Source organism: Nannospalax galili, unplaced genomic scaffold (genome assembly GCF_000622305.1).
Source record: "Nannospalax galili isolate Female #2095 unplaced genomic scaffold, S.galili_v1.0 scaffold749, whole genome shotgun sequence".
Classification (NCBI taxonomy): Eukaryota; Metazoa; Chordata; class Mammalia; order Rodentia; family Spalacidae; genus Nannospalax; species Nannospalax galili.
In genome coordinates this window covers 451000-517646 of record NW_008359885.1, presented here as the reverse complement: position 1 = coordinate 517646, position 66647 = coordinate 451000, and the positions used below count along the sequence as shown (strand labels likewise).

General features: G+C 40.5%; 1 protein-coding gene across 3 annotated transcripts; it reads left to right on the top strand.

Moving 5' to 3' along the window:
• Positions 1-16134: 16134 nt before the first annotated feature.
• Best3 (bestrophin 3) lies at positions 16135-62410 on the top strand. 3 transcript variants are annotated; one of them, XM_008823702.3, is made up of 10 exons: positions 16135-16653; positions 18639-18805; positions 22872-22966; positions 23428-23661; positions 39024-39178; positions 40542-40619; positions 41086-41238; positions 44466-44546; positions 45809-45960; positions 59531-62410. In XM_008823702.3, the coding sequence occupies exons 2-10, from the start codon at positions 18654-18656 to the stop codon at positions 60423-60425; spliced, it is 1995 nt and encodes a 664-aa protein (XP_008821924.1). In that variant the 5' UTR covers positions 16135-16653; positions 18639-18653; the 3' UTR covers positions 60426-62410. The 3 variants fall into 3 exon arrangements, with proteins under 3 accessions (XP_008821924.1, XP_029414851.1, XP_029414852.1); XM_029558991.1 differs by lacking the exons at positions 16135-16653; positions 22872-22966 and having other exon boundaries at positions 18734-18805; XM_029558992.1 differs by lacking the exons at positions 16135-16653; positions 22872-22966; positions 41086-41238 and having other exon boundaries at positions 18734-18805.
• Positions 62411-66647: the final 4237 nt, after the last annotated feature.

Below are 66647 nucleotides of genomic sequence, written 5' to 3'. Positions count from 1 at the left end.
CCCTTCAACTCTGTCTAGTCTGCTATTATACCTAGCTATAGAGTCTCTCTAGCACTTACTGCCTGATGCTCTCTTCAGTACACATCTTCATTTGTGAGGCTTTTCTAAAAAGCTCCTTCATGGAGCTGGAGAGATGGCTTAGCATTTAAGAGCACTGGCTGCTCTTGCAGAGGCCTTGGATTCAGTTCCCAACACCCACATGGCAGCTAATAACCATCTTTAACTCCAGTTCGAGGGATCTGACGCCCTCTTCTGACCTCCAGGGGCATTGCACAACACGGGTGTACTTACCTACATGCAGGCAATACACTCATACACATAAAATAAAAATAGTGAATAAAATATTTTTTTTTTAAATTCAAAAAAATCTTTCTTGAGAATAATCAAGTCAGAATCCTAGTCAGTATGACTAAAATACTTCTGTGTGACACAAAGGAAACAGTCATACACATTTTCCTCTTCTCAATTACAAGAGAAAACCTTAGCTGAGGGGTGATCTTGTGGTGGGTTCCAGGAACCCCAGGGCCTGGGTCACAGAAACAGGCAGACAAAAACCAAAGACTAATGAAACGTGGAGATCCAGAAAATTTTAAAGATATTTTGTTTATTATTTTTATTTTATGTGTATGTGCATATTGCCTGCATTTATGTAAGTGCACCTGTGTCGTGCAATGCCCGCAAAGGTCAGAAGAGGGCATCAGATCCCCTGGAACTGGAGTTATAGACAGTTGTTAGCTGCCCTGTGGATGCTGGGATTCAAACCCGGGTCTTCTGCAAGAACAGTCAGTGCTCTTAACCACTGTGCCATCTCTCCAACCCCGATTCAGAAAATATTTTAGCAATGAATGGCAATCCAAAGTTAGGAAGTTTAGAGGAGATGATAGACAGCAAGGAAAGGAAAGATGTAGACATGTTGGAAGATAAAGGGAATGTGCAGAGGCAGAGTTCAGATTCACCCGCTTCCAAAGGAACTGAAGCTGCTGTGCAGTGGATGAATGAAAGGGCTGATTTCTTAAACTACCAACTTCTGAGTAAGGCGTAAAATATGGCACAAAAAACAAATAATGCAAACAGGCAGACACTAATGTAAGCTACTGAGACTGTCTCTCTTTGTGATTACAGTAATTATGCACACTCCTGGATGTCAGGCAATCTGCTTATCTACATATGTAAGCTTGACCTGAGGCTTGCCTGCTTTTCATCTCCTGGAGAGATTCAATCACTGAGGCACTCATCTTACCAACTCTGCAGAAATGAATGTTATCATCAAGCAGCTTAACTATGTAGATGGATGTGTTCTGACGTTTTTGTTTTTATGTGTTATCTTCCTAGACCCTTTAAGCAATCCTAGAGACAATTGAGTGTCAAGCTAATATTCCATCCCTCTGTGACCCACAGAATCGTTAGTATTGTCTTCCTAGGAAGTGAGCTGTGCAAAGAGGGAAGAAGAGTCAGGTGTTATGGGGTGGGGGATGGCTGTGTGAGAGGAGCAGATTCTCTAAGACACAGTGAGGATGCTCCTGTCCTCTTCACCCTTCCCGTTGGCCAACGTGTGCCATGCCACTTCTCACCTCTGCATCAATGATGCTCATTGTAACAGACTGTAATCTGTCCCTGCCTGACAATGATTTGTTGCAGGTCTATCTCCTTTACAGTGGATTCCTTGAAAGCAAACGTAGAAGCTCATTCATCTGTATATTCCCAGCTCCTAGAGCTGGGCCTGGCACATACTTGTCACTAATTTTTTGTTGTTGTTGTTGTTGTTGAATGGAGTAATCAAATAGATTTTTTTCTTTTGTCTTATAAAATATCTTACCCAATGAAACATATTGGTTTATAAAAAATTTCTTGAAGACCTTAAAGTAAAGGAGAATACATTGTTTTGTGTCCCAAATCCCTTTAGCTTCTGGATAGTCAATGAAAAATTATGTAACTTGATTATTATTTATCCCTAAACCTGCAGAATTGGATATAAACTGGAGGATGGACATACTAATTGAAAGAAGCAGAGGGGCATATGGGAGGGGTTTTGCACATGTGAGCAACTAATACAAATTAGCGTTAAAGTTTAGTAAAATTTTACATGTCTTGGAATTAACCCTAAAGCAAAGATTCCTAATTTGTGATTCATGAATCTTTAGCAGGTCCAAGGATGAACTCCAGAGGTCATATCTACGAACCACAAAGAAATGAGGTGTGTGAATGTGTACGTTTTAGAAACAAGGTTGTCATAGTTCTCATAGGATCCTCAGAGGGAACCAGTGTGACCCTGAAATAATGAAATACATAACTTCAAAGAGGTATTTGCAGAGTTTTAAAGGAAATATTCACAAGCGTGTTTATCAAAGCATTATTCAAGAGAGGGAAAACGGGAACCTAAGTGGATACTGATAAGGGAATTTGGGGGCCTACATAAGATATATCATGGGCAGCTTACAGATAAGGCATATTGTTGAATAACAGCGGGTTACTGCTGCCTTGTTCTTTTGTCTATATGAAAAAATACTTCTATCAGAGAATTTGTCAAAATTGCTTTTATAATCCTAAAGAAGCTCTCCTGTTCTTTTTTCCATTTGTTTCCTGAATTCTTTCCTAGTGTTTAGCTCATTATCATATTTATATTAAGAAAAAAAACATAATAATTATATCCCCTTGTAGACTTGAAATTCAGTATCTGTCTATATGTCCTGAAAAAGTCATTAACATGAGTCAGTTCTCTGGAATGACTGATGACCTCAAAATTTCAGCTGTGATCTTTGTAGAAAGGAGTTTTGACAAAATAGCACTTTGTACTTAAAAATCTAATGCCCTGCTTATTTCAATGAATATTTAGATTCTAAAATGTATTCTCTTGATGTTTCTTAACACTCCCATAGCTAGTGATAGCAAAAGAAAAAAAAGTACAACTGAAGCAGGCTTTGTACATTCAGACATCTTTGAGAAGTAACTAAGAAACCCTTTAGACTGTTTAACAGCCATGTTTAATCTCTGATGACATAAAAATCCATAATTATAGAATTCATGTGGGGTAATGATGATGAACCACAGATATGGTTAGTTGTCATTTATTATGTTCAGAGAACAGGAAAATAAAAAGAAGTCCTTCATATAAAAATGAATAATGAGTTATCATAGTGTACAGTGTGGTCTCATTTATGGAAAAATACACTTGCATACCCATCATAGAATGTATCTAGACACAAGAAAAGTCAGTCACTGAAAGTCAACAATTATTATTGAGTGGCGGAATTTGGGGCGTATTATCCTTCCTTTCACATTGTGTGAACTTTTACAGCATGTTGTCATGTTAATAAAACAGAGGCACTTCCAAGAACTGGGGGAGGTATTTAGAGAAATGTACAAAAGGGAAAACTGCCACTGGCAGTCAATAGTAACTTGAAAGTTATGAACACCAAAGCTGGCATCACAGAGAGTCCTCGGTTCTCCAGGAACACTGCAGAGTGGGAGGAATCATAGGCTGACCCATCTAGCAATCTCCCATGCCCTAGTTTCAACATGTTCAAAGGGAAGGGGCAGCTGGTCTTGGGAGCTTCTGCCTCCATCTAGCTCTTGGGAACTGGTTCTTCTGTGAAGACACAGACTCTGTACAAGAATGAAACCACATGCATGAGAGGTTGGGATAATGGCATATTATCACTTGTGGTTGTGCCAGTCAGCTTGGTATGTGGCACAACCAGTTCTTGGAAGAGCGCAAGTGTTCATCATCTGAATTGGAACAGAATCTTCTTTCCTCCTAAGTGAACAAAAACTCCCTCTCAACCTCATGTTCAAATGTGAAGCAGTCATTCATGAGATTCAGACCTTTCTCAGAAAGACTGCACGGTGCGCACTTGCTGTGAGTAAGTGATGCTCCTCTCAATGATTCTTAATGGAAATTCTCTGGCATACTGTCCCAGAAACCCACATCAAAAGCTATGCATTTTCCAAGTTTATTTGGTGCCCCCTAAGTTTCACATTCCTGATTATGTAAGATGGATGATGAGAGGCACACTTTTTTTTTCTTTCGTCAAGTGAGACGACGATTATAAAAGAGGAAAGCATATTGATTGATTCTAGGAGAGAGTACATACAAAGAAGTGTGTCTGGAAACTCACTTAAAATAATCCATACCCAAATACCTCCCAGAAACTATATAAATATGTATATATTGCAAGCTATGGAATCAATCTAGGTGTCCATCAACAGATGAACGGATAAGGAAAATGTAGTATATCTACACAAATGGAGTTTTATTCAGCCATAAATAAAAATACAGCATTTTCAGGACAATAAATAGAACTGGAGTCATTTTAAGTGGAATGATCCAAGCCCAGAAAGACAAATGTTGCATGTTTTCTTTCACATGTGGAATCTAGGCTATCCAGCATTTTGTCAACTGATTCTCAGTCTATGCTTGCCTGGTGTTTTCTCATGGTTGGATTGGAAGTATACACTTTGGGCAAGACTTGTAGAAATGATGGCATGCTGTTTCCATCACATCAAGTTAAGGAGTCACACTTTTGAAATGACATAACCAGAGAAGCTTTGGTCAGCTGATTATGTGGTACTGCTCAGGTTTTATCTCAGTAATGTTACTACTTTTCCTTTTGTAACTAAAAGTATCTTGCAGAGAGATAACTTAAGAGTGTAAAAATAGGGACTGGATCCCTTCTTTTCCTTTACCTCCCTGGTTCCTTTGCACTTTCCTGGCTCCTGTAGTTACATCAAGATATAGAGAAGGAGCCTGAGAGAGAACAATAGGGGACAGGTGTTACCAAAGGGGAAATGGGTAAAGTGGGGGTACTTAAGTGGGAGGGGGACACGGAGGGTTATACAAGGAACGATGGGGGTAAACGGGAAGAAGGAGTTCAAGAGAGGGGGGACCATAGGAGACAGGTATTATCAAGGGTGAAATGGGGAAAATGAGGACACTTTAACTGTGGAAGGAGGATGGAGGGTTAAACATGGAATGAAAGAAGAGAGGTGAATAATGCCTAGCTGGTGTAAAAAACAGCAGGGAAATGTATTAGTTCAAAAACCTAATGAAAAATTACACATACAACATCTTTACATGAGTCTATGTGTATAGCTGAAGGCTACATAACAAGAAACAGTGCCAGAGAGGAGAAACATTCCTTTGACTGGTTGGCCAGGGTAGTCCAAGAGACTCCCAAAATTACACAGGTTGTTGCCACAGCCCTTGATTGCCACCCAGAACTTGAAGGCGAGACACTATTGCTGAAGACAAGACATGTTTTGGACACAGGATTTGGAGTAATGGAGCTTCAACTGACCTGGAATCTACCTCCCTGAAGGCTAGGTCTCATAGTTTTAGAGAACACTATGCAAGCTGCTAAGGGAGAACATGAACTGGTGGTTCAGCCCCAGTTTTAAGGCCTAATAACCACAACGATGACTGGCACAACAAACTGTACTGGGGCAAGAGTGGCTCTTTTACCTCGGGGGTAATCAATAGTTACCTAATTGGACCTAAAGCCCACTCAGTGGGAGGGAACTCATGTGTGGTACTGTAAACATAGCCAAATATACATGGCTGGAGAGGTAATAGATCTTAGAGAAAACCCCAAGACTTTCACATCCCTAGACAAATAACGATTTCTTATTATGTGCTAAATATGGAGCCTTATATTTACAGACAAGTATCCCATCACCACTCATCAAAGAAGCTTCTTTTGCAACAGATGGAGACTATTACAGAGTTCCACAACTGGTCACACACAGAGATTAAGTGTCTGTGAAATGCTCAACCCTAAGTGGCATATCTATAGTGGAACCTCTACACCTAAGACTCATGGAACGTAATGGAACAAGGGGGAGAGAGAACACTAATGCATCTCTCGACTCTCATCAATGAAGCTCCCTCATGCAACAGAGAGCAATAAACCCTGGTTCAAGGACCACTGTGGAAGCAAGAGCAGAAAGATTGTAAGAGCCAAGGGAGGAGGTACATGACTCTATGGAAATAAGAGTCTCACAGGCTCCTGGGACCTTGCTCATATGAACCCACAGCAATGGTGACAGTATGCACAAAACCCATGCAAACTCAAGTAGACAACAACTCAGTATAGAACTGTGGAACTGGGCAGCAGGCAATCTCAGCTGAAGAACTATTGGTCAATTCGTTACTGCTGGGTGAGGAAGAGCGGATCTTCTTTAATGGAGTGACTCTAGATAGGCTGAGTAGACCCCAGTGGATGGACTTGCAGTGAAGGACATAGGGAGATACTAACTCGACTCAATAGGCCTTAACATAATGAAAGGCTGCATGAAATCCAGTGGGGGGGTATGGGAATGTGCCAAAGAGGAAAGGGGTGTGGAGATGATTAAGATGTTGTGTATGAAATACAGAAAAATTCAATAAAAATAAATAAAAATTAAAAAGAGATAATAACAAAAATAAATAAATATTTCTTTCTTTTAAGGGGGGCGGGGGCTGGAGATGGCTTAGAGGTTAAAAGCACTTACTATTCTTCCAGAGAACCTGAGTGTGGTTCCCAGCACCCATATTAAATGGCTGACATCCACTCATAATTCCAGCTCCAGAGACTCTGACACCCTCTCTTCTGGCTTCTGTGGACACCTGCTCTTACATGTACATACCCAAACACACACACACACACACACACACACATACACACACACACACACACACACACACACACACACTTGAAATAAAATAAATCTTAAAAAACAAAACCAAACCTCAGGGCTTTGTTAGAAGAGAAAAATGTCTTTCAATAGATAAATAAATGAATAAGCAAGCATTGAATTCTTCCCAAATGCAGACTATTTGGAATGAAAAAAAAATAAAAATATTGTTTCTTGGGGCTGGAGAGATGGCTTAGCAGTTAAGAACACTGGTTGTTCTTGCAGAAGACCCAGGTTCGAATCCCAGCACTGTCATGGCAGCTAACAACAGTCCGTAACTCCAGTCCCAGGGGATCCGACAGTCTCTTCTGTCCTCCACAGGCATTGCATGACACGGGTGCACTTACCTACATGCAGGCAATACACCATACACATAAAATAAAAATAATAAATAAACTTTAAAAAGTTGTTTCTTCAATGTATCTTTCTCTGCTTTTAATATTTATTAATGTTTCCTGTCTTTACTTTTTTGTAAGTTTTAATTTCTTTAACTCCTATATTTACTAAAGAGAAGTTGTTGTTTTTCTTCTCTATTTATCCTTATGTCAGTATGGATTTAGGGAATATTATTTTATTATCTACGTTATTTGCCTCCCTTTTTTTTTTATTTGACAGAGTCGTACTATGTAACCCAGGCTGAACTGAAACTTGCAGCAATCCTCCTGCCTCTGCCTCCCAAATGCCGGGATTACAGATACTCAGCATCATGCCTGTCTTTGCCAGGAATTCTTTAGGGGCTTCTTTAAAGGTTTGGCTCTGTGTCATTTGACATACCCCATTATTTTTTTTTAGCATTTCCTTACCTCTATGGCTTGTGCTTCCCAACATTACAAGCTGCAAGCCTGTAATGGGGATCCATGATAACAGTATTGAGTGGCAGAGCCCTCCTGAGTGGATTAATGTTGTTATGAAAGAGCCATTAGCAAAGCAAGCCTGGATCCTCAGGCCTTCACCACCACGATCAGGCTTGTCTTTCTGCCACGCAAAGACACGGCACCAAGAACCTTGCCACATGCCAGCACTGTGCATTCCAGCCTCTCACCCTCCAGAAAAGCATGAGCTCAATAAGCCTCTTGCCTTTATAAATTCAGACTCAGACTTTTTGCTTTCTGGCTCCGTGTACAATTCAGGCTCAGCTTGTTTTCCCTGCAATCCCTGTTTCTCCAAACAACCCTATACTTACTTGCTTAATCCTATGATACGTATAAAATAGTTTCAGAATTGTTAACATCTAACTAATTAACTAGAGTATAGTATTTCTGCACATTTTATGTATGCTGTGAGCCTTAGGTTATATGATCAAAATAATGTTTCCCAAAGAGGTTCTTCTCCAACTCCTTAAGTGCAGTTATGATATTCATTTGTGATAGTTAGGTTCATTTGTTGGTCTTTGCATTCTCATTAGGCTGCTTCCTCATCCTGGCTGATTTTAGTTGTTTTAAGGGAAGATTAGAGACAACAGTACTATGGTTCTAAGAGTCAGAGCTATGCAAAAAGTCTCTGAGGCCAACATCACCAACCATTTCTACCCCTTCATTCCCACTTCCTCATTCTTTCCACGTTTTTCTCAAATAATGCCTGAGTAACTGCTCTCGTTAACTTTATCATTCTAGCATTTCTTTTGCACAACTTAGCAGCTAAGTCTACATTTTCCCCTTTCTTCCTGAAAAGCACATACTTTATCCCTTGATTTCTTTAAATTGAGCTCCATATAATATAAAGCTACCCTCTTTAAAGTATACAGTCGGGCACTTTACATGTCCCCCAAATAACATTTACCCCATTCACAAAGTTATACAATCACTGTGCTGGTCTAGTTCCACAACAGTTTCATCACCTTGAAGGGAATCCTTATGCTCCTCAAAAATTTACTCTTATTTTCCTTGACACAGCTATTTGTTTTCTATCTCTATAGATATATCTATTCTGGATTGGGCAGAATGAAATGAAATGAAATAATGAAATGAAATGAAATGAAATCAGGCAATCTGTGATCTTTTGCATCTGTGACCTTTTGTGTCTAGCTTCTTTCATGGAGTATACTATTTTCAAGGCTCATCTACACTTGTTCTTTGGCGTGAATGGCATTATGTCATATGGATCTGCCACATCTTTTCATACATCCATCACTTAGTGGACATTTAGGGTTATTTCTGCTTTTTAGAAATTCTGAGTAGTATAGTGTTGTTATGAACATTCATGTGAAAGTGTTTGTTTCAATAGTTTTATGTATATACCTAGAATTTGTGGGATGTATGGAGATCATATGTTTAACTTTCTGAGGAACTGCCAATTCATTTTTCCAGTGATTGTATCTCTTCAGTTCTTACTAGCAAGGTACAAGAGTTCCAGTTTCTCTATATCCTCACCAACACTTATTATTTTCTATTTCATTTATTTCTTTGATTTTGTTTTGTTTTGGTTTAAGTTGATTTGGGGGGAGGTTGGGGGTTTTGTTGTTTATTTGTCTGTCTGTCTGTCTGTCTGTTTTTAGATAGTCTTGCTCTGTAGCCTAGGCTGGCCTTGAACTCACTGTGAAGTCTAGGCTAACTTTGAACTCATGATCCTCATGCCTCAGCTTCAGGAGTCCAGGACCATAGGTATGCACCACCATGCCCAGCTTTGTTTGTTTTTCATAGGCATCCTGTGTCATTCTGATTTTCATTTACCCAGTGACTAATGATGTCAGCATCCCTTCATGTGTTTATTTGCTTTATGAAATTGTTTTGCACTTTTCCCCATCTAGTATACCCTGGAAATCACTCCATATGGATTCATAAGGATCTTCCTTTCCTTTTTGCAGCTGCATGTGGCTCATTAATGAATGTACTCTAGTTTAGTCAACCACTTTCCTATATATGGGCATTTGGTATGCTCTTTCCAACATTTATAACTACAAATAATGCTATAATTATTGAATTGTCACATTTGGATGCTTTTATTATTATGATACCAGACAGCGGTTTTAGACAAAGCTGAGTATTATGAAAAAGACAGGCAAGTCTTCTTGGAACTTCAGCTCCTGAGCAGACGGGAGCTAACAACAATCAAAAGTGACCAGGCTCCTCCCTTCATAAAGGGAAGAGTAGGCTTTCATTGATTTTCTGGGATAGACTAAAGTTTGGTAATTGTCCACTGGTCACAGACAAGGTTTCAAAAGATGTTTTCCTTCTTGTAAACAATGTTCCAGCCCTGAGATTTGTGGGCTAGTGGATCCAACTTATCCAAGGGACTGCCGAATTACTCACTGTCTTGTATAAGCATCCTGACCTTGAGATAAGGTTGAGGTACTCTAGATTTCTCTGTTTCTGAGATAGCACAAGGGCAAGCTATAAGAAACACATACACACCAGCTCCTGCAGGTGATGGTCTCAGTTTACCCTGTATTCCAGCCTTGGACAAAACACTGCTCAATGATCAACATCTCAATATGTAGAGATGAGTAGAATGTGGTCCAAGGCTTAAGGGGATAGACACAATTTGAAGACAGAGATACCAAGCTTTCATCCCATTTTAGGTCATGTCAGCAGGCCCCAGTGAAGATTTTGTATTTTAAAAAGCAGCCTTCAAGTTTCTGCAAAGCAGCCTAGGCAACTGTCATAAAATCCATGCATTAGAGCAGTTATTTGCAACAAAACTACTGGGAAGTCAATAGTGTGTGGTGCAACCTAGTGACTGATCTGGTGTTAAGTGACAAAGCTATTGAGAACAGGAACTCAGCTTCCTGAGTACCGGGATTATATGTGTGTACCATCATCCCCAGGCTGGTTTATGGGTGTACTTTAGAAGGATTACTAGAAATGGAATTGCCATGGCAAAATGTACATATTAATAAAGTTAGCAAGGAGCAATCCAGAGCCTCTCAGTAATGGTCTAATCTTTCTGACTTAGCTTTTAACAAGATTACTCTGCCCAAACAAACCCTCCCTTCCTTAAGTTCTTTTTTCAGACATTTGTCATAGCAATAAGACAAGGAATAAGTAATAAAAAAGGGAAATCAAATCTGTCTATTATTGCATAATTAAACATGGAAAACTGTGGAGGTTACCTTAAAAGTACAGAATTATATGAAGCAAAAACTAAAGTTTCTCTTTCACTCCCTTAATCCAACACCATGACTCGCCCCAGGGCTGTTCAGGGGCTATTATGTGTTACAAATCCTAAAAAGATGTCTGAAGGATGCTCAGTCCACCATATATAGTAGAAAACCAGAAACAACAGATACTTTACATTTCCTCCTGCATTCTACCATATTAAAGAAGGTACAGTGCCCCCCCATTTTCTTTAATTTTTTTCTTATTTCTTTTTATTTTGTGTGCATGAATGTTTTTTTCTGTATGTATGTTAGTGCATCCATGTCACGCAGTGCCCACGGAGGCCAGAACAGGGCATCGAATCTCCTGGAACTGGAGTTATAGATGGTTGTTAGCCACCATGTGGATCCTCTGGAAAAACCAACCCTGGGTCCTCTGGGAAAACAGCAAGTGTTTATAACTCCTGAACAAGGGTTTAACTCCTAAAGCAGGGTTGAATGTAGCTCAGGCTGACCCTGTTTACTGTGCAGCCAAGACTGGCTTTGAACTCTTGATCCTCATGCCTGCAACTCCCAAATGCTTTTAACTATAGGAGTGTTGCCCCCATGCCTGCCTTATCCTCTTACTTAAACATAAAATTCCCCTGCATCTTCCCTTTACCCACACAATATTATTTCCACCTCTGGTTGTCAAGTAACAGAACTGCATAGCTGTTCAGAGTAAACACTATATTTTATTTTCTTGCTTTTGTGAAATTGAACTGATTTGTAATTGATTATATGCTGTAATTTTTTTTCCTTTAGCAATCTGGAATGTGTTTGAGTTGAGCAGTAGCATTTCCTGAAGAAACGTCATTGATACTAGAGTACAGGATACACTTTCAGCACCCTAGTAATAATTCTCTAGACTCAGAGCTTTCATTTTTAAAATAGAACAAAGTTTCCATAGCATCCATTAGAAAAAAGATCACCTTCAGAATTTGAGCTAATCATTTCTGTTTTGTGGACCTGGCAATTTGTCTCTGTAAGGAAAGTGATGATGACTTCTTAAATATCCAGTCTCCACTGTGTTCAGAGATGAAGACTTAACAACATTGTTTCTAGTCATGGGGATTTACTATTGCTCCTTGAAATCAAAGAAAAAAATTAAGGAAGTTTCTCACACTCTTTGGTTTGGTGTTTGGAAGAGTTCCCTGTCCAATTGCTTGTATCAGAAACTTTGTACACATAGAATGCCCAACTAAAAGCAATCAGGGAAACCCCAATCATCTGGGAAAACTCTGGATGGAATAGGGCATGAGTTCTCAGAAAGTTTACTATCTGGATGGGTCAGTAAAACTTTACCTATAAGAATGAAGGATCACTGTTAGTGGTTCACAAAACCAAACCAAAGTATTGTAGTACTGAAAAACATTAATAAGAATTAAGGGAGGGCTGTGGTGATGATTCAGAATGCTTGCCTTGTAAGTACAATGGCTGAGTTCAATCTCTACCATCCATGTGAAAAATGCTGTGGATGGTGTCTTGTGCTTGAAATTCCAATGCTAGAGAAGTGGAGATAAGTGAATCCCTGGGACTCACTGGCCAGCCTGCGTAGCCTAATGGGAGAGTTCCATGCCAGTGAGAGACTCTGCCTGAAAACAAAGAGAATGAAGAACAATTAAGGAACAATACCCAAGATTGTTCTCTTGCCTTTACCCAGATGCACACACACGCACCCCCCCACATGAACATGGGCAAATAATTCATGATTATTCTCTATGTTGTATTCTATGAATTTCTGTTGACCTTTTGGCCCAGGGTACTCTCTTCTTTCTAGAAGGATCCAGCACATTGCCCAATGAGTGAGTGCCAGAAACAAGTGTGAGCAGAAAAATGGAAACTTAACTAATCATTTTTAATTTGACATCTTGTTCTTTACAGGCCCATGAATTTTCAGTGTAACCCCCTTCCCATCCATTCTTTTGCTAGTGAATAAAATATTCCTGTTTCAGAATCAAATAAAACATCAAAATTTTATGGTGCCCATCAATAATTATGACAACTGAACAAACTTGAGAATCACTGTGTCTAGCATTTGTTTGTTATTAGCAAACAGGCACAAAGGACAAAGTCAGACTTTTCAGATTTATCGTCCCTCCTCTTCCTCCACTCCTGTTTCTTCTCCGTTCAGCAGAAGTTTTCCTCTGGGTCCTTCCACACCCCTCGTCATCTCCTTCCTCTGCATTCCACTTACCACTTTCCCCGTTCATACCCAAACAATTATAAAATCCAAATAGATTCCTTTCTGGTAGACTATCACGCACACACACACACACACACACACACACACACGCGCGCGCGCGCGTGCACTTCACATAAACTCACCATTCAGCAACACAGATTTTTTTTCAACCCCCTTTTTTTCTATTCAAAACATTAATTCATCACTGTTCATTTAATAACATCTACACAGCTTATGTTCAGAATCACCTCCTCCAAAATACGCCACTTGTAGTCTTTGGTTAGTATTTGAATGCAAAGTTTTGCCTGCATATGACATGTTTTAACGAAGAACTCAGAAGATATTTGGCAAGAATTTGTCACGTTAGTAGAGTATGTTAGTATAAAATTAATGTCGAGGTTTTTTTAAGTAGCTGGTTCTCCTTTAAGAGATGGTAGTTGCTACCTAAACTTGTTATTATTGCTGCTCAGGTTTTGTCTTCCCTTAAGGAACAAAGAGTGAGTTATCCTGTCAGCTATGGATAAATATCAGTATCTCCATCACTTGGAAATGCTTGCTTCTATTTTTAAATTTTATTTATTTTTATTTTATGTGGGTGTTTTGCTTGCATGTATGTAGACGTGTCGAATGTAGAGGCCAGAAGAGGGCACCAGATCCCATCAAACTGGAGTTAGGGATGGTTGTTAGCTGTCTTGTGGGTGCTAGAAACCAGACCCTGATCCTCTGCAAAAACAGTCACTGCTCTTAACAGCTGAGCTATCTCTCTAGCTCCTCTTGCTTCTTTTTTAATGACTTGTTCTGTCATTGGAGCTCTACTGGAATCAAACCAAAGTACTTACCTGGACTATTGAAAATCAGAACAGTGATAGTCATACGACTCAATACTTGCTGTCGAGATAAAAGAACTGGTGAAATTATTTTATAGATCCCTCAAGTTGTCTATAGTGTATTGTATTATTTGCTGTTAATTATAATGGTTAAAATAATTTCCACCAAAGTCTAGAGAGATGAACTTTTGCCCACTGAAAACACCCCTCAGTGTGGTTTGATGAGTATCACACTGTTCTTTAATCACATTATACTTCTAGAATCTTGAAGAGTGGTTTATTTTAAGCAAGAAATTAAATTTTTTATTTCCAAAAGTCCTGTGCAGTAAACTGTGCAATTTGGCATTTTGTTAGACATTTGAAATAAGCTATAGTGGCTTGCTTCTCTAAATTCATTTCTAAATAGCATCTTTCAGCCATCAGTGTCAGAGCTCAACAATGGGATATTTCTTTCAGTCTAATCATCACTGAATAATTTGTGTCTAGAATGTTCTCTCTGACCATTAATTAGTCATTCCTCATAATCTAACAGGATGCTGGCTTTTTCTCAACTATTTTTGATCTGCAGTGAGTTTAATTCTGTGGATATGGAACCAATCAATATGGAGCACTGACTGTATATACGAGATATATGTATATAATAGATGCATATGGATTATATTTGTATTACTTTATGTACTTGTAAGTATGAAATAATTTGAGCTTTCTGAACTTTTGAACTTTATGATTTTTAAAAAATTTTATTTATTATTTTTATTTTATGTGTATGCGTGTATTGCCTGCATGTAAGTAAGTGCACTCGTGTTGTGCAATGCCTGCAGAGGACAAAAGAGACTGTTGGATCCCCTGGAACTAGAGTTATGGACAGTTGTTAGCTGCCATGACAGTGCTGGAATTTGAACCCAGGTCTTCTGCAAGAACAGTGTTCTTATCCGCTGAGCTGTCTCTACAACCCCTGGTTCTTTGTTTTAAGTTTTAATTGTAGTTATGTCTGTCCTGAGTCCTGTGACTTGTTTATATAGAGATTGTGTATCACAACATCTTTTTGCAATGTTTTGTATTTCGTCTAAAAACAATAACCTGATAGGAGGTGAGAATGTGATTACGCTGTTTAAAAATGAGACCAATTAACAGTGCCTATAGTGCTCCACAGAGGAGGACACTGGTTTCCTGGCTCTGCAGTCTTGACTCCTGGAAATTATGTTGTGTATCAGGCCCAGCTCACATCCAACAGGGAGTACAGCAAGGGATTGTACAGAACCTACAATATTTCTCTTCAGTAAGCATAAGGCTTCAGATATGCTCAAAGTCTCTACTACTGATCAACCCTGAAAACCTTTATAAATGTAATTACAGAGCTATCCAAATGCTTTTCTTGACAACCCAAATATAAGATGTGAAACACTGTGTTCGAGCTTTCTCCATGTTCACAGATCCCCCAAATGTGCTCACAGATGTGTAATAGTAAAAATAAGGTGATAAACAGCAAATATATATATATATATATTGAATATTCATTATTGGAGCTGAAGTGGGGCAACAGTTAGCATACAGTCTTTATATGAATATTCATTATTTGCAGCGCTCCCATCTAAAATTATGAACAGCAATAGGGGCACAAACTGAAGATACCTCCCACTCTGTCACTGCTCTAAGGTACTTACACTTTGACAGTCAGGTGTATATAAATTTTATGAATTCTTTAGAAAATTTAATTATATGTATTCCTTATTTCATTTTATTTACTTATGTTTGGGGGTTGGTTTGTTTGCTTTGAGCAGGATCTCATTCTGTAGCCCAGGCTGTCCTGGAACTCACTTTATTGCTCAAACTGGCCTAAAGTCAAGGTAAGTCTCCTGCTTCGACTTTCCAGGTGCTAAGTTGCAAGAATGAGGCACCAGGCTTGCCTTATTCTTGGTTTTCAAATAAGTATTTTACTCCACGTGCTTCTCCAAAGAAAAAAGCATGTTTTGGTGTTATTTTCTTTAAGTTTATGGTTCAATGCTGTGCACAAGTAACTTCAGAAAGTTGAAAGTGTCCCAGGAAATGACCCTGAAATTAATTGTTCTATTATTTAAAAAACACTGATGAGTGTTTTCTTTTAAGAAGGGAAATATATATTATCAGTCTGAAAGAAACCATCTTGAATGACTTAAAATTCTTCTAGCTAACCACAGAAAAATGTAATAAGTCAATGTTTTATAGCTTTCCACTATACCAAGTCAACACACCATAATTCTGTATGCTCTTAAAAGATGACAGACAGACAAGCAGACACACACACACACGCACACACACACAGTTGCTGCTTTTAAAGGAAAGACATTCTCAATACCTCTCTAATGAGCAAAAAATTCTGTTTACATTCCTGTGTCCCAGTTTATGACTTCATAAGAGTTTATTATTCATTTCATGCACAAAAAGACTGCCCTAATCTCCCTCTTTGGCTAGTGGAATCTCTTCAGAACTCTTCGGTGGAAAATAGAACCTTTCTTCCTTGATCCCAGGGCAGGGCTGAAATGAGTCTTAAAGGACTTAAATGGCCCGACATCATCGCGTCACCACTGACTTCTTACTCAAAGGGGTACTTTGGGCGGCAGGTGGAGTTATAATTATAGATTAGAAAAAAGCAACATCAGCAGCTGTCACTTCTGTTTGTTCCCGGCTATAACTGTCATCAGTGGGCAAACTGGCATAAACAGGCCTCTGCAAGTGGAAAAACATTTAACCCCTGGACTTGTTACACGCTGAGTCCTCACAGCAGCCTGAGAACAGAAGGAAGCTTGACTGTCCATGAGTGAAGGGTGGAACCCCAAGCGACACCAATCTGAAGGCATCTCTTCAGGAAGAGCCTGACATTTGAACATTTTTCTTTCCTGCTGGAGACTCCAGAGAAATAGGTCAGTGCACATGTAAACCTATGCATTTTAACTGTGAACTCTGTGCTATGCGGTCTTAGCTTTCTGACAGACCCTAAATAGAAGGGTGGTTAAATGAAAGAAAAGAAAGTTGTTTAAGGACTGTTATTTAAAAGTGCCACGGCTAAGAGAACAGACTATGAAATAGGCTTCATTTACTAGGATCCTCTCCTCATGTTCATGTTATAATAACAGATACGGTAAAGATGGAAAAGTGAAACTGGTTTGCGGCAGGAATTTCTTCCTTTGCTAATGTCACTTACTTATGGGAAAAGGCCCTGGTTTGGTTTGGTTTTCCTTTTTTCTTCTCCTTTAATTAAAATCAATAATGTTGGATTAGTGTTTTTTGTTCAAGTACTATGAATATAGCACCCAGATTTCACTTATTTAGACAAAATAGGCATATTACAGTTGGATTATTTGCCCTTCTGAATAAAAAAGTTTTATTATTTATGATAAACTATATGATATAGGTTACCCTATAGAAAAATCTGTTATAGGATTTATTTTGGGGTCTATTACAGTTCTACCCTAAAACTCCATGTTCTCAGTATAAGTTAATCTGTGAGGCTCTCCTCAGTTTCTTTTTAAGAAAACTAAAATTTCAAAAACTTCTCCTTTTGTTTGCATGTGACCTATGCTAGGCAGGAATTGAGCAAGATTTTTTAAACAAAGATCAGCTTTGGGTCATGAGCCCAAAGGCCAATGGTTTAGCATCTCAGTGAAAAATAATGGAATTCTGAGAATCAGTCTTGGGGGATCCATGAAACAGATTCAGTATAAGGAGTCCTGAGTAATGGACTCATTGGGGCTGTAGCTCCTTTGGTAGAGTACCTGCCTACTAGACACGAGACCCTGGATTGAGTCTTCAGAGTGGTGGCATATGCCTACAATCCCAGACCTCAGGAGGTAAAGGCAGAAGGATCAGAAGTTCAAGGTCATCCTCAGCTACATACCAAGTTCAAGGCCAACCTGGAATGACCATCTCAAAACAAAACAAAACAAAACAAGACAAAACAAAGCAAAGCAAAGCAAAACGAAACAAAAGAAAACTCATTTTGTTCAGCTGAGTAGAAAGCCAACCATCCTTAAGTGTTTTAAGTCTGCACTGTCTTTTAACATTATTGTAACAGCATATGAGCTCCTTTTGAAGGGTTCAGAGTACCAATTGTGTACCTGAGAGCCACTTAGAGAGATACTCACATCTCAGTAAGACCATCCAAAATAACCTATCAATTAAATTGCCCTGAAGATCTGGGTCCTTCCAAATGATATCTCCTAGGTTCTTCTAAATGATGTCTCCTGGTTTCTAAGAAGAGAGCCAAAAATTTTTTCTTAAGAAGTTTAAAGATGAATAAATACTTCTTCTACACACTTTGGCAAATACAAGCCTGAACAGTGAGTTTGGCCATTGCTTTTGGAAATGTATGTCAGTGTCTTGTTTGCTTGCTTGCTTGCTTGTTTTGAGACAGGGTCTCACTATGTAGCCCTGACTGGCCTGGAACTCACTATTTGGACCAGGTTGGTCATACAGACATCCACCTGCCTCTGCCTCTGCTAGGACTAAAGGTGTGCACAACTATGCCTGACTATATCAATGTTTTAAATCCTCCTATGGATTAAGAAGTTATTTGACAGGTAGCAAGCACTACAGCATGTCACATCCATCTCATTTATCCATGAGCAGTAGCTACATAGTCTAAAATGATATTTATCAATTATGGCAATTTTAAGATTTATAAAAACACTGTTGGCAGAGCTCATGTTCCTTCCCTTCTATGCTACTAAGTCTAGCACTGAGATGTTGGATGATGAGGTGGCTGTGTCCACAGGTTCCAAACTATAAAAACAAGAAGTAGGTTGGCTGATTGGTTACTAGCTTGGGTTTCCTTTGATGTATAGACTTATGCCCAATGTGAATACTGAGCATGACTTTTAACTTGTGTTTTGTCTTCTTGCTCTTCTAGAAAAAGCTATCCGAGATGACTGTCACTTACTCCAGTAAAGTAGCAAATGCGACTTTTTTTGGATTTCATAGGTTGCTCCTCAAGTGGAGAGGCAGCATCTACAAGCTTCTGTACAGGGAATTTATTGTTTTTGCTGTTCTTTACACAGCAATAAGTTTGGTATACAGGTACTTAGCTTTGCATGTCTCCTTAAATGACCCTCAAGTATTATGTAAGAATACAGCCTCAAAAATCAGATCCCTTTGGTTGCCGCTGGCCTTCACATTATGTAACCTCTCCCTTTGCATGAACTTCTCTGTCTTCTTCTCTGCAGGACAGGGTATTTTAATTCATACCTAACCATTTTTTTAAGAGTAAGTGATAGCAGCTGTCAGATTCCAAGGACTCACCTTCCAGCCCCGCATGAATTGGACCTGGTTTAAGCAGAAATTGGAAGATTTGTACTTAAATCCTTTTGTGATGATTTTAAATAGGCAAATCCACAGACTAATGAGTTTCTATGCTTCTCTCAACGATGTCATTCATAGTGTGAACTTGTGATTTGACAGCTTGATGTGTATGGAGTTAACATATACTTGAATGGCGTTTATCAGGTAGCTTTCCTTCCATTAACCTGAAGGTAAGGTCTTACTGAGGATGGTGCCCTCAAACCTTACCAGTACCTCAATCAAAGAATTAAAGCCCAAAGAATAATTTGTTCTCTTTATGTCTTCTGATTTCAGGATTCTATGTTTGCAAAAGGAGGTATTTATTCTTTATAACATCATGATGTATGCCTGAGAGATTGATAGAAAATTTGAGGAATAACATCTCCAAGAGTTACTGTTACAACTGAAAGTTATAATCTTAAAAATATTATCAGAATGATAAAAGGGAAACTTTCTAAAATTTTAAACTGAAGTTGAATGCCTACATTTCTTCATTGGAGAAAGCTAAAACTTGGAATAGGAAAGCTTAAGGTTTTTGAGGCTGTATTTCCATATTTTCTAGGCATTTACATTTTCTTCTGCATACAGATTAACAAATTTGTGTGTCACTGGTCTCACGTACATTCTTCCCTTGCAGCAACAAGAGTCCCTTTGGAGAAGAGGGTTATTACTTTATCTGACTATCATTAGCAAAAGCAAAATGGGGAGAGCCATTTTGTTACCTATCAAAATGTCATTCCAGGGCTGAGTGTGTAGCTCAGTTGGTAGAGTGCTTGTTTAGCATGCACAAAGCCCTGGGTTCAATACCCAGCACCTCACAATATCAGGTGTGGTGGCACAGGCCTGTAATCTTAATACTAGGGAGGTAAAGACTGGAGGATCAGAAGTCCAAGGTCAACATTGGCTAATTGGGCTAGGTTAGATCCTGTCTCAAAACAAATAAACAAGAAAAAAAAAAAACCCAAAAAACAAAAATCCTACTATCCCAATCAAGTGTGCATAGTAGAATAGATTTCACCAAAATATCCTCAGAGGGAAAGGCTTATTTAAAACCTCTGTTTTTCATATATATCTTATATATTACTTTAACACTTTATGTCACTCAAGCCTTCAGAATATGAAATGATGGAAGACACAATGATGTTTCAAGATAATTATCTCGTTAGTTTATTTTTACTAATGTGAGTTTTTTGCTGCTACTGCTGCTTAGAATAAAAAAGCCTGAGAATAGTTGCCATGTGGCCAGAAATGCTCCCCGGGGCCTCAACTTTTGCTCCAATATCAAACTTTAAACTTCCCAAAATTACACGCTTATGTTTTTCCCAACAATCAAAGCATGTTTACATTTACAATGATAATCATTAATTTGATTTTCCTTCACTTTAAAGTTAAACTATAAATTCTTGTTATCTCTAATCAAAGGCTTACCAAGAACTACAGGATGAATAGCTCAAGAAAGTCAAACAGACCTGTGGAGAAATATAAACAGTTTATTCTCATGACTGCTAATGTCATTAAGTAATTCATGAATCCTATTGTAAGAAGCTAATTATATGTTAACAAAAGGCCATAAGGCAGAACTGGAATTCATTAAACTGGTTTTATTTCTTCTACTTTTTGAAGGAATCTGACAATCTCTATTGAACCGTCTAGCTATTACAATTTCTGTATCTATTATCTAATATTTTTCATTGACCAATCAGCAATAATATTACCCATTTTATTACTAAAAAGTTTTTTATGGGGCTAGAGAGAGATGGTTCAATGGTTAAGAGCACTGGCTGTTCTTACAGAAGACCCAGGTTTGAATCCCAGCCCCCACATGGTGGTTAACAACTTCATAAACTTCAGTTCTAGGGGATCTGACGCCCTCTTCTGTCCTCCTCGGGCACTGCACAACATGTGTGTACTTAACATACAAGCAGGCATAACATGTAAACACATTAAATAAAAGTAAATAAATCCAAAAAATTAAGCTATTTATATACTTGATATTTTTAATCCTTACAACACCCCTGTTATATAGCTATTATATATCCCCGTAAACCAAGAAAATAGACTCCTAGAGATTTGACAGTACACTCAAGGTCCAAATCCATGGCAGATCTGGTACTATAACCTGGCTTGGCCTAACTGATCCTAAAACCCACACTTTCTACCTTAAATACTTTTTTGACCATTTCTATTTATGTTCCAGAAAGCTACTCTGTCTGTGACTTGTCATCAACAGAGCCCTCACGAGCCTGTGGAAGCAGCTGGTGCCTCTCTTGTCTGCTTTCCGAACTCCATAAACTCTGACACCTCCTTCACACCTGGGGCAGGAACTCCACACCAGCTGTACCCTTAGCTTTTTGCCAGTACCAGTTCCCAATGGTGCTCTGCCTACAACCTGGTTGGTTGTACACTGTACCTCATTATTCCTCAGCTGCCTTTATCAACATTCTACCCACCAAAGGGACATTTGATGATTGCTATGATGGCTCTTTCATTAGGTTTCTTCATTCTTTGGGTAGGCTGAACTATTGATTTATGCAAATCCATGTGTAGCTTCTCCACATTTTGATCATTATTATTGTTTTTTAAATAAAATATTTTATTAAAAATTAGCAGCAGACTCATAATAAGGATTTACTAAAATATTACTATTTATGATATTAGGGTTTTTTATTCTTTATTTTTAAGAAGAAGCATTTCATTACAGCTGTAACATACTCAATAACAATTTCCAGAGCAAAAATATTACTATTTATAATTATAGTAATACATGAATTTTGTTTGCTTTTTTAAAAGGTAAAGTTTCATGTAGATTATGCTGGTCTTAAATTCACTATATAGCCAAGGCTAGCCTTGATTTCCTGTTGATCATTATTTTTAACCTACATTTAGGGATTTCTTTTGACTCTGAATTCCCTCCCTATAACATAATAATGGTCTCATTATACACAAGTATGCTTAGCAATATCAGAGAATGAGTTTAGGGAGGTTAAGTCAGCTCTGCAAGAAGTTTTGAGACATTGGCCAAATGTAAGAGTGAAAGTTTTCATGTTTAATTGTTAAATAGGCTTTATTTACATCTCAAAAAAAATGTGAGCACTAAAGTAAGCAACTGAAACATTCATTCCTTGAAATGTAGCATGTCCAGTCCAGAATGCGCTAAGTAGCTGCCCAGTGTTATTATTTAATAATGACTTAATAACTCTTAGCCACCAAATCAATACTCTCTTTTTTAAGTATTCCTGATGAGCTGGGCCTTGTGGTGCAGGGCTATAATCCTAGTTATTCAGGAGGCTGAGGCTAGAGGATCACAAGTTCAAGACCTCCTTGGTCTACAGAGTGAGTTCAAGGCCAACCTGGGCAACTCAGTGAAACTCTGTCTCAAAAATAGAGGGAAAGAGCATGCTAGGAATGTAGTTCAGTGGCAGAGCATTTGCCTGCATGTGTGAAGCCTTATAGTTTCAGTGCCCAGTACTGAAAAGGAAAAAACAAAAAAACAAAAAAACGGACTCATACCTTTCTCCAAAATCCAGTGAACCAATTATATAAAAAAATACAAAGTTTAAAAAGCAGAATTGTTAACAAATCCCATTGTTTAATAGGAAATAGCATTAATGTGCTAACAACATTAGTGCCTGAAACATGAAACAATCAAAAACTTTGGAGACACAGCAGTTTAAGGACAAAGAAAAATATACCTCCTTAAAAAACTGAGATGATTTGTGCTTAATTGTTTGCACTTAATGTCACCTGCAGAGCAGGCGCAGAAGTATCACATCATAAAGGGCTGTGCATTTTATTTTTGCTCCAGATTGTTACTTACAGGAGCCCAAAAACGTTACTTTGAAAAATTATCAATTTACTGTGACAGATATGCTGAACAAATTCCAGTAACCTTTGTGCTTGGTAAGTATAGGTCACATGCAGAACGCAGCCACACAGCTGTCCGTTAGGATGATGCAGATGACTCCGCATGCGAGTGCTTCTAGGCTGAGAGGCATGCCCGAAAAGTCACTGCTTGCAATAGAACACAACCATCCATAAAGTCTGTCTTCAGGGCTGCTTCCGCTAAATTAACACCAAACAGTTTGAGGTAATAATCTGCTACTGGACCATTAAGCTTTCTCTTCACTAACCCTCCATATTTGCAATCGATATTTGAGTTCTAATACCCACTTACTGGGTGCCCTGACATTGCCAGGCACATAGGATATTTCCCCCACTTGGAGGGCAAAATCACAAGGTATGGATAATAATATATTTTCATGTCCCCAACCCCTAAAAAGGCTAAAGTTCTGCTAAAAGCATAAGTGTCATTGAGATGTCTGCTTCAAGAAATCACATTATAATTTCCCGTTATTCCACAGGGTTTTATGTGACTCTGGTTGTGAACCGATGGTGGAACCAGTTTGTGAACCTGCCCTGGCCAGACAGGCTAATGTTCCTCATCTCCAGCAGTGTTCATGGGAGTGACCAGCATGGGCGCCTGCTCAGGAGGACGCTGATGCGTTATGTCAACCTCACATCCCTGCTTATCTTCCGCTCTGTGAGCACAGCTGTGTACAAAAGGTTTCCAACCATGGACCATGTGGTCGAAGCAGGTATTCTGAATATTTTCCTTTCAAGGATTCTTCTCAGCTGAGACAGGGGCCTCCAAAATTCTTTTGAAAGTACCTAAATGTATTCATTCGCTTAAGAAATGTTTATTGATTACCTACTATGTGGAAGAAGCACTCTTGATGGGCAAAGATAAACAAGACATGGTTCCTGCCCTCAAGAAATTTACTTGAGAGGTAAAGGAGAGAAGCAGCAGGTAGACAAGTTGTCTTAAGCACAACAATGATGATCATATTTATTAAAGCAACCTGTCGTATTACCTTGCAATTTCCCAGAACTTTATGGCTATTTCTTTTTATTTTGTTTTTGTTGTTCTTGGTTTTTGTTGGGGGTTTTGGATTTATTTATTTATTATTTGTAGTGGTGTTCATGGGGAGTTTTTTTGCCTTTGTTTTTGTTTTGTTTTTAAGACAGATTGCCTTTGGATGCAATGGCAGTCCTTCTGCTTTAGCTGCTCTAGTGTTGGGATTACAAATGTGAGTCACTAGGCCTACCTTATGGTTATTTCAGTTAGGTCTCATGAAAACAATAGCAGCAGAACTGAAGACGCTATAGCTTGTCCTGAATCGCACAGCTGGTTAGTGGAAGAGTCAGATAAATTCAGGCTCAGAATTTCTACTTTAATACGTTCTTGAAGCAAAGTCAATTTTGGAAGGAGTCTGCATGTCAGTTTTCATTCAGGAAGGCCCAGAGAGGTGGCAGTCAAAGGCGCGTGTCTCTCCTGTGCTTCATGTTAGACTCAAATAGTCTATCTGGGCTCTTGAAATCTCGTCTGCTGAAAATCAATCATGTGAAAGATGGTTCTCTTTGGTATGTAAATATTTAGCAAAGAAGCGGTGAAATCAGCCTTCAGTGGAGTGAGGATTAAAAGAAGTAACTCTTGGTCCCCAACTGGTCCTTATAGATGAGATTATTCTACCTTTATATTGGGTACAGACTCCAGTTGAATTGTAATCCCCAGTTTTCTTTCCTGAAATGACCTTTAAAATAGTATGGGCTTTTTTCCCCCCTTCTTAGAATAATATTGGGTTTTTAAATTTTTGCTTGTTGGTGTTATTGCTGTTGTTTTGGGTCTTTGATGGGCAAGTTAGATAATAACTAGGAACTCAGCATAAAAGTTGGAATCCTGACTCTACCACTCACTAGCCAGCAAGCTCTGTGTAGGTATTTAGCCTTTCTGTACCTTGGTTCCTCATCTATAAAACTGGCTTATAATAGCACCTACATTATATATGTTGTAGGTTCATTACACTAACCAAATAAGTTAATCTTCACAGAGTGTTCAGAGCAATACCTGGCACCTGGCAAGTGCTGTGTGATTTCTTGTTAATGTAATGAAATCATCTAAAAACTCCTAACATAGCACTCTGGTCACCTCAGAAGACTCCGGTGGACATGCCATCCCAGGTCTTCTTGATCTACGTTCCCATAAGTTTGTAAAAGGTAGAATAAGGAAGTAGAGATGTAAGTGAGAAAGTCGTGGGGTGCAAGGAGCTGGTGAAGGATCCAGGCAGAAGATGTGAATGGCCTGGCAAATATGCAGGTGTATTGTAATGTAAAACCAGGGACCAAAAGTCAATTGACTGCCACCCATCCTCTATTTAAAAATAGAATACTGCTGGGTATAGTGACATATGCCTTTAATCCCAGCACTCAGTAGGCAGAGGCAGAGGCAGGTGGATCTCTGTGAGTTTGTGAGTTTGAGGCCAGCCTCGTCCACATAGAATTCCAGGACAGCCAGGGCTACACAATGAGACTGTCTTCAAAAAAAAAAAAAGTAGACTACTGCTTCAGAATAACAAAACTGAAAAAAAAAAAAACCTCAATAACTTAAATTTCTTACCCTAGTATGTAAAGAATCAAAATATTAAGAATTACCACCTCTGGGGCTAGAGAGATGGTTCAGCAGTTAAGAGCACTGGCTGCTCTTGCAGAGGACAGAGTTCGATTCCCAGCACCCACATGGCAGCTAACAACCGTCTGTAACTCCAGTTCCAGAGGAATTCAATGCTCTCTTCTGATTTCCACAGGCATTGCACAACACCATGAGGGTACTTACATACATGCAGGCAATACACTCATACACATAAAATAAATAAAACTCATAATGAAAAAAAGAATTATCACCTCTGAAGAAAGACCTAAGAACAAGGGAAGTTTGGCCTACCCAAATAGATGACTGAGAGCTAAAGGCAATAAATTCTCCAGTTGTGACGTATCCTTGGACTGAAGAGAGGAAGTTCTGGCTGGCCTCTGATGCCAGCCAAATTCTCAAAGCATATTGCATCCTCTTAGTGTCACCTCCATAATAAAGACACATCCAGAGAAGCCAGGCTGGCCTGCAATAGAAATGCCTGTGTGACCTCTGATCCGACCTGAGCTCAAAGGAATGGGCTAGACTCAGTTTGGGGGCAAGCAAGTAAAGGGAGGTAAACAGGAGAATGGCAAGACCTCATTTCCTTGAGTGTTTTCCCCCTACACATGTACAAATGTCTGCCATACACTTGCATCTAGGCTTTTTCCTTTTCTAAGGCATCTGGGAAATTGGGTTTTACCTCTCTCCCTAACTACCAATACCCTTGTCATTTCAAGGGAACCTGAAAAAGGAGTCATTCCACATTAAAGTCATGCATCTAAGGTTGTGATCCACAGACACACAGACCTCTGCATCTTCACTAACATGAGTTATTTATTTAAAACACATATTCCTGGACTCCACTTCAAATCTACTGAATCAGAACCTTTCTACATGGTGCTTAGATCCCTTCAACTAAACATACTTCCATGTCGCCCCCTCCCCCTTTGTGTTTTAAGACAGTCTCATTATGTAACCCAGACTAGCTTCACACTTGAATCTCCCTACCTTAGCATCACTAGTACATGGATTACAAGTGTATATTACCCTGCCTGGCTCCGCGTCATTTTTCATACACTAAAGTTTGAAAAGTACTGAGTCTTTGGGAGAATCCCTTTTTAAGAAAAAACAAAACAAAACAGCAACAACAAAAAATTACTTCATTTTTTCCCCTGATCCCTGGGGCAGAAAGCTTTGGCAACTAACAAATTTATTATTAATAATAAAGTAACAACAATTAAGACAGAGTAGATTCCAGATTATCTCCTTGCCAGTGGCCACAGAATTCTTAAGTGTGAGGAGCTAAACAAGTTGCTTGAGCATAACAAATGTAGTTTTCACTTAAAATTTTTAAACTATTTTATCATTTTTGCTTTATGTGTGTGAGTGTATTGCCTGTATGTATGTAAGTGCACCCATGTCACACAATGCCCACAGAGGTCAGAAGAGGGCATCAGATCCCATGGAACCGGACTTGGGGTAGTTGTTAACTACCCTTTGGGTGCTGAGAAACAAACTCAGGTCCTTTGCAAGAGCAGTCAGTGCTCTTAGCCGCTGAGCCATCTCTCCAGCCCCTCACTTAACATTTTTGATGTCTTTGTACTGACTGAGGAAGACAGAAACTGGGGGAAATTGGAATGGAGCCAAAGATCTTCTAAGTACCCATGAGCTCATCACCGATTAGCACTGTAAACATACCCTGTTGACCCAGGCACAGTGACATACACACCTGTCATCCCAACACTTAGGAGTCTGAGGCAAAAGGCTCTTCCTAAGTACAAGGTCAGCCTGAACCACAGAGCAGCAGGCCAGCCAGGGTTACATAGCAAGATCATGTCTCAAAAGATAAAATGAAAAACCATGGGGGAGGGGAGCTATTGCTCTCTTTAATTCTCAAGTGATTTCATAGAAGGCAGAAAAGGGGCAAGGGACTATACTTTGTGTGTTGGGTGGCAGGGCAAACATTCTAAGACACTGAGCTTTGAGAGCAGCCTCAGAGCCCAGGGCTTCCTGCTGCCCAGCACAGAACCCTTTGCCAATGGCAGTGCTGACTCACACAGCATCCTGCTCCTTCCCAGTGGGAAGGACTGACTCAAGAGTCTGCTTCCAAGTTCTTCCAACTGGGCATATGCCTCAGTCACTCCCAGACTGTTCTTCACCAGAGCCAAGGTTTCTGGGAAGAATAGGAAGTTCAGAATTGTGGAAAAATGCTTGGCCAATGTCCTGAGTCCAGAGCCAGGGCACCTGCTCCTGCCTAAGGGCAGAGAGGACTGGTAAATACAGCACCATCCTGCACTATGGGGGCAAAACAAGCTGATAAACTGATGCTGAGGAAAAAACAAACAGATAACAACAGAAATATCCACCTTATCATTCAACTGCCCTACTTAAAATCACCTGTAAGGAACAATATAAAATATGTGTTCTCAAACCTGAGTGCACATTAGATACTGTTAAAATCAGTGTTGCTAAAAAATGCTTTCAGATGTCAGGAGGTCTGGACAGGGTCAGTGCATCCAACAAGCTCCTAGAGGCTTGTGAGGCAAGTGGTCCCTGAATCACACTCTGAGAAAAACATAGAGCAGCTGCTTCCGCCAAAGTACTTGGTGGTGCTTTGACTGAAGTCAGACAAGCCAGGCCTCTCCCGGCCAGTCTCTCAACTTACTTTGTTTTCAAATTACACAGTCAAGTTCTGTGATTCTGAGAAGTAGGGAAAAAACAACAAAAAAACATTGCATACTGCCAGAAAAATATACCTGACTTGGCATTACAGGTTAAAGTCTCAAAAAGAAAAAGCATTTTATTTTCATTTATATTAAAGTAGAAACATAACAGCTGAGTTAAAAATAAGTCAGTCATGCAGAAAAGTCATACAAAATGGTCTATACAGGCCATTTATTCATCAGAAGAACTCCAATATAAGTTTCTGATATTTGCCTGTTGGCTCTAAACTTATTCTGGTAAATTCTAGTCATTCCAGTCATCTGCTCTGGAACATGTCACTCCTTCTAAGTCAAGTGCACGATTCTGGATCTCTGCTAACTCAAGTGATAACCTCAATCGAGTGGTTGTATTTTGGCATCAAACTGAATCAGAACATTTTCTCTAATATTTCACAAGTATCAGAGAAGAAAATAGCTCTCTTCAAAATTACTCCTCAGAAAAGCCAGACGTGGTGGCACACACCTTAAATCCCAGCACTTGGGAGGCAGAGGCAGGACAGTCTCTGTGAGATCAAGGGAAGCCTGGTCTACATGGTGAGTTGCAGGCCAGCTGGGAACACAGGGAGACCTTGTCTCAAGAAGCAAACAAAAATATTTTCTCATGAGAAACAAAAAGGTGTATCATAGAAAATTACCAACATTATTCAAAATGAAGCACGGGCAAGGCTGATGTAACTTTATCATGTACTTGTTCACTCAATAAAGTTTTATTGGGTTTGGATATAGTTCTGTTGGTAGAATGTGTGCCTGGCATGCACAAAGCCCTGAATCCAGTTCCCAGCCCTGCATAAAACTGGGCATGGTGGCACATGCCTGTAATCTCAGCACTGGACAAGTGGAGGCAAAAGATCAAAAGTTCAAAGTCATCCTCAGCTACATGGTGAGTTCAAGGCCAGCCTAGACTACCTGAGACTCTGTCTTAAAATAATTGATTAATTAAACAAATAAAGCTATATTGAATATGTACCATATGTCAGGCACTGTGCTGGGATTGGGAACACAGCTTAAACAAGAACACAGTGGCCCCTTCCTTGGAGATCAGTAAAAAGTATTGTAAATCTTCTCTTACATTGATCATTTTCAGAGGCAGGCGCAAATACACATACAGCTGCACTTCACATCTCCACATTACACTCCTCTGTCCCTCAAAGTAAATGTTTTCCTTCTGTGCTCAGTTAATAGGAGTGGTTAAAAACCAGGCTGGAGGCTGGAGAGATGGCTCAGCAGTTATGAACACTGGCTTCTCTTGCAGAGGACCCAAAGCTAACAGCTGTCTGTAATTCCAATTTCAGGAGATCCACAAGGCATTGCATGACACAAGTGCACTTACATACATGCAGGCAACATACTCATACATGTAAAATAAAAATATATTTCTTAAAGTGGTTAAAAATGATAAACTTTGAAGAAAAGGCTCCCTTTACTTTTCTAAGTCCTGAAACCTTAGCATGAAGCTCCCCGAGTTTCTTCTGGAAACTACAGGAACCCTAGCGAGACTCCACTAGAGTTTTTAGTTAGTGACTTACATGGCTCATAGACTTTCATCTGAGCAAGCCCTCAATTCTCAATCGGCTGTTGAGGTAAAAGTCCTGACTTAAGATGCACTGGCTGGAAGGCTAACTTCTTTATGTTTTGGGCATAGACAGATATTGAATTTGTGATAATCTCTCCCTAAGAAAAATCTCTTGAATTTTACGTAACATTACTGCCCTGTGGTTTGCATTGTTTTCTGTGATATGTTCCTGATTCTGAGGCTCCTTGGGCTCTTTGAAATATCCAAGCGCCCTGTGTTACAGGAGAGATGGCCAAGGGGAGAGTGGTATTCAAGGCTGTGCCAGCTTCCTCTGTTGGCTGAACTTTTAGAGGCTGAGTCAGTTACTCCTATAGTCTCACATGATGAGCCGGAACAGACAGAGTGTCATCCCGAGAGTGAAACCTGACTCACCGAGGTGCACTTGCTCCACACATGAGGGAGAGTGCAAAGCAGGACTGGCCCTCCTTCAGTTCATGCTGTGGGTAGACTCCCTGGGTCAATGTTTGAAGTTCTGTTTTAGGAGTTAAAGTTTACCCACCCAGTGTTTTGAAAGTATGATCATAGACCACAACCACTGAATTTTCAAGGGCACAATTCGCTTTCTTTTCTGTCTTGTTTTTTTATTGTTGTTTTGTTTTGTTTCACTGTTTTGTTTTTGAGACAGAATTTCCCTGTAGCCTCAGCTGGCCTGGAACTCACTATGTAGATCAGGCTGGCCTTGATCTCACAGAGATCGGCCTGCTTCCTGAGTGCTAGGATTAAAGGCTTGCCCATGTCTGGCTCTTTTTTATTTTTTAGACGGGTTTCTCTGTGTGTCCCAGGTACATGCCACCAAGCTTAGATAGGATATTTTTCAATGTTGCATTGTTGTTTGCTTGCTTGCTTCTTATTTTGGAACAAAATCTCACATTGTAGCCCAAGCTGGCCTGGAACTCACTATGTATCCCAGGCTGGACTGAAATTCATGGCAATTCCCCTGCCTCAGTCTCACCGGTGCCAGGATTACAATCATGCACCACCATGCCCAAGGGAGCTTCTTTAAATTGCAGGCTCCAGCAGGCAGTCTACAGAAGCTGAATCTCTGGGGCTTAGGAATTTACATTCAAGCAAGCTACCCAGACCTCTGCAGGATGTTTGGCTTTAAGAACATTGAAACACCCAGAGTTCAAACAGTTGTTCCTTAACTCTGCTGTACATTTCAATTACTGAGGATCTTTTAAAAACTATTGACATCTGGGGACAGCAAGGTGGTCCAGAAGTTAAAGATACTTCCAGCCAAAGCTGATCACCTGAATTCAATCTCCAGGACCTATATGGTGGAAAAAGAGGAATGACTCTCACAAGTTGTTCCCTGATCCCCTCATGTGCACTGTGGCACACACATACGTGACCCTCCAAATAAGTAAATAAATAAATAAATAAATAAATAAATAAATAAATACAAATTTTAAATTACTGGCATCTGCCTCCCACCTTCAGACATCACAATTGAATATCATGCTAATATGCGTCAACGCTTAGGAAACACTATATATATCAGTTAATTCTTCTTATTGCAAACTGTCTCACATCTATTCAGTCAAGGCAAAGGAAATTCTGGGCTACAAGTTCAGGTGAGGAGCTAAAACCAATTTTGTATATGCTATTTCTTGCGTGTCATTGTATGCTAATGGAATACTGACTTCATGATAGGGAGACAGCTGAGAGATGTTTTGATTGTATCAGGAAAATGAAGGAGTAGCTCTCTCCATCCAGCATTGCTATGTCAGAATCTGATTTTACTCTGCCATATCCAAGTCCAGACTTCTGCTCTGTGGACTGTAACTCATTGTTGGATTCTTAAATCATTTTAATGGCTTGTGAGCATTATTTTTAATGGGATGAAATGAGGAATACAAAATTAGACTAGAATAGAAGGCCCAGATGAATATAGTACTAGCCTAAATGATAAGTGGAGGACACATAACACGGAAGAGCTGACAATCACTTTGTGGACTCCATGTCTCACTATGGCTCATGGCAGAGGAGGCTTGATGTTCTACCCTGCACAATGCTGTCGCTGTGATTTCAGCCCTCTCCTAATCTCATTTTGCATCTCCTTGATCTTCTGAGTTGACAGGGATTTCTGAGCCACTATATTTAAAGGGCACCTTCAGTTGAAGTGCTGGCTTTGTTGCATGCATTTGGAAAACACAGAGCTGAAAATGAGCCAGAAATGTTGCAATCTTCCTGAAAAAGTTGTCCCTCTGAGAAGGGCTTGGATGCTGACTACACAGCTTTGTCTTTGAGAAAAAACTGGCATCTGATCCATTCTGCTTTTACGTTTGGAGATGCAGAGCTTTTAGTCCTTCTGCTAACAGAGCTTTACTCCAAGGCAACATCTGCCTCAGTTTCAAATGAAGAAAAACAGGCTAATTGGACAGCAGACAAAATCTATGATGGCAGAAATCTTGCCTGTCAATAGATTTCATTAGTCCTTTCACTTGGGGGGCATTAAAATTTTGCCTTCAAGTAGTAAATCATGCTTCATCAAACTACAACTCAAGTTGTAAGCCAGTGAAAACATATCTCTAATGACAGATATCTATACATATGGACAGGGATTTTATTAAACACCTTGAAGAAGTTTTTTTCACATAAACAATATGAAAATCACTGGACAGAGCTGAGCCATCCAGAAGAAAAAGAGATACCAAAAGAGATCCTAGTCATATGCAGTAAAATGCCAGCCAGAGGTAGGGATTGGGGCTGTGAGTGCCTGGCCTGGAGCAAGGAACATGTTGATAGGGTAGTTGATGACTAGCCAAACTGCAGTACACTGATATCTATAATTAATTTGCCTTAGAAATGAGCATAATGACATTTTAATCAATTTATTTATTTTTATTTTATGTGTATGAGTATTATGCCTGCATATATGTGAGTGTACCCATGTCGTGCAGTACCCATAGAGGTCAGAAGAGGGTGTCAGAGCTCCTAGAACTGGAGTTACAGATGGTTGTTAGCCGACATGTGGGTGCTGGTAATCAAACCCTGGTATTCTGTAAGAGTAACCAGTGCTCTTAACCGCTGAGCCATCCCTCCAGTCCCAGTAATGACATTTTTTTAGAGTTCCAAATAAGTAAGTTTATTAAACAGGCAGCAAGCAAAACTAAAAGAACAAAGAACAAGTAGCAGACAGACAGAAGCAGCAAGTAGATAGCAAAACATCTTCAAATTAGAAAATTATAACACCTATTGGATATGAATGGAGTAGCCTGATTGATAGAGGAAACCAAGGTATCATCATCTAAACAGAGGTTTACCAACATCAAACACAAATTGATTGGGGAAATTAAGGCAGTGAGCTGGAGCTCATATTGGAGTCTGCAAGGATGAGCTGCCTTCAGGCTTCCTGTTCCCACAGGTTTTTAATGCCTGGGATAAAGAATAGTAACCTCCATATTCTTAAGGGCACAATATACTTTAATACCTCTAGTTTCTTGCTGTTTTTCTCTCTTCCTGGTCACACAGCCAGGAGACTAGCTGCTCCCTGGTCAAGGAGCCATGAAGGAGACTTTGAGACAAACATACTTGGGTCTAAAGTAGGGAAGGTATCCGTCCTGTTTCTAAAGCCAGTTTCTCTGCAAATTTAAAAATCACATGAAGTTTTATTGATATATTGTATATTGCATTCAGTCCTTAATTAATTCATGTGTTGTTGTAGTACATTTCTATCTCCATTAAGTTATATTGTATCAATGTTTATAGGACTATATAATCAGTATAAACATAAAAGGTGGCTTGATTTGGTACATTTTTGGCAACATGAAAACCCAAATTAATGAACTGCAAGGACTTTTAAATTTTTGTTTGTTTTTGTTGCTGTTGGTTTTTAAAGCCCTTTTTTCTTTTCTTTTCTTAACTCTGGTTAGCTTGACTGTCTCATATCAAGCTACAAGAGCTTTATAATGACATTTTTTTTATTTAAAAAATCACTGGTGTCACTGTGCGTGGTGGCACACGCCTTTGATCCCAGCACTCAGGAGGTAGAGGCAGGCAATCTCTGTAAGATCAAGGTCTACATAGCGAGTTCCAGGCCAGCTAGGGCTACAGGGAGACCCTGTATCTAAAAGAAAGCATTGGTGTCTGGTTGCAATGACCTGAGGAGTGGATGAACATCACATTCCATTTCATAATGTTCCTTCAATGGATTTGACCAGCAACCTAGAGCTTTTCCAATTGACTATTAATTTGATTTCCAAAGATGGGGCTACTACAGATAAGTTGCTTGACCAGGCAGAAAATGACGAGTCATTCTGCCCGCAGACTCCTGGAGGATGCATTAAGGTCTGTTCTTTATTCTTCTTTCCCAGCACCTAGCAATGTACGCCATACATTTAGGCTGAAGCTTGAAAATCGGCAGTCTAAATAAGTCCTCTCTCTGCATTTGCTCTCTGATTAGAAGCCAAGAAAGGACTTGCTAGCACAATTTGATCCATACTCCTGAATAAAAACTAACCAGACACAAAGCTGTTCTTTGGTCAAATTACAGAAATTACAGGCTGTATGTAAGTGGACTCATTTTTTTTTTTTTAGAATTGCACTCTAAATCCTAAGAATATAAGTGTTAGACAATTGACATGTAATAGCTGAGAACAGGCTTCCAGTTAGAGGAGGAACAGCTGCAAGCAGGTCTTAGGCTAAAAGCTGAGACAGGCCAAGTTTATGTTCACTTTTTTTTTAAAAGGAATAAGAGATAATTTATCTTGAGCCAAATATGAGCAGCCATGGCCTTAAGGCAGGGACTCAGGTTGCCCCAAAGCACATGCTCCATTGCAGAAGTGATTACATGAGATTTTTATTGGTTACAGAACAAAGAAAGCATAAATCAAGGCTAACTTCTTATAATAACATTTAGTCATGCTGCTAGTCTGTTTTCAAAAGAAAAAGAAGATTATCTGGATCATGCAACAGCTTTAAATTTTACTTAAAAACAAGAAAAGAGTTATTTTATTATTTTTGCTTCTAGAGAAAGTACCAATCTCTAGGCATGAGGAGAACCCTTCTAAGCTGGTATAAATAACCTGAACATAATTCTAACCTAGTGTCCTAATGGTAAATATTGGCTCTGTAATTGTTCCTATGTTTATTTCACATACTGAATAAACAGAACCCCATTCCTTAGGACGATGATCTTCAAACATTGCTGCATGTTAGAATTTCCTGCAGATTTTTATAAATGAGCAACTGCCTGCTTCCTGTTCCATTAGATCACCCGGGAAAATTTAGAAGAGTGCCCCTTCCCGACCTCGCCCCAGGCGTACTGAAGCACAGTCTCTGGGGAGACTAAAAGTATCCACAGAGACTCTAAGGCAGACCTAGCTTGAGAGCTCCTGCCTCTCACGTGAAGCCAGATGTCAAAGTCTTTCAGTGCCAGGAGTGATTCTGAGGACTTCAGTCTTTTTTTTTTTCAAAGTGTAATTTCTTAACATTTTTGAACTGAAGTTTTGTGATTTTCATACAATATAATTTGATAGTATTTAGATCCCTTCCCTTATCAGCACCTCCTCTTATTGCTCCCACCCAATTTAATGTGCTCATATTCATATATATATATATATATACATGCCTATAGCATCTAATTTGTGACCCCAAATGTCCTTCAATGTAGGTTCATACACTGGAGACTGGTTAACCTACCATAACTCCAGTTCCGGGGGATCTGACACCCTCTTCTGACTTCCACAGGCATTACATGCACTGATGCACTTCGTGCACACAAAGCACTCATACACATAAAACAAAAATGAATTTAAAATTAATTTTATAAATAAGCTTTCATTCAGAAACCACAGTTTATATTAAATTAAAACATTTAAACAGTTACAGGGGCAGGAGCAAGAAGAGTCAGGGCAGCAGTACTTTCAGGAGCAAAAAATTAGAAACAGAGCTAAGGCTACAGCTTAAGTGGTAGAGCACTACCACTAGCGTACACAAGGTGCTAGCTTCACTCGGTAGAACCACAAAAAAAATTAGGAACAGATGAAAGGTCTATTCAAAATGGAATGAAAGAAAATACTGTATAGAATGAAGCTATTATTAAGAGCAGCCATTTAAAAGAATGATGCTGCCTTCTATGTATTAATTTTTTATATCTTCGAAATACAAGTAAAAAATAGAAACAAACAGTAGATGTGTATATAATGTAGAAAGTGTATGATGTCAGATGTGGTGGTGCACACCTTTAATTCCAGCACTCTGGAGGCAGAGGCAGGTGGATCTCTGTGAAATCAAGGACAGACTGATCTATATAGTGAGTTCCAGGCCTTCTGGGGCTACGGGGAGACCTTATCTCAAAAAGACCAAAAACAAACAAACAAAACCCAGTATATTTATAAAACAAGTCTGTCTGAAAATCCATGAGAGTGCTCTGTAAAAATGCACAATAAACTGACCATAGGGAGTTCCTCCAAGGGAAAAAACATGGCTAGGGGGAAAATGAGGCTTATTTTCTCTCTTAATACTCCTTTTACCTTTTGGGAGCATTTATATCATTTAAATTAATAAAATGTTTTTTTTTTAAAATCAAGTGTCAACTGTAAACTTTTAAAGCATAGTTCTGTATAAGCAGAGCCCGATGTATTCAGACAGTAAGCTGATTAGAGATGGCTCAGCAGTTAAGAGGCATACTGCTTTTCCAGAGGACCTGCATTCTGGTGCTAGCACCTATATTGGTGGTTCACAACCACCTTCAACTCCAGTTCTGACACCTCTAGCCCCCAAAGGTACCCACACACCCACCTACACAGACCTCCTCAGCACATAATTTAAAATAATAAAAATAAATTTAAAGTGCTTATTAAATAAACCCACTACCGTATTCCTCTTCTTTTACGCAAATCTCTTCTTTCCTTATGTAGAGAGAGAGGGAGAAGAGTAAACCAGCCAAAGTATCAATAATACATTATTTCTTAGCATTTACCCAGTGCTAAGTGTGTGTTAACTATTTTGCTAACATCTTTATGTGTCTTTAGCATCTCAAGTAACAGCTTCCATGTGTGTCTCTCTGATGCAATTTTTTTCGCTGTGGGGTGCTAGCCTCAAGCATGTTAAACAAGTGCCATACACTGTTCTATATCCCTAGCATCATCCTTGTAAAGCAGAAATTATTACAGATGAAAAACTTTAGGCTCAGGGAGGCTATGGCAAGCTCAAGCTAATTGCATTTTATACACACGCAGTTATAGACACACTTCAAAAGTATGTGCAAAATGCTGTGGGGGACTATGGAGCTTGATGCACTCTTTGCCTTTCATCATCTACAATATTACTATAATACAAGTCAAGAGAGTACCACATGGAAGCTTTAAAATTGGAGAAATCCCTAGGGGGAGAGAAGGAAGGAGACAAGGAAGACTTCACAGAAAGGGATGTGATCAAGCTCTATGTTGAAAGGAGAGGGCAGGGGGCAGAAGATGCAGCTGGGTGGATGTGTTCAGCCCTTTGCTACCAGCTTTGTATACATTATCACATTTCAGACTTTTTTTTTTGGTCTTTTTGAGACAGGGTCTCCCCGTAGACCTAGCTGTCCTGGAACTCACTATGTAGACCAGGCTGGCCTCGAACTCACAGAGATCCGCCTGCCTCTGCCTCCCGAGTGCTGGGATTAAAGTGTGCACCACCACGCCCAGCCCCATTTCAGGCTTTTAACCCTAACAGTTCTAAGTATTATTGTTCCAAATTTTAGATGAATAAATCAAAATCAAAAGAAGAAACCTCCCTAAATGTTCTAGATCACGGCTCTGTCAGTGTTCTCCACTCACTAACCCCCTTTTTCACCGGAGAAATTTTTACGTAAACCTAGCCATATAGGAATATAAAATATGTATGAAAATCAAACATTTGCTGATAATAAATCATAAAGGAAGTTATTTTAAAACAATTCTTTGCTATGCATCTAATTTTATTGTTTATTGAAAATGAAAGTAGTTGGGGCTAGAGAGATGGCTCAGTGGTTAAGAACACTTACTGCTCTTCCAGAGGACTGGGGTTCAATTCCCAGAACTCACATGGCGGCTAACAGCTGCCTGCACATATGTGGTGCACATATACACAGTCAGGCATTCACATGCACACAAAATAAACTAAAATAAAATTTAACAAGTGAAAACAGTCAAAGGATGTAGCTCAGTTGGTAGAGTGTCCGCATAGCAAGCAAGAAGCCCTGGACTCAATCCCAAGCACCACATAAAAAAACCAGGCATGGTGGTACATGCAACTCCAGCACTTGTGAAGTGAGGGCAAAACATCAGAAAGTCCAGGTCAGCCTGGGCAACACGAAACTCTTTCTTAAAAAAAAAAAAAAAAAAAAAAGCAACAAATTACATACAAATGAGATGGATATGCTTGTTTGTTTTTACAATTTGTTTACATTTACATATGGAATTAAATCTTGGCTAAATATTTGATACTGCATGACGCAGAGCATCTTCAACTTTTTCAGTTATTAATATTATCATTTTATGATCATCAATGATCATGTATTTCCCATAAATACATGGGTGAGCATTGCCAGGGACACCTCAGAGTCTTTATATGCTTGATTTTGAATTATTTTATTGCTGCACATTCAGAAACCTGCTACCAATTTTTTTGCAACCCCCACATTCAGTTATGGGATCCTGAATAGGGTCATGCCTCATGTCCGCTGTGTTCCAGAACCCAGTTACTATCTCCTTTCTTATCTTGTCTACTAGAGATTGCCAAGGTGATGCATTGCTTGGTACATTAATATACAAGCTGTGGGGGCTGGAGAGATGCCTCAGTGGTTAAGAACACTGGTTATTCTTGCAGAAGACCTGGTTTGAATCCCAGCACCCACATGGCAGCTAACAACTGTCCGTAACTCCAGTTCCAGGGGATCCAACGACCTCTTCTGTCCTCCGCAGACATTGCAGGACACGGGTGCACTTACCTACATGCAGGCAATACATGCATACACATAAAAATAATAAATAAAAATTTTAAAAATTTTAAAAAATACAAGCTGTGTATGCACTTGTGTGTGTGCATATGCATACTCTCGTGCAATTCCTTATCTGTAACAAATATAAACCACCGGAGACAGAAATCTTTATATTTCTTTAGCTCCCTTCCCCACCCCAATAGGCTTACACAGTAGACTGAAAATTTGGTATTGTATTGATGCTTAACTAAGTTTGTATAATCCAGCTGTTGTTATTTTGTATAAAGGTTTTATGACCGCAGATGAAAGGAAATTATTTGACAACCTCAAATCACCTCATTTGAAATACTGGGTTCCATTCATTTGGTTTGGAAATCTTGCAACAAAAGCCCGGAATGAAGGTAGAATCAGAGACAGTGTCGATCTACAATCTTTGATGACTGTAAGTATATCCTCAGCCACCAGTAAAAGATGTTCATTAGAACCCAAGGGCCCCGGAAGTAACAGGTCAGACCCAGAAGTCTGTTTTGTTCACTCCTGAGTCGGAGGAACTAGTAACCCTGGGCCAATATCAAAACATACACTGTGTAGGACAGAGTATGCAGGCTGAGCTAAGATTGCTTGAAAGAATTTGCCATTTCTGTGAGGGGCTCTGTAAGAATGGGTTAACCAAGGGCTGTTAAGGGCTCTGAATAATAGTACTTGCTGCCCATGGGCTATATTTGCCATCCCTTGCGTCAGGATTCTAGAACAGAATCTTGATTTAAACCCAAAATGCTTTTAGCATGCTAGGCAGGCACTCTACCATGGAGCTAAACCTCCAGTACCTAGAATAAAGTCCCAAACAAGAATAAACCTCAACCTTTCCCCCTACACTGGAGTAATCTACATTTAACTCAGTTTTTCAGTTGCTCCAGTGAACAAAACAGTGTCTCCACTACATGAAAGATCCCCGAATTCATGAGAGAAGTGTACACAAGATATTCTAATATGATAGGAAGGTCTCGTGCTTAGATGAGGCTAAAATAGTTTTAAAATTAAGGTGATCTTAGATCCCAGTCTTAGATAATAACTTACGTGGCACAGCGGAACGAAGTCAATAAATGAATCTCAGTCCTTCCTGTTCCAGACAGATTTTTATGTCAATATGGCCATTTTAAAGTCCCCATTTGTGAGGTGAGGGGGAGGTGCAGGAGGCATTTCTGATTTTTTTTTCTATCATATATAATAAGCATGTTTTTTAAGGAGAAAAAAATGATTGCCAAAATTTTTTACCAAAACAACTAGTAATCACTTGTTTAAAGTATCAACCATCACCTTTCTATCACCACTTTGGGCCAATACATATGTTAGAAGTTATGGATTAAAAAACAGGGTCTAGCTGGGCATGGTGGCACATGCCTTTAATACTAGCACTAGGGAGGCACAGGCAAGCAGATCTCTGTGAGTTCAAGGCCAGCCTGGTCTACATAGCGAGTTCCAGACCAGCTGGGGCTACAGAGAGACCCTGTCTCAAAAAGATAAAAAAAAAGGGGGGTCTATCCTTATAAAGTCCCATTTTTTAATATTTATAAAAATTTGTTCAAATGCCCTCACCTCTTTTAAAACTCGTTCGGTGGTGTTTGCTGGTTCTCATTCTCAGAACTTTCCTTTAGTGGCAGCCTTGAGGGCAATTTTTCAGCCTTACAGAGTTGGTCCCAACATTTGCAGACATATTCATGAGAAATGCCCATGTTTTGAACCCTAGCCATTACTTTTATCATCATCATCATTTTAGTAAACTGCTTTATCTGTTTCTGGCTTAGGAAATGAATCGGTACCGCTCTTGGTGCAGCCTCTTATTCGGTTATGACTGGGTTGGGATTCCACTGGTTTACACACAGGTATCAAATACTGTGCATGTGATGTGATTGTGTGTGTGTGTGTGTGTGTGTGTGTGTGTGTGTGTATGTGTGTGTGTATGCATATGTAGACATGTGCATGATGGTCAGAAGAAAATCTTGGGTATTGTTCCTTAAGCCATTCACTTTATTTGAGGGGACAAGGTCTCACCTGGGACTCACCATTTTTTAGTTAAACTGGCTAGCCAGTAATTCTCCAGGATCATCTTGTCTTTGCCCCCACCCCACCCCCAGCCAGCACTGGCGTTATAGGCACAAGCCCCCATTCCTGGTTTTTTACGTGGGTGCTGGGGATCAAACTCAGGTCCTTAAGTGCAACAAGCACTTTCCCAACTCAGCCATCCCCAACTCTCTGCACATGATTGTTATTCCCACCTGCCCACATTGCACTGTAGCCCCCTGTGGGCAGCCAACACTGCCTTCTCACTCTGGTTTCTCTCTGTTCCAGGTTGTCACTCTTGCTGTCTACACCTTCTTCTTTGCATGCCTGATTGGACGGCAGTTTTTGGATCCTACCAAAGGCTACGCGGGGCATGACTTAGATCTGTACATTCCCATCTTTACTCTCCTCCAGTTCTTCTTCTACGCAGGATGGCTCAAGGTAGCCAACAGTCTCGGTGCCCGAGTCTCTAGCGTCTCTTGTTCCAGACTCTTCACACTGATCCTCTACTGAGTCTTTGGCAAATCATTCAGGAATCACTCAAAGGCTGATTTAATTTGTAATAGCTCAAAGATATGATTATTTTTCCATCAAAGATTAGTGACAGGAGTGTATGGAAGCTGGATTGCAGCTGTCTGAAGTGGTTCATTATGTAAAGATATAAGAGCATTCTCTCACAGTTATTGAGTCCCATTAGGATTGCAATAATGTAATTAAAGTAATAACTGCACCTGTGTTGGTATTTTATGAGCAACTAGGCAGACAAAAAGACAGTACAGCGGCGGCCTTGGCTATCAGACCCGAGCTTTAATAGTGTAGTAGGAACTTAGCCCTGCTTCACTCTGTAAATCATTATTTGCAATTCTCCAAGTTCTACTAGCTATCCCACACTGTAAATAAATCCCCTTTTCAAAATCAGAAACAAGGTTCAGGAAAAGCTCATTAGAATTATAACCAGACCCACCAGGATTAATGACAGTGTTTAGCTTGCCAGGAATCTAAAAGCAGGTCCAAACAGTGAGAATAGCTCTCCAGTTTTCAGGGTAGAATCGTGTATCCCATCATCCTTACCACCACTCCCAGCCCTCCCCAGATGTGTACATGTATAAATCTCAGAGGCCTGATTCCCCATCAATTGAAATACGTAATAGGAACAATCAAACACAAAGGCACCCTTAAGTAAAATAAACTCTAATAATACTTTCAAGAAGACTAACGAAACAGAATTTCCCAATGGTTGGCCTTCCAGTCACCTGTGGTCAGGCCTTCGGGTTGGGGCAAAGTTTCCCTACAGATGTTGGTTCTTTCATTGGTTTGAATCTTCATAAGGAATGGTTGTTATTTCCCATTATAGGAAAGAGCAGAGTATACCTGTTTACATAAAATCTCCTCAGTTGGCCCATAAATGCTCAATCATTCTACCATTCTGTTTTGTTGTTTTTGTCATTTCCCCTGAGTTGTGCTGAGCTTTTAATTGTCTGCTCTGTGTCTATGATAGGTACTCAGTCAAACTATGAAGAAATTTAGTGGTTCCTTTCTTCTGGTGAAATGTCTAAAGTTCTTCCCATTAGAAAGTGTTTTAAAAGTAAAAATATGAAGCTAGGTACGGTGGCACATGCCTTTAGTTCCAGGATAGCTAGGGTTCCTGGAAGACAGTCTCAAAAAAAAAAAAAAAAAAGTCGAAATATAAACACAAAAGCAAGTGGGCTAGAGAGATGGCTCAGCAGTTAAGAACACTGGTTGTTCTTGCAGAAGGCCTGGGTTCAAATCCCAGCACCCACAGGCAGCTAACAACTGTCTGTAACTCTAGTTCCAGGGGATCCGACAGCCTCTTTTGATCTCTGCGGGCATTGCACAACACGGGTGCACTTACTTACATGCAGGCAATATACGCATATACATAAAAGAAAAATAAAAGAAAACATAAAAGAGCACTGACTGCTCTTTCAGAAGATGTGGGTTCTGTTCCCAACACCCGCATGGTGGCTAACAACCATCTATAACTCCATTTCCGGGGGATTCAACACCCTCTTTTGGCTTCTGTGGGCATTGCATGCACATGATGCACTCACACATATGCAGGCAAAAGACTCATACAGCTTAAAAAAGAAAGAAAAGGTACATAGTCCCTCAGAAGGGACTGTGAAGGACCATCACAGACAATACCACAAAGCTTACTGTTGTACAGACCAGGCTGTCCTTAGAACATGGAGATGAATTCTCTGTGGTTCTCAAACCTTGCTAGGTCCTAAAACCCCCTGGGAGCTTTATTCAGTGCTGCCTGGGCTCAGGCTCACTCTGACTAAAGCAGAGCCTCTGAGGAAGAGATCTAGGCATCTGGTTTGTGGGGTTGGGTTGGGTTTTTCTTCACTTTGCTTTGCTCTGTCTTGTTTTGTTGTGCTCCTCAGGTGATTTTCATACATAGTTGAGGTTGAAAATCATGACTGTAAGTTTAACTTAAATCCTAAAAGCCATATGTCTTAATTTTCTTTTTTTAAAAATTGTGTGTGTGTGTGTGTGTGTGTGTGTGTGTGTGTGTGTGTGTGTGGTGTACGTGCGAGCTGCATGCAGTGAGTGTGGAGGTGCAGACATTCATGCATATGCATAGGGAGGCCAGAGCACAGTAACTACTGTTTTCCTATGTCACCCTCCACCTTATTACCCTGAGACAGTCTCTCTCTGAAGTAGAATCCCACCATTTTGGCATGCTGGTTTGCCAGTGAGCTCTCCAGATCTACCTGGCTTCATCCTCTCGATGTAGGGTGCCATACCTGGTTTTTTACATGGGTGCTGGGAATTTGAACTCAGATCCTCATGCTTGCAATGCAAGCACTCTTTACCGCTAACCATCTCCCCAGCCCAAGGTGGCTAGAATTTCTACCAGATGGTCTGGGAATCTAGAAAGTAATCAAATGATACTTTTATTTTGTTCACTCACAGTGGTTTTTCCCCAGTCTGGAACCAATGTAAAATCTCTATCTCTTACATACACAAGTAATTTTTTTTGAATCAAAGAAAATTATTCAAAAAGTCATATTTGGACATATAAACCCTTCATCAAAAGGGCTATTCAATTCAGGAACACAGTATTTTAATATTGACCAAATATTAGATGCTATATGATAAGTCAACTAAACTTTTCCCAAAAGGAAAACCACCTTACTAGATAAGGCTAAATCTTCAGGGTAAAACTAAACAAGCCTCAGTTTCCAGCTTGATCATGGCTCTCAGATTCAGTCACTGAGCAGGAGTTATGTCTGGTAATTGCAAAAATTGTCCTTTATTGCCTTTAATTGTGATTTATCTTTCTTTGCTATTTAAACTTGGGCCTTTAGAAATGCCTTTAAAGCTCAGATGATGTACATTACAGTGCCTTACATGTAGTTAATGGCCCTTGGGTATTCACTGGTTTGATCTGGCTCTTGTAGGCACACAGTATGTCTGGGACAGGGCAGTCTTGTCTCTAGATGAACAGACACGTCCGTTTGCAGAGTATGCCCAGTCATTTACAGTACAGAAAAGTCTCACTTGCTAATCTGTTTGTGGAACAGCCCACTCCCCTGTAGGCTTCATATTATAAGTGACAAGGGAAGGAGAGACTGGAGCGGGAATCAACATCAAGCTCTGTCTTGGTCCTCACAAGATTTATTCTGTGTTCTCACCTGCAGGTTGCTGAGCAGCTTATCAACCCTTTTGGAGAAGATGACGATGACTTTGAAACGAACTGGTGCATTGACAGAAACCTGCAGGTGAGAGGAACTTTTCTTTGTGAACATTAACAGTAAATCACATGTGATATCTTCAGTGTAAACAGACTCTGGATGTAGATCCCTGGACTTCAGAACTTTAACCACAAATGACAGAAGTCTGGATATGCATTAAATAGATCCTTTTGGAACCTCACATGTCCTGGATCTCAGTTCTAGAGCAATTTAAGTAGAATTTCAAGTTGACTTTTCCCTGTAACTTTCTGTTCGATTTACCAATCCTCTTATATCTACACCATTGCCAGTAATATTTTAATTTATTCTTTCATCCACTTTGAATCGTTGTCAGGAGAGATTAACAGTGACATAAGTGGTATCCAGGCATAATCTGCTGTGAATTCCTGAACACGTAGCCCACAGACCCCAGTAATCAGTTGTACAGGACAAGAGCACAGGCTGTGACTGCCTCTTTCTCACATCTATAGGGCCAAACTAATGGATCCCCTTACCCCAAAGCACTATTCTTGCAAGCTTTTCATAAAGCACCAGCATCTTCTAGGCACGACTCTTGTCAGAACCCTGTCAAAGGACCTTCACTGCATGCATCTGTTTGAAGCCCTGCCAGTCTGTTAGGGAAGAAGCATAGTGTTTCTCACTCTTTCAAAACTGGATTCCCAGAGGATTAATTATGTCTCACTTTGTTAAAGCCAAGGAAAAGAGAGATCACTAGTTCTGTTGATAAGCCGCTTTTCCAAATACACAAGCATAGCCAGGCAGGGTGGTATACATCTGTAACTCTGGCGTTTGGCAGAATGAGGTAGAACAATTACAAATTCAAGGCTGCATATTGACAGCATGAATAAATTTTAAAAAAGAAAAAGAAAGAAAAAAAAGAACTGATGAGGCGGAAGTGTGTTTCTGGAAGTAGTGAGATGCTCTGAATGAAGTACTACATTGTCTGGTGTTGAGTGGTGGCTGGTTGGGGAGTCACTTCTTAGTCTTCAAAACTATAACTGAGCAAAGAGAAAGGTATCTTGCTCCCCCACAGATGATATGAAGCTCCATCCTGGGGAGTGTAGCTCGATGGGCAGAGTGTGGGCAGCTGGACAGCCCCACTTACGCCATTGCCAGCTGTTCTTGAGCATCAAAAGGCAAGTACAGCTTTCCCTCATTGAAGCAAGTTAGTGCCCTAGGCCATTGTCTTTCCATTCACCTAGACCGTGTAACGTTGTTCTTCAACTCCCCTCCACCTGCTGGAACTTCCTCACACCTGAGCTGTTCTAACACTATGACAATGATTTTAGGTCTCTCTTTTAGCTGTGGATGAAATGCACATGAGCTTACCCAAGATGAAGAAGGACATTTACTGGGATGACTCTGCCGCTCGACCCCCATATACACTGGCAGCTGCTGACTACTGCATACCCTCGTTTCTGGGGTCAACAATCCAAATGGGGTAAGTATGTTTTTGAAAATCTTTGACATTGAAAAATAACTCCATCACTGTTCTGATCTTTTGATTTTTTTCTGGATATTTTTCAAACTATGCTTTATATAAATATAAAAAATGTCAGTCTCTAGTGATTTTAACCTAATGATCTGTCCCTATGTATTACAAGCCTTATATAAATGGTTTAAAGGCCAAAGTAATTATACACAGTTCTAAAATAATTTTATTAAATTTGATAATGTATCTGATTTTGGAGGAAAGTTTGTATATTTTCTGAAGGCAAATGCCTTTTTAACTGACTTAAAAAAAGAGAGCATAGACAAGTTTGAAAGTAATAAACACCCTCCAAAAAAACTATAGAAGGCATGGAAAGATGGCTCAGTGGTTAGGAGTAGGCATTGCTCTTCCAGAGGACCCTAGTTCCGTTCCCTGCAGCCACATCCTGTGCTCATAACCACTTGTAGCTCCAGCTTCTGAGGGCTCCAACGCCTCTGGCTTCTGTGGGCATCTGCACTCACACGCACATACTCACACACAGACACACACATATACATTTATTTATTTATTTATTTATTTGTTATTTATTTTGTCTTTTTGAGGTAAGATCTCCCTGTAGCCCTGGCTGTCCTGGAACTCACTATGTAGACCAGGATTGCCTTGAATTCACAGAGATCTGCCTGCCTCTGCCTTCTGAGTGCTGGGACTAAAGGCGTGTGCCACCACATGCCATACACATAATTTAAAAATAAAAATAAATCTTAAAAAACTATAGGAAAAGGAAAAAGTTCTGTAGAATTTCTGGAGCTCTTTTATTAAGTTTAATTTTATGTATTTATCGTTTGTGTATGTGTGATATGTATACAGGAATATTGTGTCATAGTGTGCATGTGGAGATCAGAGGACAACATTGTGGAGTTGGTTTTCTCCATCACCCTTATGTAGGTTCCCTGGATTGAACTTGGGTGGTCAGGCCTGTATGAGTCATCTTACTGGCCCCCTGGGAACTTCTTGGCATAGCTGTGGCTGTGGTTCTTCCTGGAGGCCAGCTCTAAGCTGGTTTGGAAGCAAGTTCACGTCCTGCTGTTGGCAATGTGACCTCTCCCTTCTTCCAGCAATGTTCTGCCCCCTAAGGCCCCACATTCAGGATATCTAGCTTCTATCCTATGCCCATAAGGCTTTGTTCTTAGTCACATATCTCCAAATCCTCAAAAACTATGGGTTTGTGGCACTCTTCCTTTAAAGGGGTCTGAGGCTAAACACCCTTCAAGATCTGAAGCAAAGGATGACTGAAAACAACATTTCAAGAGTTTCAGCAAATGATGAGGGATTACAGGAGACCTGTGTGTGTGGGTACCCCGAAGGAGACCTGTGTGGGTACTCCGAAGGAGACCTGTGTGGGTACCCTGCAGGAGGAGACCTGTGTGGGTACCCCAAAGGAGGAGACCTGTGTGGGTACCCCAAAGGAGACCCATGTGGGTACCCTGCAGGAGACCTGTGTGGGTACCCCGCAGGAGACCTGTGTGGGTACCCTGTAGATTTGTGTGGGTACTTAGAGAAGGTTGCCTATGGACAGGACAGACTTGATGTCAAGACTAGCTGCTTCTTCCATCTTTCCAGACCAGCATACTCCTCCTTCACAACTGCCATGATTCAGAAATTCTAAAATTAAGGAAATGCCCTTCAAAACAGCAAAAGTATTTTTTAAGGACAACCTAAAAAATCACTTGGCTTGTAGCACAGTCAGAAATGACTTTCACGTTCACGTTCACTATTCATTTCCACACGAAAAAGAATTTCCTTTGTTCTCAGTATTAAGGGACATTTTTAAAACATGGCACTATTTCCTTTATATTTACTAGGTATATGTAATGAAGTAGCCCCACCCTTTAAATCCTGATGACAAATTTAACTTCTGTGTTTGCTACTATACCTTCACATATAGAATACATTTATTCATTTATTCAGGTAGGTTTCTGTCAGAATCCTACTATGTGGTAAGGTTTATGCCAAATGATAGATATAGGCATTAAAAAAGAGAAAGGAAAAAAGAAGCAAAGTAGGGGAAGGATCGAACTAGTTGGCATCACAAAGGATGACCGAAGTATTGGGGTGAGTCACAAGGGACTAGGACTAGTCCAGAGAGGGAGCTAGGGTGAGTGAGGAAAGGAGATGGAGAGATAGTACCTGGGTAGTTAGAGAATCAGAAAGCAATGTGTTTGCCTCATCCAGTGTCATACTATAATCCAGAGGAAGCTTTAGCAAGGCCCATCTGTCTCTGTTCAATCAGACCTAAAAGCTACTGTTTAAAAACTCTATTTCTTATATTCTAATACCAAATTAGTACTGAAGTTCCACACTCCAATTTTTCTATGTGGTGTGCTAAAAATTAACTTCAGAGTCAACACTTTGAATGAAAACCCCTGCTTAAAAATCTGAATGGAGGCCGGGCATGGTCACGTGAACTTTTAATCCCAGCCCTCAGAAGGCAGAGGCAGGTGGATCCCTACAAGATCAAGGTCACCCTAGTTCACATCGTAACTTCCAGGTGGGTTGTGACTAGGGAGACCCCGTCAAAAATCAGCCAACAAAAAGCCAAAAAAAAAAAAAAAAAAAAAAAAAAAAAAAACCTGAATGGAGGATGCCAGGTGTAGTAGAGCAGGCCTTAAATCCCAGCACTTGGGAGGCACAGGCAGGCAGATCTCTGTGAGTTTGAGGTCAGTCTGGTGGTCTACATAGTGAGTTCCAGACCAGACCTTGTCTCAAAAAAGACCAAAAAAAAACAAAAAAAAAATCTGAATGGAGAACTTGGGAGGTGGTTCAATGGCTGAAGCACTTGTCGTGCAAGCTTGAGGACCTAAGTTCAAATTCCCAGAGCCCATGTATAGCTGTGCACAGCAACACACCTCTGTAATCCCAGTGTTCCTATGGTGAGACAGAAAGCAGAGACAGGAGAGGCCATGAAGGTTCGCCAGCCACTAGCCTTATGTACACAGCAGTGAACAACAAGAGACTATCTCAAAGTAGAAGGTGAGGACCAACACTCAAGGTTGTCCTCTGACCTCCACCTATGCATTATGGCATGTGCATACTCACACTCACATACATGAATGTACACACACACACACACACACCTGAATAAAGCACCTAAATTAGAAATGGTATCAAACATACTAATCTTGAGCATTTAATAAGTACTGATAATTACTGTGTAGTTGGAAATCTCCATTTCCTAAGCCATCTTATGAACTAACTAAACAAAAAAATTCTTCCCATCATCTTACCTGAGATCACATCAGGTAAATATGTTTAATTCATTCTTTTGTCATGAATACAAAAAGCTTTATTCTTGCTGCTTTAATGAAGACATCTTTTTATTAGTTTAACCATGAAGACACTACCAACCAAGATTAAGAAAACTTTCAAAACCAACCAAAAGAAGAGCTGTCCATAAAATGAATACAAAACATACCCAAGACCTAAAATGAAAATTGGTCTTGTTGGGGCAATAATAAACACTTATAAATCAGGCATATAATCCCAGTACTTGAGAGGCTAAGGCCAGCCTGAGCTACACAGTAAGTTTCAGACCAGCCTAGGCGACAAAATAAGGAGACCCAGTGTCAAAAGATTAATTAATTTAAAAATAACATTTGTAAAGCTGGCTTTACTGAAAACAGGAGATACCATTAATGTAAATGCTTAAATACAAGCAGTGTTGTTAAATATATATATATATATATATTTTAAGCAAGATCCAGGTCTAGTCTGCTAGCCCATGGTAGAGGAAGAATGCTTTTATCTTCATGTCATAGCATCTTGAGTTGCTTCAGAACTCTTACTGTTTTTATTTCCTTGACATTACCCATTAACACAAATATTGAAAGATGCTGAGGAATAGAGTGCATGGAAAGACCTGAAGTATCATAACTCCCTTTAATCCGTCATGAAAATCAAAACAGCCAACAGTAAAGGAGCAATAATCCCTTAAGAACGTTGGAAGAATGCCAGTAAACGATCCACCTGTGACAACTAGAGGATTCCAAATCCTGAGCAGAGAGGCGGAAGCTGCCTAGGAAATGGATGCTCACTCATCACTGTACGACTGACCGAAAGCATGCTCGAGCCTGTGCCCTGCAGATTACTCACTGCTCCTGTTTAAAGAGCATTAGTTTATTGACTTTTTTGCTGTTAAATAATAAGTCAAAAACCTCCTTAGCAGGGATCCATGTGAAAATAAGGGTTCACTTAAAAGACAGGAGATCTATTCCAATCTTCAAGACTTCTTTCTAGTTAAAAATTGAAGAATTTAGGCCGGGCATGGTGGCGCATGCCTTTAATCCCAGCATTCGGGAGGCAGAGGCAGGTGGATCTCTCTGAGTTCAAAGCCAGCCTGATCTACATAGTAAGTTCCAGGACAGCTGGGGCTACAGGGAGACCCTGTCTCAAAAAGACCAAAAAAAAAAATTGAAGAATTTAAGACTCATTTGGTACTGGGAAACTACACCCACATTGTTTGAAACAATGGCTCTTATCTGTCTTTGTGCCAAAACTTCTAAGCACATGTACCAATAACGTAATTATTGTTTTGGAATTAAATATATACTTGATATATATAAAACATTCAAGATTTCTCAGAAGGTAGTGTTAGTTCAAATATATGAAAATGCATATTGTATCAAATAAAAGCCTTACTAAAGTTTAAATATGCTTCTATATTGATATTTTATTCAATAATCCTTTTGTAGTCAACTATGTTCAAGTATTTTAGCTTTATGAGAAGATACATAGTTCAATATATACTATTGCATGCTTATGGTATAAATCACAAAAAACAGCTCAAGTTCCAAGTCATTAGCTTCTAGAAAAATGTATTATTGGAACATTGATTTTCCCTTAATGTACCAAAAAGGGAAGAGAGGCAGAACATCCCAAGGAGGGAGCATGGATTGATTAAGCTCGCCATTTTAGAACTCAGGGATTCTCTCAAATGCCAACACAGGGTCACCTCTGATGCTCAGTTCTCACCTTTAAGTGACATCAGAGGCATGCATGGCTTCATTATCTCTTCTAACAAAATCTCTACAGAACACACTCTTATTAAGGTGGAGGGTTATGTGAACTTCTGCTATGGGCTAAAGTTTTTCTGAAGAACCAGGAGGGGCTGTGACAGCATAACTAAGGTGACAATGTGAAAGGAAAGGTGCTTCAAGAAAGGTGCAGTAGACCACTTCCTAAACCCAATTTGGCACAGTCCTTGGTCTGAACTCTCAAACAGACCACAGAGGGGTTGTTGGGAGGTGGAGGCCCCAAGCACAGCCTCCAGCCTGAGCTTCCTCCAAGATACTCTTAGTAACTGTCCACCAGAAGGGAGCAGAGGGGAGGCTGGCTGGACACAATATTCTGTCCATTAGATTTTCCTTATAACCCTCTGCCCCTCACCTCCCAGCTCAGAAGGAGATTAGTTTGCCCATTTTGTAAATGTGGCTATGGCTTTGACAGTCATTCTGCAATGTGGAGGTTAAAAATAAGTGTTCACCTCTAGTGGGTCTGAAGAGTGCTTCTGTTTCCCCATGTTTCTCTGCACACACATTTTCTCTGATAGATTCTTAGGCAAATTACCAGATCTCCCCTTTGAGGGTACTATAATTTTAAAACAATAAAGCTGACATGAAAAATAGAGCTCACCATTTTAAATATGATTTTCTTAAGTCCCTCATTTCAGCTCCATTAAAAGAACCTCTTCTAGGGATTGGAGAAATGGCTGAGTAGTTAAGAGTCCTGGCTGCTTTTCTAGAGGATGGGGGTTCAGTTTCTAGCACCTACATGGTGGCTAACTATCCAGAGCTCCAGTTCCAAGGGATTCAATGCCCTCTTCTGGCCTCTACCGGCATTGCATGCCCAGGCACATACATGCAGGCAAAACACTCATACAAATAAAAATAAATAAAAATTTAAAAGACCCTCTTACAATTTGAATTTGGACTGCCTATCTCAGTCCAAAACACGAATCAGCTTTTTCAGCTGACCATCTCTAATAGAATGTAACATAATGAGGGTGCTTATGTTCTATCATATAATATGTCGGCTGTGATTATCTGTACCACTTCAAAGGTGGAACAGAAAAGTCAGCATCACCAGGTTTGTCCTTCCATCTTTTTAAAGCTCCATCATTACATCATCACATTAGTGAGAAAGAGATGCTTTTCAAAAGAAAAAGCATTAAATCTTTCAAGTCATCTGTGCTATTTTGGTCTTTGTGTAACAGACACACCCTAAGAAGTGGGTAGTATGCTTGGATGATCTTCAGCAGCTGGGTTCCTGCCTCTTCCTTGTTCTGCACCCTGACCAGCACAGGCTTCTTAATGAGCCCTAGCTCAATCCCTGTTGCTCATGCCCTTTGATGTTTGTCACTGGCTAGGAGGCTCTGGGGCTGACGGTTTTGTAGGTGTTCAATGGATATTTTGAAATGCTGGGTTTGGTTGTTCTTGTTTTTCAACATTAAATATGAAAATAATTCCAATCCAGACATCCCTCTGCCCTATACACACACTCTCCCTCCTTTTAGACTCATCTTCTAGGCAGCCTGGTTGGTATAATACAACCTCTTCTCTTTCGTTTTCTGCCCTTCTCCTCCCTTTCAAAGCCAGACCATGTAGGACAACCTTTCTCATTCCCTTATGTCCTGTACTGGTGTATGGGTGATTTACAGTGTTGGCAGTGTCTGGAAAATGGCACAAAAATTAACCCTGAAAGACCAGGGCCGGGCAGTGCTGTCTCCACGGCCCCTATCATGCAGTCAACCTGACTTCCTTCTCCTGAATTCCTCAGCTTCCGTGAGCCCTTACACATCCTCTCCACATCCAGTGCCTTAGACCTATTAGCTAAATGGCTGTGAGTTCAACCTTTCTAAGGTTTTTAACAGTCTGGTGAAGCTCCCAGTTTTTAAACTGTAGAGACAGTTTTTGATTAATATCACCCCTTTTAACACCTAAACAACATCAATGGCAAATAAAAGTATCAGTATCACCAGTTTGCCAAGTGTGATGCTAAGTCACAGAGAGGTTATATGAACCTCCCAAGGTCACACAGCTAGTTAGTGTCTACCTGGACAGCAGTAATCCTGGCTCTGAAAGTTCTCCGAGTGAATCATTTGTCCCACCATGGGAACAATTCTTTAGTTCTATCTGTGGAAGCTGATGACAACGTGGCACTTTCCCTGAGTGTCCTCCCATCTCTAATTTCCTGCCTATCTCAGTCCAAAACACAAATCAGCTTTTTCAGCTGACTATCTCTAATAAAACGCAACATAATGAGGGTGCTTGTGTTCTATCATATAATGTTTCAGCTGTGATTTTCTAAGTGCTATTATATTTGGATCTCAGCGTTGTCCTAACCCTGCATTAAAAGTACAAGTAAAGTAAAAATATAAATCAAATGAAAAATCAAAGAAGTGGCTGGGGATGTACCTCAGTTGTCAGAGTACTTACCTAGCATGCATGAAGCCCTGGGTTTAATCCCAGCACCACATAAACCAGGCATGGTGGGTATAATCCCAGCACTCAGTAGGTGGAGGCAGAAGGATAAGGAGTTCAAGGTCATCCTCAGCTACATAGTAAGATTGAGAGCAGTGTGGGCTACGTGTGACCTTGTCTCATTTTATTACAATATGCTGTAAGCTTCAAGCCATTCTGTTCTTAAACTGCGTTTCTGTATCTTGGACACACTATAACATAGAAAATCATGACTTTTGGCAGAAAGAGAAAGTGGGCATTGAGTATCAGCAATGACATATTCCATGCAGCATTAGAAAAAAGATTTTTGGTTTCATCGTCCTGGGAGCTTCTCTCCTGCTCTCTTGTGGCATGAAGCCCCTGAGGACTCCCCTCATTACTTCATCGTGAGATACCTGAAACTAAATGTCTTTCCAAAGACCCAGCTTCAGACTGGAGGTAGGAGACATTTACAAGGCACCTTTCCTACCTTAGTCATTTATCAACAATGTTGTTCATGCAGCCTTTAAGGCAGGGACAATAATACCAAAACTGTACCATTCCAGTCTTGCCCTCCATTCTCCAACATAGCTGCCCACAGCCTGGAGGACAAAGTCCAAATCAGCCTGAAATGTGATCCTCACAATACAGTTCACTCCAAGACTAACATTGCAGCCTACACCTGTTTCACACAAACTCAAATACTTCTTCCTCAAATGCTCCCTAATTCACACTGCCTTATTTGTGCAAGTTACTCCTTCCATCTGGAATGTTCTGTCCATTCTTGATCGATCCAATTCTAATTCCATGTCAAAAATTTGCCAGAATGAAAACTTAATTTGCTTCAAATGTAGATATTTATATACACTCCCTCTTCCTCTTTTAAAATTATAAATATTAAGGTATATAGTGCAAGAAATTATTCCTGGGAGACGATTGGCACATTTAGCCATAAAATTTAGCAGATCACTCTCAAGTGTCTTATGAGGTCTTATGAAGCAGAAAGGTACAATAGGGTCTCCCTTGGGTGGATCAGTAGAATGCTTGCTGGAACACTGGCTTTTGCAGTTTGCTAATTCATTGTCAGTTCTCTAAGCTTTGACATGCAGGCTTATTGCCTTTGCTGTAGTTGAATGCATATCCATTATACCAGTTTGATTTTACATTTATTTTGTGTGTGTGCATGTGTGGATGCACATAGGCCATGGTGCACATGTGGTGGTCAGAGGACAACTTGCAGGTGTTGGTTCTCTCCTTCCACCACAAGGATTCCAGGGATTGATGCCAGCTCGCCAGGCTTGGTGACAAGTGCATTTTACTAACTGAGCCATCTCACTGGCCCCTCCTTTTTGTTTTTATTTTTTATCTTTTGAGTTACAAAGTTTTTTAAATCATAATACTGTAAACATTTTATTTATTTATTTTTATTTTGCATGTATTGCCTGCATGTATGTGAGTGCACCCATGTCGTGCAATGCCCACATTGGTCAGAAGAGGCTGTTGGATCCCCTGGGACTGGAGTTACAGACAGTTGTTAGCTGCCATGTGGGTGCTGGGATTCGGACCCAGCTCTTCTGCAAGAACAACCAGTGTTCTTAACCACTGAGCCATCTCTCCAGCCCCAACATTTTTTTTGGGGGGGGGGCTGGAAGTTGGTGTCATTCTTACAAGGTTGGGTGATTTAGAGGAAACAAACTCTAAATAAACAATCAGGCTCCCAAGTAGAGAGTAGATGCCTGTTCTTTAAAGAGAGTTCAACCTCACGTCTCAGAACACCTGCAGTGTGACAATCTTAGTGAGCAACTGCACTTGTCGCTCTTCGGTGTCCTCCCTAACTAAATAGATTCCTGTGAAGTGCGACTGGAGATCTGACCTAATGAAACCCAACAATGAGCAGGGTCACCAGGGCCATCAAAGCATGAGTCTGCGTCTCCCCAGGCGATGTAACAGAATCTGCATGCCCACACGGATGGTGGGTCAGGAGACTCGCAGCCAAGGGCACTGCTGGGGCTTCAGAATAACAGCACAGGGCTGTAACCCAGCACCATGCCAGGACATTTAGCCAGGTTATCATTTCAGTCATCCATCTTTTATTCATAAGCACAGGAATATGTTTTCTTTGGCTGTTCCCATTGCCCTTTCAGGATCTACCGACATTCTAGTGGAGTGTTTTCCTTTATGTTACAGAAAACATGCCCGGCATAAGGTATCTTGTCACCATGTATGTCATTACCAGCCCTGGACTGGGATGGCATGATTACTGTTGCTCCAGTGCTAGCATGAGCAACTAGTATTGCAGGGCAAGCCTTTAAGTAGTTTTTTGAGCCCCACTAAGGCTGTAGGTTGTAAGACAATCTGTAACCCAAGGCAGGAGTATACCTCAGTACCAAATGGCTTCATTACCTGAATTACTCATTTATTTCAGCCTTAAAGGAGATTAAAAATGGAATCAGGAGCCAGGCGTTGTGGCACATGCCTTTAATCCCAGCACTCAGGAGGCAGAGGCAGGTGGATCTCTGTGAATTCAAGGCCAGCCTGTTCTACATAGTGAGTTCCAGGACAGCTGGGGTTACAGGGAGACCCTGTCTCAAAAAGACCAAAAAAAAAGAAAAAAAGAAAAAAAAAAAAGAATGGAATCAGTATGCTGCTTCTTAATTGTCAAAAATTCAATGGGAAATTCTTAGTCATACCAAACCCATCACATTTATTGGGGAACCCCAACCACAAAGCAAATTTCCCTCATCTCCACGCCTTCTCTCCACAGGGCTCTCATTTCTCCTCCCTTAGCCCTAACTGAGCAGTAGAAATGCTTAGATTCCTTCTGGAAGGACTGCACTTTACCCATTTCTGCCCTGGGCTCTGACTTGTCCTTTGACACCTGGGTGGCAGGAACTAAGTAACAAAAGTATTAGAGTGAGACCTCTGAATTGGCCTCACTAGCTACTTGGGCTTAAAGAAGCTCCTGGGCCTCAGCAACCTGTCTGTAAAGTATGAAGATCAATAGCAATACTAACTCATATAGTTAGCATGATAATTAAATGAACATTAGCTGTTGTTTGCATTTTCTTTTTAAACTTTATTTATTTATTATTATTAGTGTGCATGCGTGCACTCATTCATGAGCATGATGTTTGGAGGGTGGTGTGCACATGATCAATGTACGTAGGAAGGTCAGAGGACAAGTCCATGGAGTCAGTTCTTTCCTTTCACCTTCACGTGGGTTCCTGGGATCAAACTCAGGTTGCTGGGTTTATGCAGCAAGCATCAGTACCCACTGAGCCATCTTGCCGCTCCCTGCATTCCCTTGGGTTAGCTATGATCAATTTTTTTTAATGGTGGAGGGGGATTATAAACATATCTTTATTTCAACTCTAATAAGGAAGAACAAATATTTTATAGAAATTATACTCATATTCAAGTTTCTAGATCAGTGATTTTGATCGTGAGCTCTGAGAACACCTGGAGATCTCAGCAAGACCTTCATCAGGAATTCTTTTTTTTTTAATTTTATAATTTTTATTTTATGTGTATGCATGTATTGCCTGCATGTAGGTAAGTACACCCGTGACGTGCAATGCCCACGGAGGTCAGAAGAGGCTGTTGGATCCCCTGGAACTGGAGTTACAGACGGTTGTTAGCTGCCATGTGGGTGCTGGGATTCAAACTCGGGTCTTCTGCAAGAACAACCAGTGTTCTTAACTGCTGAACCATCTCTCCAGCCCTCATCAGGAGTTCTTAAGACTTAGAACTGGCATGGTAGTGCAGGACTTTAATCCCAGTAGTCAGGAGACAGAGGCAGGTAGATCTCTGTGAGATCAAGGCCAACCTGGTGTACATGGCAAGTTCCAGGCCACTCGGGGTTACATAATGAGACCCTGTCTCAAAACAACAACAGCAAAAAGACTAAAACTATCTTCATAATAACATTATAATTTCCTTTCATATTTTTGGTTTTTTAATAATTTATTGAGAATTTCATACATGCATATAAGGTGTTTTGATCAAATCTATGCCCACACCCTCTCCTCCAACTCCTCCCATATCTCCCCATCACTTTTTTCTGATAACTTCATATATTCTTTCTTCTTCTTTTTTTTAAAAATGGGGCTTTTTGCTGCTCTAACAGTCCTCCCTCTAAAGAGGTAACCCTAAAATCTTTTAAGGATTAGATAAGAGCTCCCAAATACTTTCGACATTTTTGGCCTTTGGAACGGAGTATGTTGCTAAGAGGCCCAAGGATATTTTGACTTTTCTCCATGCTTCCAAGTGAAGCCAGCCAGGGTCAAGGAGGACCTTTGGCTTATTTTCACACAGATGGAACTGGTAAAAGAAAGGAGCTAGGAGCTCCCTGTAGCCAGCCCCAGTTGGCCTGGAACTTGCTATGTAGACCAGGCTGGCCTCATCTCATAGAGATCAACCTACCTCTGCCTCGTGAGTGCTGGGATTAAAGGCATGCACCACCATGCCGGGCTTTCATATTTTTTATTATCACTCTTTTATAAGTGCACAGAAACCCCTCTTCCCTACTATTTTACTTTCCCAGGTTTCAGTTACATAGAGCCAACCATAATAAAAAACTATTAAATGCAAAATTCCAGAAACAATTTATAAGATTGTGTGCCATTCTGAACAGTGTGATGAAATCTTGAGCCATCACCTGCCATCCCACTGGATTGTGGATCATCCTTTGTCAGGTGTATCTACACTGTATACAATACCTACCTTTTAGTCATTTATCCGCCAATTCGGTTATCAGATTGATGGTCACTGCAGCCCCGTGTTTATGTTCAAGTAACCCTTAATTTATTATTTTGCTTAATAATAGCCCCCAAAGTATAAGAGTAGCAATGCTGACAGTTTAGCTATGCCAGAGAGAAGCTATAAAGTGTGTCCCTTAAGTAAATGGTGTACATTCTTGATTTAATGAAAGAAAATAATTATGTGCTAAAGTTAGTAAGATGCACAATAAGAATGACTCTTCTGCTTACCATGCTAGTTTTGCTGTCCCACTTCAAACTACAAAAGCCATGGCCGAGAAGGTGAAATGGCTCACTCAGTGGGTAAAAGCGCTTGCCACACGAGCCTGACCACCTGAACTGGATTCCTGGAACTCACAGTGGAAGGAAAGAACCAACTCCAGAAAGCTGTCCTCTGACCTCCACATCAGTGCATTGGCATACATGTACTATTACTCATACACACACATCATACACATATAGACATACAATAATAATAAATTTCAATTTTAAAAAAGATATAGCCATATAGCCGGGTGTGGTGACATGTAGGAAGATCAGGAATTGAAGGTCATCCTAGGTTACTTAGAAAGTTCAAGGCCACCCTGGATACCTGAGACTATGTTTCAAAACAACAACAAACAAACAAACAGTTAAAGGCTTAGTTAAGATGGAAAGGGTGAACCAGGTACGGCGGCACAAGCTTTTAATCCCAGCACTAGGGAGGCAGAGGCTGGAGAATTTCTGTGAGTCCAAGGCCAGCCTGGTCTACACAGTGAGTTCCAAGCCAACTGGGGCTACAGGGAATAAAATAAAAATAAAAATAAAAAAGATGGAAAGGGTGAGATGGAGAGATGGCTTATTGGTTAAGAGCACTGGCTACTCTTGCAGAAGAGCTGAACTTGATTCCCAGAACCCACACAGCTAACAACCCTCTGTAATTTCCAGGGGCTCTGACATCCTATTTTGACCTCTGCCAGATTGTACAGTACAGGTGCACCTACCTACATGCAGGCAATAATAAATAAAATATTTTTTAAGATGAAAAGGGCATTTAGGACATGCGGTTTGGTACTATCTGTGCCTTCAGAAATCCACAGGAGATCTTGGAATGTAGTTCCCACAGATAAGGCAGGACTACTGTACAGTAGAATTTTCCAGAGGCCACAGGCTATGTGATAATGCCATCACTTCATTCTCAATGGAATATGTGCTTTTACATTCTCATTTTTGACATTCCTCAGTTATCATTTCAAATATGTAAATAGTAATTATTGTAATTCATCTCTGAACACTGAGACTGCCCCCCAAAGTTGGGCCCAGCAGCTACTCTATCTGTCTTTGTTTCAGGCTATCTGGATCTGACTTCCCCGGTGAGGACTGGCTTTGGAACTATGAGAAGCACAGCCACCGGCATTCTGTGATGAGAAAAGTCAAGAGGTTTCTGAGCACCCACGAGCATCCTGGCAGCCCCAGGAGGAGGAGCTTCGGAAGGCAGGCCAGCGACAGTTCCATGTTTTTCCCTCCCAGTCCGGCTCGGGATCTACTGGATGTGCCCTCACGAAATCCCCACCGAGCCTCATCCACCCGGAAGCAATCCCACTCCCGAGAGGACAGCCCCAAGCTGCATTCCAGCATGGGAGAATTGTCCACCCTGAGGGAGGTGAGCCGCACGAGCACTCTGCAGAGCCTGACCCCGCAGTCCAGTGTGAGGGCCTCCCCTACCAAAATGCCCCAAGTCCCTGAGGTTCTGATTACCGCAGCGGAAGCACCAGTGTCCTCATCAGACAGCCATCACCATGACTCTACTACCTCCATCTTGAGCCTGGAGTTTACTGGGGTGCAGCCAAGCAGGACTGAGCAGGAGGGGACACCCCCTGGAGACCCTAGTCCCCAGACTGCTTCAGTCAATTCTAAAAGAGACATGTTCAGGTTTGAGGAAGGCCTGGATGATGACATGATCCCCAAAAGGTGGAGCCTCCCAGAGTTCCGGGAGGCCAGTCACACTTCCCTGGGAAACTTAGGTCCAGATCCTGTGAGTGCAGACCCTGCTCTTTTACTTGACACAGAAACATCCTCAGAGACCAGTGGAATCAATCTTGGGGCTAGCTCTGCAGTCTCGCCTGACATTCTGTACTTAATGGAAAACCTGGACACTAAGGAAACAGACATCCTAGAATTTAACAATGAGCACACTGAAGAATCTCCCAAAGGACTGCCACAGAGCCCCAGGGCCTGGTTCTAGCCTGGCTCCTACTTTACCCAAAGCTTGGCATCAGCCCCGGAATACCCCTGGAAGCTGGCCAGCCTTTGAAAAAAAAAAGATCCTACTGCATAAGCTACTTAGAACTATAAAGGGCATTATGATCCTGCAAAAATCAAGCACATCCATGTCATCCAACAAAAAGTGGCTTTCATGGGAGTTATATGGCCCACAGTGAATTATCATAACCAAATAAGGAATGTTATATAAATATATGACATACGTCCACAGATGATTATCTTTGGAAAGGGCCATACAGATTATAGTCCAATCCCCTAGACACAAAGGCCAGAAGCGTCCTCTCTTCTTTCCTGCCCCCTCCTATGCCCACTCTCCTTTGCTTTAGCTACAAAGACAGGAGATGGATCACATCATACCCCAAAGGCCCTTTACAATTATTTGATTGAGGCTTTCGGACCACTTCATTCCTGCTTTCTGTAACCACTATTACCACCTTTTCCTAACTCTTAAACGTCCTCAGCATCAGAAGGATCCATTTCTCTCTGGGTGCTGTCTCAACATCGTGGTCTTTAGTGTTTTCTCTTCCCCGTTATTTTCTTACCCTTGTCCCTTTTCCCTTTTCCTTCATCTTGTTCCTTCAGTGGCTCCTAACCTGTTCCACTTTTCAGGCTATAGAATTCTCTCTTGCCAACTCTGTTGCTTCTTGACATGTTCAAAACATAAGGCATCAACAAAGCCTCGTACAGAATGTCAGCACATCCACCCTCTCATGCTTCTAGCCTCACAGCAGGAGGGGTGTGTGGGTTGATGAAGTGCACCACTTGCACAAACCTACTGCTTCCGCTCTTTGGTCTTGGACCCTGGAGAAAACAGAAACCAAGAGGATATGAAAACTGCATAGCCAAATGTTATAGTACCAAAGGATGACATGGTTTGAATCTTTTGAACTCATACACAGTCTTAAGCAAAAATCCCAATTGTGTCACAGCACGGGACCAGTTACTGTGCCTATCAGGTTGTTTGGCATGGAGTAGGATGGTAGAATTATATGTATTATAATGTTCATGACTGTATGGTGGAGACTGACTGTTGTCAGCCTCCCTCCAGAAGGGTAGCTATTTGTTGCAAGCGCCTAACTTTGAAAGGCTTCGCCTTCTGAGTGTTAGCCTCTCTGCTTGTCCTAGGATGAAATGGCTTCAGAAATAAAGAAACCTTAGTAGCTACCACTGAATGAGTGCTCACAATGTTCCACACAGCTGCAGCTGAAGTTCATAGATGAGCTCATTAAGCCTCACAGGAATCCTATTAGGCTGGCTGCATTTTAAAGATGAAGTAAACAGAGGCGTTGGAGAAGTAATTTGCCTAAAAGCACATAGCCAGCTTATCTGGCTCAAGAGTTCCCCACTCTTAACCACCGTGTTTCCCTGTGCTGTGTTATCTGCAAGGCCTTGAACCTACAGCGATTTGCCTAGGATTCTTGGGAATGCTCCAAGGGAACCATGCCCAAGTCATAGATTTGTGCCAAATCTCTTCAGCCTTGAACGCCTCTTTGCATCCTCCAGGCCAGGCTTAACAGGACCTGAACTCAGAGAGGAGAGTGGAGCCTCTGACACTGAGCCCTAGCCATGTCTTCTTCATTTGTAACAACAGAAGGTTGTCAGAATCCACTTCTCCTTTCCCCACTCCAGAGCCCTGACGTACAGTGTTATAATGAGCATATTCGCATAAGACCTCGAATCTCAGCAGGCCTCTAGAGCCACACAAGAGTGACGTTTACCTTAACTGGCTTTTCTCAAATGACTTGAAGGAAATACTATTAGAATAAATCCTATAATTGATGATTCTCTATCTTGGTCCATACCATTAGCTCCCGGGAAAGCACTGTGATTCTCAAAGCACTACATACAGATGGACTATGGAATCAAGTCCCATTGCATTCTAAAACACCAGAGCCCCAGCCTTCTTGCAGTCACCATTGTCTTTATGCAGTTTCCTTGAGTACTTCAGTGTAAGTCCCTCCATCCTCTTTTCTTTGGCTCTGCCTATTGCTCAAATACAAATAAGTTTCTACTTAGCTGCTTTTGAAGTATAATCCATTTTCATTCCTAAATCCAAAGTGATAAATTATACACAGATGGAAGAGGACGTTTTATAGAGAGACAGGACAGAGTTCATTTATCTCTAATGCCATGCATCTTTTAGGCATCTTCATTCCTGAGAATTAGTTAAGATTCTCAGTATTTCTTTAAAATTTGAGATAACCTCCTATTTTCTCCTCATACGAAAACTGAATTATGACTTGTTCAATGAGCCCATCTTGTAAGAAACCAGCTATAAATTCCAGCCAGCAATTGCCCAGAGCAAATGAAGAAATTCTCCATTCTGAAATGAGTTTTTACCCAGCATCACCATGGCTCCCAAAACAAAAAGGTTTAGTCTCCTGTGCCTGATTTCTTGCCTGCCTAGATCATTTTCCCCTTAGCTCTAGAAAATTCCACCCCTGGACAAGAAGTCACATGGCCTGATGGCTTAGTCTTTTGGGCTTGATCAATCCAAGGCTTAGTGTGGCTCTGTATTAAACACAGTCTACACAGCAGAGAGCATAGGGAGGCCAAGGTCTTTCTTCTCTCACTGCTCTCGCCACAACTCTGCCCTGACTCTGGGGTTTAGTTAGGTAAGAGCTTACCAACTTTTTCTCTGTTGTCCCTGACTGTTTGCTCTCCTCCTTCAGTGTCCATTGCCTTCACCACTCTGAGCATTCACTTTCAACCTTGTTCAGCTAAGCGACAGAAAGTGTATCAAGTGGAATGGAGAAAAATGTAGAATTTACCGTCATTATAAGGGAAAAATACTCATATGAATTACCTCTGAGTAGCTTCAGAAACTTAAACAAAGCCAGGCGTGGTGGAATATGCCTTTAATTCCAGCACTCATGAGGCTGAAGCAGGAAGATTGAAAGTTCAAAGCCAGCCTGGCTACATGGTGAGTTCAAGGCCAGCCTGGGCTATATATATAGCAAGAGCCTGTCTCTAAAAACCAGTAAAATAAAGAAAAGGAAGGAAAGGAAGGAAGGAAGGAAGGAAGGAAGGAAGGAAGGAAGGAAGGAAGGAAGGAAGGAAGGAAGGGAAAAAAATGAACAAATGCCTGCCTTCCGAATGGCAGCGTCTCATCTGTAAAATGGACTCTTCTCTGGATAGCTTCACTGGGCCATTGTGAAGCATCATGAGAGTTGATGGGAAAGGCAGGGAACCACAGGTTGCTTTGTGTGGCCTATAAGCATGACAATGATTAATGATCCAAGGATTCATCATGATTTCCCTTTTACTATGGTAATCTGTTCTTCAGGGTCCTCTTAGTCTCTGGGATTCTAATCTCTTTCATTTAGGAAGCTTTTCTTCCAACAGTCACAGCATTAAGCCTCCACCTCATCAGTGCTCATTCTCTTCCGGCTTTTTTCTTTCCTAAGTTCCACGCCTTCCTTCTCTCTGACATTCTCATTATTCCTTCACTCCATTGCGCACTCCAGGCCACATCATTCATTCTGTATATCAATATTCCTCATCAAAATGTGGAGCCGGAGAAAAATTAATTGTATTTGTTCTTTCCACTGTAAATCTAAAGGATGTTGAGCCCTGGATTCAAAGGTTGAAGACCATCTCAGGACATCTACTCTCCCCAAAGCTGGTCCTATATCAGATAATTAGGAATAATACCTACAACTGTAAAAGGCAAAAATGAAGCAAGAGCAAATTAGAATCTGATGTCACCTGTCCTTCCTTCATCACAACCATCTATCTACATTGTCAACAGCAAACTGAACTTTCTGATGCCTGTGCTGCTGATGGAAATAAACAAGGACTTCCTCCTTTCATTTTATTGAACTATTTCAGACAGGTCCTCAAACCTTTTGCATACTTTATTTCTTAGTTCTAGGAACTCTTAAGTTTTAGGCAGTCTTCCACTGATATGGCCATTGAGTTGAAAGAAACAATTCAAAAAATACTAGGATTCTCTGACTGCAAATCTTACAAAATCCAGAAAGACCCCAACCCACTGGCAAAACATGAGAGCTACGATCCCCAATAATCCCCTCACTCTAAACCTTCCTTCAGCACCCCCACATGTACAGTCAGCATATCCCTAGCTGTGGCAAATACAAAATGAAGCCATTGCCCTACAAAATGGGAACCTGAATATATTTACACAAAAACTCAGTTGACTCAGGTCCAGGATTACATTTTTGTTTTGTTTGGATTTTTCTGAATTAGTTCAGAGAATGGGCCCAAATCTTCCTTTTGCCATGAGAAGGTCTGGCCAGATGGTAACCCAAAATCATCTTCTCTGAGCTTCTAATTTTTGACATTTGCTTAATAGAGACAGCAAAGGAAGGGTTGCATCTTGTGTCCTGAAAATAACATTTCTAAAATATATTTTGTGCGGAAATGCTGATGTGTCCCAAGTTCTTTGTCTAGGCTAGTGGTTCTCAACCAGATGCGATTTTTTTTGTAGCCGGGAGATATTGGGTGATGTCTGTAGACATTTTGGATGGTCATACCAGGAACCTTACTGGCATGTGGTAGGTAGAGACCAGGAATGCCACTAAACACCCTGTTATGCACAGAACAGACAGACACCACAGACATCTAGCCCCAAATACCAAGGCAGAAAAACTTGATTTAGGCTAAAGGAAGATAAAGTCGAGACAACCATTTGGGAGATTAGTGACGAGAGAAGAGCTAGAGAAAAACATAGAACTTGAGAGCACATAGACACAATCTAAATGCCTATCTTTTTTAAAAATATTTTTATTATTTTTATTTTTTATGTATATGAGCATATTGCCTGTATGTATGTGAGAGCACCCATGTCGTGCAGTGCCACGGAGGTCAGAAGAGAGCTTCAGATTCCCCTGGAACTGGAGTTAAAGACAGTTCGTAGCCACCATGTGGGTGCTGGGAATCGAACCCAGGTCCTCTGCAAGAGCAGTCAGTGCTCTTAACTACTAAGTCATCTCTCCAGCCCCCTAAATGCTTATCTTGTGCACAAGCTGTGATGTAATCACCACTTCCCTCTCAATACTGGAGGATCTGATACCCAAAGTCCCAAAAAAAAAAAAAAAAAAAAAAAAAGATTTGACTACAAGGCTCACTCTTAGCAATTCGGTGAATGATTATAATGAGTGGGAAAACTTAAATGCTATGTATATTGTCCATCAAATATTAGTTAAGAACCAATTACTAGGAAACTGCTAGGCTATGGCTAGACAACTGATCCAGTTTCAGCTTTTATGCCTGATATTTAAGACCAAACGAATAAACTGTATCATCTAGACAGATAATTTAGCACTTTGTTTTTCATAGAAGGCAGTTTGTAGCAGAATATAGTCACAGTGGATAGATCCTACCTCCTTCACATGGGTCAAATCCAAGGCTATCCCCAGCACTTCCAGGAGAACAACATGGAAGAACTGGTGAAGTCCTGATGCTGTCAGCAGTTGGACATTTACACATAGTCATTCATGAAAGAGTAAGCAGTAATATTGAGTGTTCGGCTAAACTAGATACCCAGGAAGCCCCACCTCTTAACCTGCTCACAAGCATACCACTCTCTTCTGCAGGTGGAGGTAAATACCAAAATACCCTCTGAAGTCCATTCATGTTTACAAGTCTGTTTTCATATTTTCTTTTCATCCCTTAACCTGAACTCCTCTCAACAATTTAGTTTGCTTAATGTGTATCCCTTTGTGCGTATACAGTCTTACAAAAGCATGTTATTGTTTTGTGTACAGGTGTTTTGTTTCATTTTGTGACACCAGTGAGAAAACCAGGGCCTTGCACTCACTCCTAGTGAGCTGCATCCCCAGACCTCAGTCTTTGAGATAGTATCTAATTATGTAGCCCAGGCTGGCTTCAAACTCATCTCCCTTCCCTAGCCCAAGCTTGGCATCACCTCTATTTCTAATTTTTCCAGTCTAACAAGTATAGAGTGACACTTACTTGGGGTGTGAGTGTGCATGTGTGTCTGTATAGGTGCTTGTGTGTATAGAGGCCAGGTGACAACTTTGGGCGTCATTCCTCATGAGCTGTCCACTGTTTCAGCTATTTGTTTGACAAAGTCTCTCACTGGCCTGGAACTCAACAATTAGGTGATGCTGACTGGCCAGTGAGCCCCAGCAATTCATCCAGCTTCACCTCCTCAGTGCTGAGACTACAAGCATAGTCTACCATCTCCAGCTTTTTTTTT

Bases quoted from the DNA above. Each gene is read 5' to 3' on its own strand.
- Best3 (XM_008823702.3), top strand. From the start codon at position 18,654: ATGACTGTCACTTACTCCAGTAAAGTAGCAAATGCGACTTTTTTTGGA. The intron at 41,239-44,465 runs GTAGCCAACAGT...TCTCACCTGCAG, and splicing joins TCTACGCAGGATGGCTCAAG to GTTGCTGAGCAGCTTATCAA. The intron at 44,547-45,808 runs GTGAGAGGAACT...CAATGATTTTAG, and splicing joins GCATTGACAGAAACCTGCAG to GTCTCTCTTTTAGCTGTGGA.